General features: G+C 34.1%; 2 protein-coding genes across 3 annotated transcripts; one reads left to right on the top strand and one right to left on the bottom strand.

Moving 5' to 3' along the window:
• The first annotated feature begins 11,994 nt into the window (after positions 1-11,994).
• Positions 11,995-47,675, top strand: LOC149564646 (cytochrome b-c1 complex subunit 7-1, mitochondrial-like). 2 transcript variants are annotated; one of them, XM_089818207.1, is made up of 4 exons: positions 11,995-12,167; positions 12,269-12,426; positions 43,696-43,743; positions 47,371-47,675. In XM_089818207.1, the coding sequence occupies exons 1-4, from the start codon at positions 12,062-12,064 to the stop codon at positions 47,437-47,439; spliced, it is 381 nt and encodes a 126-aa protein (XP_089674333.1). In that variant the 5' UTR covers positions 11,995-12,061; the 3' UTR covers positions 47,440-47,675. The 2 variants fall into 2 exon arrangements, with proteins under 2 accessions (XP_089674333.1, XP_089674332.1); XM_089818206.1 differs by lacking the exons at positions 43,696-43,743; positions 47,371-47,675 and adding an exon at positions 33,611-33,969.
• Positions 38,415-39,858, bottom strand: LOC149564647 (uncharacterized). The gene is made up of 2 exons (XM_089823324.1): positions 39,783-39,858; positions 38,415-39,182 (listed from the first exon to the last, which is right to left on the bottom strand). The coding sequence occupies exons 1-2, from the start codon at positions 39,856-39,858 to the stop codon at positions 38,509-38,511; spliced, it is 750 nt and encodes a 249-aa protein (XP_089679450.1). The 3' UTR covers positions 38,415-38,508.
• Positions 47,676-60,948: the final 13,273 nt, after the last annotated feature.

Here is a 60,948-nt window from a genome sequence, read left to right as displayed (position 1 = left end):
GCAAGTTGGTCAAACTTGAAAACCCGCGAGTATAGGTGGCGATCTTGCAGGCATGGGAACGTGGTTAAAAGTCACAACATTGAGGTACAATGACTGGTGAAAAAAATAAAAAAATAGGCCATGGGTTAAAAAGGTTGCAAAGCGATCCCGCAGGTTCTTGGGGGAGTGTTCCTGTAGATAGATGGGTTGGTGAGTTTGATTGGAGAGAGAAAAAGTGAGTTTTTAAGGTTTATTAACAACGTTAAGCTTTCCTGCTAGGACTTTCTAGTGATCCCGCTGGTAGAAAATGATGTTCCCGCGAGAATAGGGTCAGCAGAGATGCAGGGGATGCGATTAGTGATATGTGGCAATGGTGGTTGAAGGTAAAAAATGATCCTACCTTTGTTGGTTCATGTTCCCACTGGTCTATGACTGCAATCCTGCGGTCGCGAGTTTGCATCCCCAAGGTGGCAGGATTGCGAACAAAGTGCGTATGAAAGTGACTTAAAGCAAAAAATGATTTTATGGTTGGGAGCGCAATTTCTAATGAGAGATTTGTGTACTTGCAAAAATATTAGAAAACTATTTACGCATACACAGAAAGACAAAACATCAGTTTTGGTTAGTTTAACATATAGCAAATAAAAACATGATTATAATGACCCGAATGTGGGGTACCACTGGGCGTGCCAAAATGTATCCCCTATTATAGTAGTATAATAAAGGAATACTAACCAATAACGAAACCATTAACACAACTAAATAATTAACACTTAAGATAGGACCAAGGTTATCACCAAGAAAGAGGATAAACCAAGAATAGTAAGCTCCTTATGGTATAACCCATGATGAAATGGACATGTCCCTGATGGATGGAGATGTGTGCTCAAGATTCAAGTGGATGGGTGATTGTCAAGTGTGTGTATGGATGAGGGTTTCAACAATGGAGGTATGGAGGGATTTAAGTATTATGATGGTATTCTAGTAGTTTTTAGGCTCTCAAAATAACATTATAACTTTGCATGAAAAGCGGATGAGATTTGTGAAGGGAGAGGGTTTCATTTATAAGCCAAGGGGTAGTGAAATGGATGGTCAAGATGCAAGGATGGAAGGATGGTGAGGGAGGGCTGAGATGCACTCAAAGGGAAGCACAAGGATTGTGCTTGTTTGGAGCCAATAGGGAAGTGACACTCATCACAAGGAGGATGAGTGTGAGAAGATAGGATAAGGGTTGGTCAAAGGGAGTAATGAGGGTGGTTGAGTGTGTAAGGGGGATGTAAGAGTCATTAATGGCATGTAAGTGTCATAAAGCATGTAAGAGCCATTAATGCTCTTAGATGGGGATGGAAGAGGATAAAGGAGATATTTTGACTTTGGTTTGGGTTAGCAAGTCTTAACCCTTGCTTAAAGTTGTGCACATGTTTAGGAGGGGGATTAGGAGTAGCTTAGAAAGGGGGTTAAGGAGGCAAGTGGCTTAGCTTTGATGAGATGGGTTAGTTAGGTGGCTAAGTGAGGTTAGTATGGGTGAATGGGTTGGATTAGGGATAAAGGTAGGTCTTAGGGATGTTTTAAGGGGTTTAGATATTTTATTAAATGATTTATTTAATAAAATGGGGATATGGGATTAAATTAAATATATCTAAGAATTTATTTAATTTAATAAAGGAATAGGGATTTAATTGATAAGTTGATTTTGAGTTATCATTTGATTTTATCAATTGGACTATAGTTAATTAAATTAATTAATTAACTATGAGATGATGATTAATTAATCAGTAATGCCTTGGGAGATGACTAAATATGATTACCTATTTGTGTAATCTGATTTCGGTGTGTATAGAACTATATGCAGGAAACTACAACACAAAAGATGGTCTAGTAAATGGATCAAATGACATATTCAAAGCATACAAAAAAAATAATGATTTTGACATAGTTTGGATAAGATTTAACGATAGTACAATTAGATAGCAACAACACAAAAAACTCATACAATACTATACAAAAAAAATTGAAAATGACTAGGTATCGATACTACATATTATTCGACCTATCCAAAAGGCATCGATAAAAAATAAAATTATTGTATGAAAACAATACCCTATACAGATAGCATGTGCCAGAACAATACATAGGTCACAAGGGCTTATAATGGAGGCAATGGCTTTTGACCCCATAGGCATGAGACAACATGGATTAACATACACAACACTATTACGAACTGAAACAATTGACTCATTATTCCTGTTAAAACCTCTAATGTCAAAAAATTTTAAAATCAAAGAGAGAATACATCTTGAAATGTCCCACCTACAATCAAGTGTAAAATGGTAATTCGAGAATGATGATACATGTTCTCATAACACACCATCCATGCTATTATGCACACTAAACACACATAGTTTAAAGCCTCACATAAATGACATAACTAATGACTATAATATAATGTCATCTGACATCATCTGCATTGAAGAGGTGCACATGCAAATCCCTAAAATAAATGACCAATTTAAACATTACAACAACTTCAATGCCTACCACGTACATGGTATAATGACACTAGCCAACAAAAACCTAGACATTTCAAAGATAAAGCAATACAACATAACAAATATATAATCTATTACAATAACAACTTTTATCAAAAGCAATGAACTAAATATATGTAAACTTTATGCAAGACCTAACACACCCATTCAATAATATGCCACTATTGTTCAACAAATCACTGCATATGTCAAACCAATAAGTAATCTATACATTGTAGGCAATTTCAACATTGATATGTCAACAAGAAATGCAAGGAACAACATGGAAGCATATTGGACTGACCACCTTTCTACATTCATAAGCTTCCATACTCCACTCTAGATTGCTAATAGATAGATAACCAAACACAAAATTAAATAACAACAACACATACAATCATGCAAATACATCTTACACTTAAGAGTTCTTATGTATCAAAAGAAATAACTCTAATTTAATAGTATATATTTCAATGTTCTACATTTCTGTGCAGCACAATAATGGAAGCAAGCAAAAGAATAGGAAAAGGGAATATGTGTCAAGCAAGAGCAAACAACAAAAAGGTACCGAGCTTTTCTCATCTCTAATAATATGAATTATGACATGAAAAATGATCAACTAATACATGAACATTCCTATTATTTGAAGTAATGTTAAATATCAACCCACTACAATACTAAACTAACACCATAATACTTTGTGCAGGTCTAAACTAGGAAACTCCAATGCAATATCAATTGAGGACTCGAATGCAAGAAAAGCAAGAAACATATTTGAAGGAGACATACTTGTCGTATATATCGCACAATTGGATAGAGACAACAAAACACAAGAGGTGCTATGTGCAGACTTGACAAACTTTAAAGGAGAAATGACAATAACTCTAAATGTGACAGGGAATCTCTTACAAGAGTACAAAAATAATATAGTTCCAGGAACATTTATTATAGTATCAAGATTTCAAATAGGACACGAAACAACCTATGATCGCGAAGATTCTAATTGCATCTTGATGCTCCAAGATTCAAACACAATTGAAACTATACCACGACTTTGCCAAAAATACAAATTCATAGTAAGCACCACAATCAAATAGCTACTCACAAGCACAAGTACCTATGCCATTGGTACAATAGGTGCACTAGTAGTTGCAGGACAACAAACAAGCTCCCAATATGTTATTGACATAAAAGATAGAAACAATGATGATGACAAAGTACAGGTAAAAGCACACTAAATAGCCCTTCTTTCTATGCAACATGTACAGTAGTCATGTTTCTATTGAGTATAGAGTTCTAAAAGTAGAAAATAAAAATCCCTTCTCAATGACTAGATCCAAATCAACTCTGTATTCCAAGAAGAATCCATGCAAATAACAATCCAATTGCAAAAAAGTGAAAGTCCTACAATGTTGTTTAGAAATATTGTACAACAAAACGACATGGACAAAACATTTCGCATAGGGGTTACTACATACATCTGTACATTGAAAGACAAGAGAACATTGGATGTCTTGAATGCATTGCTAAAAACAACACTAATGGTAATCAAACTTAGATAATTCAACACTTAAACTAATAATTAATTCATACACAAGCTACATTAATATCAAAACATATCTTGTAGGTTGATGGGGTTCTCAAAGTAGCTAACTCATTTTCAAATCCATTTCATGCATTTTGTTCCCAATGCAACTGAAAATTTGAGGATTATGAAATCTTAGAAGACAAAACAACTCATTGTAATAGATGCAATCAAGAGGTTGCATATGTATATTCACTATACCTAAAGGCTATCATCACAACTAAAAACAAACAAATCATCCAGTGTTTAATAGACAAGTCCATTGTTGAACAACTACGACCAAATTTGAAAGACACAAAAGTTGAGGACTACACACAAGATAATCAAAGTTCATCTTTATCCTCCGAGATTTCACTGTGAAAGGTCAATTGACACTGAACCACAACAATGCCATCAATCATGTCGTGACAAATGAAGATTGAACAATTGCTCATAGCAAAAGGTAAACATGACTAGTCACAAATCAACAGTTATTCAAAATATGAAAAGCAAGTTATTATGAGAGATAATTACAACATACTAACATGCACAAAATAGAATTTGCAGGTATCATGGATGGCTGTAATAACATATCAAGCTATAATTAATGCTAGTTACAAAAGATAACAGTCAATATAAAGTAAGATGTGTAATCAAACAAGAGACACAATGCGTCATAGTTCCTGCCTAAAAGATAGTACAAATATATGTTGAACAAAAATATATGGATATGTTATAAAGATGGCACGTTGTTGAAAAAGAGGAAAATGTTCCATTAAATGATACTAATGCAATGTATTTAACAAGAAAGTATTACTACTGTAAATGTGAATAATTATTAGACAAATAACACGACTGTAAATGTGAATAATTATTAGACAAATAACACAAAAACTATAGTTCTTCAAGTTTTGTAAAAGTATAGTTCAAATCAAGCAATTTCATTGCAAAAAGAATCTAGCGACAAGGAAACAAAGGGGAATTCCTGCTACGCAGAAACTAATAATGCACAGTCTTGCCCTTTTTAGCAAATGTAAAACATTGATATATCAGGTCCATTTAATATAAAAAATGCATTTGCCCTAATAAAAAGATCGATGCATTAGATGAAATTACAGCTTACAGCTATATTTGCATGTCTGACATCCGTAACAATTACAATGAAAGCTTACAGCTATATCTGCTTTTCATCAGTCCTACTGGACTAAGTTTGGCTTTGGCATCTTGTATGGCAGTTCAGGTGCGAATATGCTTAGTTCATTTCTTAAATTATGATGATTCAGAATAAAATTCCTTCAAATTTTGATTTGAAATATTTCTACAGCAAGCAATATGCTACAAATTTACTTCCTGGCTGGCTAATTATATATTCTGCCCTTGTTTGCTAGGGAAGAACTCTATTCGAATTTCAAACAATGACAAGTTGTTCAGCCCTGGTGTCATAGCTTTGAAAGTTTGTGTACTTCAACAAAGAACAAAGCAAGTACCTTCACAATGAGCTCTAGCTATTCTTTACATTAAATGACACAGCTGCAAAATTTTTAATCCACTGTATTTTCCCTGGTTTTTTTGCACTTGTACAGCATTGTGGAGGCATCTTATGAAGATCAGATGAGTGAAAATCTACCACGGTATGCAAATTTTGGTCTTTGTATGGACATGTATATTTGCATGCTATTCTGTGGGGAGAATAGCTGCATCCTTCAAAATGTTGTCACAAGACATCTAGTCATTTTCCAACATCTAAAAGTTGACAATCACAATGATGAGATCTTCCCTACAAAATACATCTCTAATAGACTCAATTATATGAAGGAAAAAAAACTTTTGGACTTGATGGTGAAAGCGTGCGCGCTGCAGAGGAGCAAAAGTTCAAACCCAATAAAGGAAGAGTTGTAAATGTCTTGTTTAACAATTCGTATGGTAATGGAAAAACAGTCCCTCTTGCACGCATTGAAGAGTCTTTTGCACCAAAGTGGTAGTCTTGCTCTGCAGGGGACCTAAGAACTACCTTTATCTTTCTGTACATAGAAATTGGATGAAGATAAAACCCTTGTATGCATTTAGACACAACTAATGACCACATTCTTCCTTGAATATGATGATTGTATTGCTTATAAAAATCTAATGAATTTTTGGAAAAAAGCAGATTCAGGGATAAAGACTATAGCAAAAGATAACATGTAAACCAACAGATCAATAAAATTTCTAGCTATCCTCTCTAGCTTGTTTGGCCTAGAAAAAGTCCCAGACTATGAAACTAAAAATCTTATCAAAAGACCAGCAGTTAGCAAAGCAAAAAAGCCACATTTGTTAACCAATTTAAGCCCTCTTCAAGTGATCAACCAATTAATTAGAAATCAGTTAAGATTGGAATTGAATAAATAGACAAACCTGTGAATGGTACTCAATTATCAAGTACTTAAAAGTAGATTTCTAGCATTAAATCTCCCTTTGAACTAAGAAAATATCTGTCAGTCAAACTTCAATTTATGAATAAGGGATAGAAAATACAACATTGATAACTCCATGCTGAATAGCCAGAAGTATTTTCCTTGGAACCAATTACAATCATGAACAGAGCAATATGAGATGATGCGAAAAAGGAGACCAAACCCCCTGTGAGGCCTCGCCCCGACCCATCGTAGCATAGTGATACATTACTATTATTTTGATATTCACGACTCGAGATGTTGAGACATTATCTGATGCTTAGAACATACTTTATTATTTCATATTGTGTGATGATACTTTCAGATATATTTGATGATTGTCTTTTAATGTTTCATGTATATGTATGTTGATGAAATCAGTAAATGTAGGATGGAGACTTTGATTTAAGAGATTTTAAATGGTTAAGAATTTAGCAGGATGAAGAAACGCTTATTGATGTGTGTTTCAATTTATGTGAATTTCTGATATGTATACATATATGCACATGTGATTTTGTGGGACTATTGATGTGTGCAATGAGTGTGCAGATATTTTAGCCGAGAAACCCTACGGAGGAACATAACTGATCTCCTTGTGCTAATTTTGGAGACCTTATTGTTCGTAATTCATGTATTGTCTTGTGAGATATATGTATGTATCTTCTTTGTTCAGTGAATGTTAATGTTCATAATTATGTTCTTTCAATGTCGTTTGACACTCGTAAAATGTTTATTTGCTTCAGTGTGCTGTTTAGGGTTAATTGTTTAACCTTTGGATCAAGTTGGTTTAAGTTAGTGTCAGTTTTCTATTAGGTTCTTAATTGAGGTTAGTCATCCCTAATCCGGATTAATGCTTAATTTGCATGTTAGAGTAGTTAGAAGGTCCTATTTTATTCCTAGATTTTGTTTGGCTCTAAAACCTTTTTCCTAAGGCTTAAAACATGAAATTATTATACCCAAAGGGTATGGGTATGGGTTAGGGGTCTTTTCCAACCCGTAAGCCCCTTTTATTGACTTTTGAGGTCACTAAAAAAGTCTTTTTTTGCCTTTGTGCGAAAATTGACCATGGTTATCTTGAGTTACCTCACCTCATCTTCACTTAAGGTTTAACCATAGTGTAGGTTGAGTTAGGAGTTTCTAGAATTGCAAGTGGGTGGGGATAGTTATTGAGCCCTTGGGTGGTTGAGTTGGAGGCCTATTTAGAGGCCCTTCTTGGACTTGCGGAGGTTGTTACCCAATCTCTACATTTAGAGAGGAGTTCTTGAAGATTGAAGCAAGGAAGGGGAAACTCTACTCAAATTTGTACATGGCCATTACCTCTTTGTGAAGGTAGGAAATTCTCATCTCCCTTATTCAGTTTTCATGTTTTGGTTTCATGCTCATGCTACTTTGTTGTTGTTTCAATGTTGGTATGTTTGTGGGTATGTTGGGAAGATTTGAAAACCATGTTATTTTAGATGTTTTCCTTTCATGTTAAGTTTGCAATTTTGAGATTTTTCTTACATGGGTGTTTTGGTATTACTCACCCTTGGAGAGGGTAGAAGTGACCAATTTTGGGAAAGGTCTGTTTAGTTGGACTCTAACCAGTGTAGAGTCTCTTTTCAGGATGAGAAGAGGGAGAAAGGGTAGGGTGTTATGGGCCCCTACCCGTCAGCACAAACCTTGTATGAGTATGGCATTTTAAAATGGAGGAACATAAGTTCTTGGTTAATAGCCCTGATTGGGCATTTGATTGGTGTTGTGCTCGACTTCTCCTAGTTGGAAGAATCCACCTTTCCCTAGTGTTGATTCATTGTAGATCTTGTTGTGAAAACCTTGTATATATATGCATGTTTTGAATTGTGCTTGGTCATGCTTTTGGTCACCTAATCAGATTCTGTTCCCTCCATGGTTCTAGAAATGAGTTGCAGAAAACATTATAAATCCCTTGATTAGGGTCATGAAGAAAATTTGATTAAATTGTTGAAATTTGGGATTGAGATCCTATTGTAAATTGTATTTTAAACCTTGTTGTAATTGGCAACGAAGCCGGGTTTTCTTCCTGGTTCTTTCCTAGCTGAGCCTTTGAATTAGGTTTGCCAATAAAATTGGTGTTGAGTATAATTGCTTGTTATGTGATTTCATTGTAAATTTTAAATTTAGACAGATGAATCTCAAAATTTGGATGGAATTGATGATGTTCAATTTGGTAAAAAAATTTCAAGGGTTTCCTTTGTGTTGAAAACGAAAATTATACCATGGATGTAGATTCAGTTGATTTGAGCAAATTTTCAAGTTCTTTATATGTTCATTATATGATTAAAATGAAAATTTATGTTAAGGAAAGAAAAGAGGATTATAGTTAATAGTTCTATTCAGGATGTTAGGAGATCAAATTTAATCATGTATTTTTTTTAGACATAAACCATTGTATCAATGTTTAAAGCTTGTCAAAAAAAAATATATACACTTTGAAAAAAATACATGTCTTTAAATCTACACTTAGAAAATTTTCAAAAAAAAAAATGTGGCCCAAGAGAGTAAAAAAAACTCTCTGTCTTTTGTATGAGAGTAGCATTTAAATGTTTCTAGTGACAGAGAATCAAAAGATTCTCTAATTATTCTTTTTTTTCCTTTTTGAATATGGTATTTAAATTGAATAAAGAAGCTCAATAATAAAAATCATTTAAAGAAAGAGATATAAAACTTAATAAAATACCCTAAATATCTATTTTTGGCTACCCATAAAACTTTATGCAATCAATGTTACTTATCTTCCTTGGGCGTTAGATTTGAAATGCCTATTAAAAGAGTTTTATTAAAAAGTATGACAAGTCAAAAAGGTCTGGATGGGAGGGTGACGTCACCTGTCTCCACCTCCCATCCCCAAACCCATCTCCTTATTTTGCGCATCACTTTTTTGAAAAAAATTGGTAAGGCTTATGCAAATTGTTATGGTTACTTTTCTCCTGCCAACGCATGTCTCATCCTCTTTTCCTTTTTGAACTGAGCCCTCAATCAACTTGGGGGAAGTCATTAATTTTTGGTAGTTAAGCAAAGTAGCAAAATTTTTCTTTTGCTTGGGTCCTGGTCTCTTCCCTAGCATTGGACGCCACCTCATGCCTCCTCTTTGGACTGCACAACTGCCGCCCACGCGGGATAGGGGGGGGCCCGACCTGCCATGTGCAGACCTCGAGCAGTGTGTGCACATGGGGCTAGGGTGTAGGTGGGGTCTTAGGGTAGTGTGGGGCAGTGTAGGGTGGTTTGGGTTAGTGGTTTTATAGTTAGTTTATTAATTTTAAGTTGTGTTTTATGTAATGTTAAAAATAAGTTTAGTTTAGTTAATTATGTTAATTAGTTTATTATATTTGTTATTAAAAGTTATACTATTATTGTTATTAATAGTTCTAGTGTTAGGAATGTTAAATGTAATTAGCAATAAATATTGTAGTAGTGTTTAGAAATTTGCATATTTGTTTTAGTTTTAATTAGTTTAAATTGTAAATTTGCTAAAGTTATGATGTTTAGATTTTACATATATTTCTTTAGTAATATTAGATTAATTTCATGTTTTAATTAGATAGTTTTAATTTTATTTAAATTGTAAAGTTAAGTGCTATTTAAAGTTTAGACATTCAGTTTGTGCACGGTTAGATCAATTCTAGACTTAGTTAGTTAGTTTGAGTTAAATTAGTTAGTTGTTAGTAAATTTAAATCTAAGACTAGTGTAAATTTCACATTAATAACCTTTAATTTAAGTTATGGGATTAATGTTTTGTTTTAAGATCGTTCTAGGTAGATAAAGTATGAAAGGTTAATTGGCTGATTTATATAGGTTTAAACTCGAGTTTATTTGATTGGATTTTACGAAAAATCTAAACCCAATTTTCTTTAAGGTTGTTATTCAAATAATTTTCGCATGATTGTTTAAGCAATGTAATAACAAACCAAGTAAACATTGATATCAATCTAATAACGAAGTACTTCAAAATCCTGACAATGTATTCCTCCACAAAAGTTTTAAACCAAGGATGATGTTTTAAATCCTTGAATATTTCCAATTAATTTCAACCAATTAATTTAATTCATATTTAAACAACTATGCAACACATTCTTTGACATCTAATAGCTACTAATCCCAATCTACAAAACTCCAGACTCACTGAACAAGACCAAGCACTTAACCTAGACAACAAAATCTTTTGTTGATGGGGAGAATTTAAAAGCATGCATGATTTCATGCACACATCAAATTTGACATCTAAAGTTTTAATGCAAAATATAGAGTGACCCTTGCTTAATTCATCTTGATCGAACTTTACGTGTCTGTGCATATTTGACTCTGGTAAGCTCTATTTGCTGCCTCCTTGCTTCAGCAGTAGCAACAACTTTGTTCCTTGAAAGAAGCACTTCTTCATGAAAACCATTTGCAGCTATATCACCTATAGCTTCAGTAGGAGCATTTAAATTGGGTAGGCCTACTAAATAGGAAAGATCATAAAACATAAAAATGAAACATAAGGCAAAAAAAGATCAAAACCATGTTATCTTATCTACGTACCTCAAGAAGTATCACACGTTTCTTGCACCTATCTTGAACAACAATCTCCTATACTGGCATGAATCGCAGAGAGTAAAAGATACTGTAGACAAAATAAATGGAAAGTCGTTCAAGTGAGCACTATGTGCCTTACAACCTGCCCCGCAACCAATTTTTTACGCAAATGCACCGCCTAACCTGTGTTACAACCGACTTAAAGCATTTATTGAAAGTTTATCGTTACAACGACGCATTAATAAGATTCTTATCACTTGCACCGACTTAATACAGATGAAGAATTTTAAGTGGTCCATGTATCCATCAATATATGTAACAGATATGTATGTTATCAATTATTTTCCTCCTTTTTTCGTTTGGGAAAATTAATTTACACCTTGCCTAAATTCACCATACCCAATGAAATATGAAATAAATAAGATTTTGTAGATTTGAAAAATAGTTCTTAAAAAAGAAACATTAAAGTAGACTATAGAAGTGGTAAAATATTTTAATTTCATTGGTGAAATAGAAAAATTAAAAGGACTTGCATGAATGCATTAGTATTCTTGTCATAGACAGGAATTAATAATGTATATGCACGAGTCTCATATCCAAGTACACTCTATGTGTCATATATGTATAATGAAATAATATATATGCATTACTATGCTATGAGAAATACTTTTGCTCTATCAAATTGTATAACATGATTGAGTAAATGCTTTGCTAATATAAATTATTATTGAAACACAATGAAAAATTGCATCACATGCTTTATCTTATTGCATAATCAATGTATAAAAGACTATCTAAATTACTACTTGTCATATGCAAAATTACACTCAAAAAGGAACTTTGACGCTTTATGTCCTTTTTCATTAAAGACAAGTACTAGCCCCTACGTGGGACTTGTTAAATATAATATAATTGAACTCGCGAAGCATATAAGCAATATATGCGCGCCTATCATTTGTCGAAGCCATTGACGAAATAGAAGAAAAACTTACAACGCGATCTGAGAGAAACCCTAGAAAGAGCCATGACGTCTCTGATAAAGGACGCGTTGGCCAAAGCAACAAAATTTACAGTCGATTGGGCTACCATTCGATACTGCAATGTCGTTGGCAATCGGCTTAGGAAATATGGTAGATAATACAAAAATTACTTTTCATTTTTGTTTCTAGGATAGTTAAGCTTCGTGTAAATTTCCGAGTTTAGTTTGATGAACTTACATTCTATTCACCAGGCCTCCGCTACGACGATTTGTATGATCAGTCCTTTGATCTGGATTTACAAGAGGCCCTCAATCGACTACCTCGAGAGGTTGTGGATGCTCGCAACCAGCGCATTAAGCGTGCTATGGATCTTTCAATGAAGCACGAGTACCTGCCTAAAGAATTGCAGGTTCAATTCTCATCTTGTCATTTTTGTAATTTTTTATTTCTTATTTTTTGATTTAGGGTTTTGGGATGTCAACGCTTGTTTTCTTAAATCAGTTTTTATGCCGAACTGTTGGCTCCATCGCAATGAATTCCGGGATCTCAACGCCGGTCTTATTAAAACAAAGCTTTTATGCAAAATTGATGTCTCCGTTGGAATGAATGACAAAGTATAATTCTTACCTTTTCTAAGCTCAATTGCCCAAGCTTACGGTAGGATCATATTTAGCAGAAGGTTCACACCCTTATCCGTGGCACTCTTATCTCCCATATCAGAAACGCGTCTCCTTATACGAGGTTGTCGTTTGATGCCAAGTGGCTTCAAACGAAGTTTCTTTGCACCTTGATATGTCCCCTAGAACCGACTGCCAAAAACTTAGAAACTTCCTATTGATTTATTAAGGTAAAACATGTAAATTGCATTGTTTTTTATTCTCAAATAAATATAATAATGGACTTCAGTTTTCATTTTTTATCACAATAAATTGTGTTTCTGTACCAGAAAAGCTTCCATTCAAAGCCCAAATATACATCTAACTTTTAAGGTCAACAATACAAAATGCTTGGTTTTTTTATGTCATAGCTACTAAAATTGGTCCGATCTGACTCAAGTTTGTTTCATGCTAGGCTTTACCTTTTCAAATGCTTTAAAATTTTACCATTTTTCATTAAATAATTATTGCCTATATGTGTATTGAAGTTTATCAACTAATTGAAGATACAGCCCCTTTGAGTACTCTTTACCTGTACTTCGTTTTTAAAAATAATAGCATTGACATCCTTGTGCTTCATTAGAGATGCTAATTTAAATTTAAAATATTAATATTTTATTTGACAAATAAATGGCAATGCCTTGATTTTATTTATTCTGAATCTGATTTACATTTTTATCCCCATTCGGGCATCGGGGGGGAAAGAATGAGGAAGAAAACCCCTGTTGTAGTCTGAGACAAAATGTCCTATATTTTGAGATGTCTTACATTGCCTTTTATCAGTAGGGACTTTAGAATGTATTCCTTCTAATACAGTTGTCTCAAGAATAAAATGAGGACTTGGGGAAGGCATACCCTCCTTTACATTTCAAAACTATGCACATCAATATAATTTTCTTTACATTGTGAATATACTTTATTCCACTACAGCACATCTGTATGATAGATTTGCACAAAACTGAATAGTCCTTCCGTTTGGTACTTGATCAGGAGATTTAACCTGCATAATAAACTCAATTCTATTCCTAAAGTTGATTGTCAGTACGACAATAGGATATTCTTTCATAATACATAATAAATCAAAGCTTATTGATAAAAAACCTTCATTACTGTGATAAAACAAAACAACTTTTGTTACTCAAAATAAAGTTGGTCTTACTGTCCCCATAAAATAAGGTTATGACTATTCTAAATGAGACCGATGATAGGCATAAGATAAGATATAAGATTTTAGCAAATTGAAAGGGTATCATTTTCAATGTAAAGAAGAAATTCACATGAGCTTCTTCTGACAATTATCCCAGATAAGGGCAACAATAAAAAAAAAGGGTTTCCTACCATACCATCTCATAATAATCAATCTGTCACATAAGCAATATTGAGATCTAGGATCCTTTGTTGAAATGATGAAATAATCTCTAATCCAAATAAGATCGAGAGCTGGAAAAGGTGTTTAAGGTTAAATTTGGAGTAGGATCCTGCAAAATCTCAAAATACTAAACACCATAAACTCAGAAAGTCCAATAAAATTAAGCGGACCCAGCCTAAATGATCAAACTAGCTTATTCCAAAAAGGCAGATCAAAATTTATACAAATGAATGTAGAAGTCTGCTAACAAACCTTCCTTTTGGAAACCCACTTGAGCGAATTTTAGCTAATCATTAAACCAATCACCCCAATCCGAAATAATAGACTAATATAATCATGTAAACTTACTGGATACCATGAACATGAAGATCTAGAGACAAAATTATTCTAATGCAAAGACTGCCATATTTAAATATATAAACCATCTCTGAATAATCAGAAAACCATAAGTCTGTGTCTTCCATGAATCACCAAAATCATAATGAGAAAAAAATGAGGGAACAGGGGAGAGCCACAAAATATACAAGATAGCAGAGAACCCATTATTACTCTCCAAGTAAATACAGCAAAACCTCCAGCCACTCATAAGAGGACAAATGGGCCATCCACCAACAACAAATCCACAAAGAAAAGCACTTAGCTATTACCAAAGAAAACACAGACAGATAAGGTAAAAAGGAAGATTATACATATATATGTAATAACACACATGATATAATAGCAGAAACTCAGAAACACAGGAGGATCCAGCCATCTAAGAAAACAGAAACAGAAACACTACCAGCAACAGAACCACGAATACAGAGGGCATAGGAACCCCGCCATATTAAGTTAGAACAAGAGCATATATTTACTATAAAATATAAAGTAGAGTACCAGTGCAGCTATATATATGTTATTGCAGTTTAAAGTCCAAAACAAACATGTCTGTAACAGTCCTTAACACAGAGCTAGATAGTAATAAATGTAGCTAAAAAAGACTAAAGTTTTTAACTGCAAACCCAAGTAGACTAGGTTTACCTACACAATGAATGATTATGAGGTCATCATCCGAGTCATTCTACTCAGCAGAGTCATCTATCACAATGGGTTCTTTCCCCTTGCTCCTTCCCAGAACTGTTGGGAGGATCACCTTGTATTGTTCCAAGTCCAGGTTCTTGACATCCTCTGGCACCGCATTGGCTTTCGCCTTTATATAATGATAGAGCCACATTGTGTTCGAGAAAGAAACCACTTTCATCCATCATAGTAAAAAGTTAAAAACTGAAGGATCCTTTTCATTTATCCCCAATGGTTGTTGAATACTGGCTTATCTTTGAAAGTAATAATGGGTTTCCTTATTATATCTTCCAACATGCCTTCATCCGCTGCCATGTAGAGCTTTGGGTTAGGAATTTCCTTCTTACTATTAATGTTATTAATATTTATTTCATGGTGATGACTATCAAATAACAATAGTCATTGCTTTTATGTGTTCTTTTTTCGAATGTCTAATATGTAATTTTTTTCTAGCATTTTATATTTTTTAACATTCTTTAATCTGAGTTTAAACTTTCCTTTTTGGCATCCCCAATTATGCATACCCTGCTTTTAAAAAGCATAGTATACGAGTACTAGTCTCTTGTACTAGGACAAGGTCTTGTCAGCTATGAGTAAAATAATGTAATTTCATTTTTTTTGTGTCCGAGCACAAATGGCATGTAGATTGATAATGACATCAGAATATCTTTAATCTGATGGTACTGGTACCAATACCAACTTAAGTTCTTGTAAGCTATCAGTAATTCAGTGTAATTTCAAATTTTTGTGTCAGGGCTATATGGCATCTAGATTGATGGGGACATCTGAAATTCATCTTTCATCTGATAGTAACATAGGACACATCTTCTGCTATTAATTTTTAAAATGTAAATTTGCACAAGCACATTCTCAGAAAAGTAATTAAATTTTCTTCTTTAGGTGAACTTAATTAAGGGTTTACATTATTGGATTCCTTAATTCATTTTGATAAATCATGCACATAATTAGCATCTGGATTGGCTGTCATTTGAAAACCAAGCTTAGTGGTCTTTAATAAGCAAAGTTTCTAAGTTTTATGATTGGATGTGTAATAACCTAGTATATAATACAGAAAATAAATCTAGAAAGGATTCAAACTACAGTAATATATTGCGGTATAAAAATTGTAAATATATACATTGAGTAGAACTCACTATGAACCTATTGCTACTTATTGCTCGTTCCTAGCATTGTCATTTTATTTTTTGAAGCTTCTAAACTCAGCAAAATGCCAGGTGTATGCTTGTATATGTCAACACCTTGCCCTACTCTTTTGTTGCTCTATGCTGATAATTAACAGTCAAAACTTGCAAGCCAATGAATAACCATCTAGTTTTGCCATTTCAAGCCTTGCAAATTCATTAACTTTCAATTTGACATGTGCTAGTACACCTTGACCGATAAAGTTATGGGTGGCTTCCCCATCAATGAGCACTTTTTTCTCTCCAATCCTCCCCTTAACTTAAAAGGGGTTATACATGGCACTCTTCACAAAGAGGCAATTGTAATTGTCTACACTTCTTCTTCATCTGACTACAGGCTTTCAGTTATGAATTCTGAACATCACTTTTTTCCACACTTATATGCTTTGATACCTGATTTGGGCTCTTCCTTGTCATTCAAATGGATTTGCTGCTTTTCCAAGCAACTATTCGTTGGGTCCTACAATTTTTTATAGTTAAAGCGTAACTGTTTAATTACCAATGTATTGCAAACATTTTCTCTACTGGTTTGTAAAAATGGATTCAGTTTCTTAATGATCTGTGTATTGAGAATGGGTAGCCCTCAAATCCCAAGGAAATTGTTTACATGGAGGTCTGTGCTGCCTCTGGAGTGATGATTCAGGGGTCCCCCTTTGAGTTGAATTTTGGAAGGACATATAGTTGTTTCCAATTTCAAGACCATTTTGATGGTTGCTTGCAATGAATCTGGTTCAAGGGCCTGAATTAGGAATGTTATAGGTTCTTTCAACCTTTCCACAAAAAAAAAATTCATATGAATCTCTAGCGAATTGGGCACTATCATTGCACTCTCTGGAAATCAATTCGATATGCATCCATTGATCCTTGGTGCTCTAATTGGACCAACTCTTTGAAATGCTCTGTTGGTTTATGTTGTTCATATATTTTGTTCAACCTCTTGTGGCACTCCTTGTAGGTGGTGATGAGGCTATGCCCTTGAGCGACTTGATTTTGATAGTACAACTCATATGCAATCCCCTCTAGGTGAAGCATTATAAGTTGTATCTTGTCATTGTACATGGTGCTCAAAGAGGTCTTAAATTTTTGAATCCAAATTTAAGTCGAGGCTTTGTTTAATCCATCAAATTATGCGTTTGTCAACTTCCCAACCTACATTGCAAACCTTCATGGGGCCTATTTGGAGTGTATTTACTTTCTTTCTTGGTGTTAAAATTTTGACTTCAGTATAGAAACATTCATGAATGGTATATCTTATCAAAATTCAGTTTATATTCTGTGTGAAGAGCATCCAAATCATCCTCTTGATTGTCCATATTTTTATCCTGCAACAAGGCTTCCTTTTATGGGAATGTGACTCTTGGTAGTCTTGTGTTCATAGCCTATGTCCCAAGGTTCATTGAACTATGACAATGGTTGAGATTTGGTAGACTTGAAAGACAACCTAAAAAATTGTTGTAGTTCACCAAAAAATGCATATGGAATAGGGCTTTAGGTTTTTCTATTGAGTTATAGTCTTTGAATGTTTACAATTTGCACTGCCCACTTGAGTTGCAAATTTTAGATGATTAAGGAGAGCTTGGGGGTCTATGTACATGCAATTGAAATTTCAAAATCCAATGTTATAGAATATCCTACTTTTGGATCTCATTGTTGCCTAGACATGTCCAAGTCCCAAACATGTTTGCGAATCATACCCTTCTCTCTCTTATGACCACAATATCCAAAGTGTCCCATTGAATCAGTCAGCCATTAACCTTCTACCCCTTTGTTGGTCATCTAACAGTTACAAATCAATTAACATCTTGTTGCAAGGAAAGGTTTTAAATTTAAATTAAATTTTTTTTTTCTTTTTAAATAAAATTTAATATCTTCATATGTTTTTAAACAATGCTGATATGTTTTTGTTCAATATATTAAACTCTCATATGTTAGAATATAGTATTTGTTTATTAGTTATAAACCATGTTATTTGTTTGGGGCCTTGGACCTGTCGGTTTGGGCCTTTATCTGGCTCAACCTAGGGACTATCCAAGGCCCTGACCTAGACTTGCAGCTTTGTCTGGGATGGAACTAGGTAAACCTGTAGTGAATCTGTCTAATGTCCCCAAATTATGAGTATCCAGATTTTGCCCTAAATCACAATTTCTGTCAAGCAGTTAGGGCTTTTAAGCTCAGTTGTCGATTCATGAAATGATTATGATTCGGGCACGTGAATTGGATCCGTGGATTCATGTTTTTTTATTTTTCCCAGTTATGATCTGTGGAGGATTCTTGTGTGCATGTGTATATTTATACACACACTAAAAAAGAATAGTAATATACATAATTTCAAAACTAAATTATTTTCATAGTATGAATCTATGATTCTAGTATGGATCTATGAATCTAGTATACATGATAATTGATTTGTTTTCATGATTATAAAGAAAATCAACACATTCACATTCACAATTTTATGTTTTTTATGCCTTGTATTGCCACAAATCCATCTTGGATCATTGAATTGCAGCTTGGATCCTTGAGGACCTGGGCAGGATCCTTGATATTGCCTGTGGATCCGTGGCCCACAGATCGTGACATTTCCACAAGTAGAATCAAGGATCCTTTTCTAGGATCCTCACTAGTCCAAGCACGAATCCGGATCCGGCTTGTCTATGACGAATCCGACAACTAAGTTTTTCAGTGATACCTTTCACTCTGATTGAATCCTTGCAACATAATTAGGGTTTATTGTCTAAGTTGCTGGTTGAGATTTGGGTTTGGATGCGGGTTTGTGATTTGGGTTCGAAATTCTTTCAATTATTGTGGGAGATGGATTCAAATTTGTTTTGGGTTTGTCTATACGAAACATATTTTATTAAAATTATATACATGTGTGGCGTGTATATGTATAAGATGTATATGTATATATATGCAACAACAAATAAGGTCATGCACCACTATGCTAATAGTAAAGCAACCTAGCAAAGCACACCACCATACACATACTAATGTTTTATTCCAAATGACATGTGTTTTACCTTTTTGACCTTTTTAGTGATCTATTTTAGGGTTGGAGGAATGAATTAATTAAAACAGACAAAACAAAATCTAATTTTTGGCTGAATCTGGCCTTGGCTCTTCCCCAGATTTTCAAATTCGGGATAAAAATGATATAATTTGTGTAGGGTTCATCTGATAGAATTTGGGAGGCTTTGAAGGTCCGCAAAAGACTTTTGGAAGAATATGACAAGGACCAGACTTTTGCAAGAACCGGAGCAGACTTTGGGGTTGCCAGGGAAGAATTCAGTAACATAGTTTATTGTTTATTATCATATTTCATAACTAAACTTCTTCAACATCAAAGGCATTAGTTTTTTAAAAATTGACATTAACCTCATACCCTAGGCCCAAGAGCTGATTTACCATCTTTGATGAGATGCCCCAGTAACCTCATACCCTAGGCCTAAGAGCTGATTTAGCATCCCTCTTGGCCAAATGTGGCATTGCTGTACATATGAGGTGGGCTTTGGTCCTTCTTACATGTCACTGTCCTCTGACTTATGTAGCATTAAGTTTTGCAAATTCTCCATCTTCCTTGTTTGGTTGAGATATTTGCTGCTGCTTGCATAGTCGCTACCATCTGAAGTTATTGCAGAAATTTTGATATTGATATTGTATATCATCAAGGTGGCAATATATATATATATATAGTCTGACTATTGTTGTAGTAACCACGTGCCCATTTCCTTGACTGATTCATGACTATGACGATCTGCTGTTCTTTGACTGGCCATGTCTAATGTTGAAGATTAACTGTCAGTTGATATTTTGGCTGAAGGGGTGTCATATATTGTAAGGGTGACCTAAGTTTGCTGATCAATGGTTCACAACTTATGAGAGAGACACAAGATGATTGGGCTGGGTTCTATTTTATATCCATTGACACTCACTGTTTTGACTGTATCTCCCTTGCCATTCTGCACTTATCGTAATGCTAAAATATGGATGATATATATATATATATATATATATATATATATATATATATATATATATATATATATATATATATATATATATATATATATATATTGTCTGACTATTGTTGTAGTATCCACGTGCCCATTCCCTTCACTGATTCATGACTATGAGGATCTGCTGTCCTTTGACTGGCCATGTCTAATGTTGAAGATTAACTGTCCGTTGATATTTACGCTGAAGGGGTGTCATATATTGTAAGGGTGACCTAAGTTTGCTGATCAACGGTTCACAACTTACGAGAGAGACGCAAGACGATTGGGCTGGGTTCTATTTTATATCCATTGATACTCACTGTTTTGACCGTATCTCCCTTGCCATTCCACATCAATCGTAATGCTAAAAATATGGATGATATTTCCACCCATGATAGCAACTTGTACAGTGAGTTACTTGTGATTTGCATGCACAGCAGGTTGCTTGATGTCCCTGTTCTTCATTTTACTGTTTGGTACGTGTTCTATTTTTCATCACCATTATGACTCTGGGTTTGTCGGAAATTCTTTTCCTTCCCCTTATTTCTGTCAGCTTTTGCTCCTCGACATTGTTCAGGGGAGAAGGGATTCGAGTGAGAATGCTGCAGACAAAATACAAAAACATTTTGTAAAAGGTGAGAAAAGCGCAGATTTCTTGGCATTGTGGTTCTTCCTTCACACTTGCAATTTCTTTTTTAACCAAGCAGGATCATCAAAGTTGCCTGTTGGTTTTTTCAGTTACATCGTTACCCCTGACCACATGACAAATCTTGTTATAATTTTTATTGAATTATGTGAATTATATTATTCATTAGCTATACCCTATAAAAGAGAAGTTTTTGGAATCAATTAGTAATGATTTGAAATATTTTTTTATGGGATTGTAATCTTAATGTGTTAACAAGTACTAAAAAGTTTAATTTTTACTATGGATATAATTGTAAAATTATTATTTTTGTAGTTTACATTTTAATATTAAGATATTATTTTAAAAGATTTGAAGTTGAATAAATATGATAGTTTTTTTTTCAAGTTGTTCATCCTATAAGGTATTTTATAAGGTATTTAAGATATTATAATTTTTAATAAATATCTATAGTATTCTTTATGATGAAACTTTCGGAAGAGATCATGTTTTTCTAATCACATCTAATCTATATCATTTAGAAGAGGAGATGTTATGATTCATCACCAAACCGATGATATTCTTCTCCCAAAAATAGATCACACAATATGAATCGAGTATATTAATGTAAAAATTTTTAAAAAAAGAAAAGAAACCATCAGATCTGATCTACACATACTATAAAAACAATTCGGTTAATCTCATAATTATTAACTTATACAACATATGGTGTTACGCTATAATATGGAATATTCAATGTCAAATTTTGAAGTGAAAACTTTAGATTAATTTAATACTTACTTGGGTACAAGTGTAGTCCGAGAACTATGGTTACTAAAAAGCAAAATGTGTTGACTGAAATGTTTTGTGACCCATGGGTTTGTTTCCATTTTTGGGGAAAACAAATGAAATAAAGTGACAGTTCTATAACAGTCAACAAACCATAACAACTAGGACAGCCTTCAGTGAATCTTGTGAATGATCACCTTGATAAGTATGCTTCACTTTTGAGTTGGAGATTAAACGAGATCATCGTAAGAATTGCCAAAATTGTTCATTAAGATATTAGTTTATGTTCATAGATATATGAAAGCCTTTAGCTGAAAAATAGAGGAATACAAAATGTACTTTTAACATTATCAGATTTCCACAATCCATTAGTAAATAATTTGTCTTATGGATTTGATTGTGTGCGCTTTTTTACCATCAATGTTTCGGATCATACTACATGATCCATCATCAGGATGAGAAAGTGCAGGAGTAGAGATATTGCAGACTGTGCCTTCCTCCAAAGATATAAAAACAGCAAGGGAGAGCACGTAAATTCGTGCAAAGAACAAAAGATTACAAATTAATGAAATAAATGAGACAAGAAGGGCATAAAGAATTTAAAACTATAGAATTTAACACTAAAGAAAATAGGCAATAAAAATAAAAAAAACAAAAGAAAGTCTAAACCAAAGAAGACCTAAACCACAAGCACTAAGAGTAAGAAAAAACAAATAAACAAAAGGGAGCAAGCATATATATATATATATATATATATATAGTATGATATATTACTACATATTATACTATTAAATACTAATACAAGCCTATATCATATATTATATCTAATTACACATATTAATATGCGACCTAGAAGAGCAAATATATATAAGCATACAAGAATGGATCCAGATATGTTTATACATATGCTTATATATATATATATATAAAACACATGAAAATATATATGCATTAATATATATGCCTATATATAGTATAAGAATATATATAGATATATATTAATATAATATATATGTTAATATATATATCAATATATGTATATATATATATATATTAATAAATAATTGATATATATATATATATATATTTATATGCATACAAGAACGGATCCATATATATATATATCTATTTATATATATTAATAAATATATTTATATATATTAATATATATATATACTTACAAATATGTATTAATATATATTTATATATACTTATATAGAGTATATAAATATATAAAGATATATATTAATATATATAGAAATACAAAAACAACCAAGGAAGCCTATATACAAAAAAATAAACAAATAAAAAAATAAAAAAACACGAGAAAGAAAATTTAAAAAAAATTTAATATAAAAATAACAATACAAAAATAAAAAAATGAAAAATAAAAATAAAAAACCAAGAATGAAAATAAACAAAAAAATATAATACATAAGAGCATATATAAATACATGAATGCACATATATAGGCAAGTATACATGCGGATATATATATATATACACACACACACACACACATATATATATGTACACACACACACATATATGTATATATGTACACACACATATATGTGTGTGTGTGTGTGTGTGTGTGTGTGTGTGTGTATGTACACATACATAAATGTATATATATATATATAAATACATAAAATACAAGGAGCAAAATACAAAAGGAAACAACAAGAAGAAGATATATATATATATATATATATATATATATATATATATATATATATATATATATATATATATATATATACAAGGAGCAAAATACAAAAGGAAACAACAAGAAGAAGATATATATATATATATATATATATATATATATATATACAAGGAGCAAAATACAAAAGGAAACAACAAGAAGAAGATATATATATATATATATATATATATATATATATAATTAGCAAAATACAAAAGGAAACAACAACAAGAAGAAACCACCAAGTCAAAAGAGGAAAGAAAAAGAACTGAGAAGACCATCCTAACAAAGACCAGACCCACAAAACTCAAGCACTAAAGAGGCAAAAATAAACTAGAACACGCAAGGACAAACTATTCCGCTCAAGATTTGTGTGTGCCTGTGTGTGGGAGAGGGGGGGGGAGAGAGGGAGGAAGGACGCGAGAGAGAGAGAGAGAGAGAGAGAGAGATCAACACAAATCAAGAAAGAGGGAGCAAGCCAAGAAAACAAGCAAAACAAACGAACAAATAGGATGGAGAGAGAGAGAGAGGGTAAGACCAAAAGAGAAAGGGTGGGGGGGACACCACTATACCAAAAAGAACAAAAGAAAGAGAATGAAGGAGAACCAAGAGACTGTCAAGGATTATGGTGTCTGTCAAGCGTGCCAAAGTGGGGGTTGTCGAGAGCATCAAGCAGGGGGCGCCATGTATGGTTGATGGACCACCTATCATCACGGTTAAGGTTAATGGGATGGTGGATGATGGCAATGGCCTCCTTTAATTTTCTCTTGAAATAATTGTCCTCCCTAGACGCGATTTTTGCATTCTCTAGACAAATATGATGCTTGGTAGAATATGAGTGTTCTGCTAGAGTAGACTTTTACACCCTCTCATGTTTGATGTCGGCACTATGCTCCCGGATCTTAGTGATAATAGAGCAACCAATTTCCCCAATATAAGGCATGCCACCCACACAGACTTGTACCTTCATTCTTCGTCTCACCACCACCCTTCCCAAAAAGTTGGTATCCTCAAGGCTCTTTACCTTAGAGCCTATAGAATTTGCGATGCAGATAACTTACCCCATGAACTTGAACACTTGTTCCAAGTCTTCAAGCTCAATGGGTACTTGCATAAGCAAATCTCTAAAGCTCTCGCCCAAGCCAAGTCCTCTTATCTCTCTGGCAGTAGTCATCAAATCCCCTCGGACCCTCCTCCTCGTTATGTCTCTCTTCTAGTTTGCATATTAATATGTGTAATTAGATATAATATATAATATAGGCTTATATTAGTATTTAATAGTATTATATATATATATATATATATATATATATATATATATATATATATATATATATATATATATATATATATATATGCTTGCTCCCTTTTGTTTATTTGTTTTTTCTTACTCTTAGTGCTTGTGGTTTAGGTCTTCTTTGGTTTAGACTTTCTTTTGTTTTTTAAATTTTTATTGCCTTTTTTCTTTAGTGTTAAATTCTATAGTTTTAAATTCTTTATGCCCTTCCTGTCTCATTTATTTCATTAATTTGTACTCTTTTGTTCTTTGCACGAATTTACATGCTCTCCCTTGCTGTTTTTATATCTTTGGAGGAAGGCACAGTGTGCAATATCACTACTCCTGCACTTTCTCATCCTGATGATGGATCATGTAGTATGATCCGAAACGTTGATGGTAAAAAAACGCACACAATCAAATCCTGAAGACAAATTATTTACAAAATGTACTTGTTGAGCAATTTTTTTATGCAATGACAACCACAGGAATTTGATGCAAATTCTTCTCTTAAAAGGATAATGAAATTAACCCCAAGGTTCCCTTGGGCTGTGAACTGCCTAGATAATTCATTTGAAGATTAATGTGTTTGTTCAGAAGGAGGCCTTTGCTGGTTTGTATAAATCTGTAGGGTTGCAGGCAATTACAATGATACCAATTTTTTTTTGTATTTTATTATTATGATAAAATGCAAGTTTATTGATGCAGTTTAATCTATCTCCTAAAATGAGTTCCTAAATTTAACCAAATTTTAAAGAAATAACAAAGAGATTAAAGTAACAAGCGTGTAAGAAAATTGTTGAAAACCCAACCTAAACAGACATAGGCTTTTGATCAAAATTCATCCAATCTTGAAGCTACCGCAGATGTACGCACACACAAGACAAATTTATCTTAAAGCACCAACAAAAACTTCTTCCCAATCCTTTGTCACAACAAAAAAATACCACCAATGAAAAATTCCACAAATTCTAATGATAGTAGACATAAATCACAATAAAACAATGGACTCTTTAAATTCATAAATGCACAATGCATAATTCATAAATTCTCACAAGTAGCAGAATTATCACAAAATGAGTGAAGCACCAATTGCATATAGCTTTATTATGAAAATTGTTGTCCCTAATTACATTGTAGAAACTTATTTATATAGCGCTTCAATTCCTAAATGAAGAAACCATAACTAGGGATAGGAGACATAAATCACAATAAAACAACTGACTCTTAAAATTCAAAAATCAACAATGCATAATTCATAATTTGCACAAGTAGCAGAATTATCACAAAATGATTGAAGCACCAATTGCATATAGCTTTATTATAAAAATTGTCGTCCCTAATTACATTGTACAAACTTGTTTATTTAGCGCTTCAATTCCTAAGTGAAGAAACCTGTAGCTAGCGTTTCAACCCTGGATAAAACTGAATATACAATGCAAATACATGAAATTCTATGAATAAATACTCCATAAACTGGTTGCTAATTACTATGCACAGTTATCGATTAACAAAGTGCATGTAGGAATTACAACTTTCAAAATCCGTCCATAAATGGAGGAAAATGGATTGCAGCCAAAACTGGTCTTCGACTTGAGCCCTATCTATTATTCTATAAATATCAATCAATTCGTGCCCATAAAAGCTTGTGGTGATATTCAACTGATTGATGCTTCCAAGGCATGCAAAACCATCCAAAAATTTGCATGCAAGCTGCCTAAGATAGGAACTGGCATGAAAAAATGTGGAAAATTTGTTACTGGCCAAAATCATTGGAGCTTGACTACAACTTTGAAATTCTGAATACAAAATTCTCGAAATGCTGACCACTTTTTGGACTTGTTGGAGTTTCGGAGTTGTCAAGTGTTTGAAATTCTGAAATTCAGAATTTAAAATTCAAACTCCCAAATGCGCAATGCGGAATCTATCAATGACTTATATGGTTATACCACTTCTTTGTAGTCTGACAAAGGCATATACTTGAACCTTCTTTGTTGCTTCCTTTGGCATTTCCTCATCTCAACAACAAATTCCTCTAGCTCATCTATGCCTGCCATGAAATTTTGGATGTCTTCTTGTAAGATACCTTTGAACTGTTGGACCTCTGTATCTGTTGGATAAACAAAGTTTTATCATCATCTTGATATTTTTTAAGACCAATTCTATTGAAGAATTTGTCCCCTTCAGTCACATCTTCCTGCGCATCCTTTCTAATTTCTTCAGTATCATTAAACATGGACACGAGCTCCTCTGTTCTGCTCGCAATCATTTCCAGCCATTCATCAAAGTTGTCCATCTCTTTGCTCTCGTAGAGCCTGAATAACTTCTGGAAGCTTTGCTTTCTTATTTTCCTCAAATTGGATCTTGCTTCCTCCCGTGCATGGGTATTGTCTAGAATATTGTCTACCCCTTCCACCATTTGACAGAGAATTGCCTTATTTCGAATGATGAATGGTGAAACAACAAAATTGTGACTATACACTCCCACAAAATTAGCCTTCCATTGTACACAAGTGCTGATAAAAGAATCCGAATGAATATTCGGATTGGCTTGCTTTTTGAATATAACATGTAATGTGGTCTTCGTGTTATTAGGGTGAATGGGACCCACCATTTTGGAAACAAAATCTTTTGGATCCTCATTCTGCCTTTTCAGCTCCTGTATCTATGTCTCGTCTTAATTGATGTATGTGAATAGATGCTTTAAATCCATGCCTGCTAATGCCGCCTTCTCTGGTTGGCTCTCTTGGGTCCACCTCTTCCATAACATGATCTTCAGACGTTATATCTTCAATGTTAGTCTGTGGAGTAGGAGCCACAACCTGTGCCTTCAATCTTCTAGCTGCATCTTGTCTCACATAAGACATTATTTGTGCTGCTTTTCTAGGTTCAGGTTGATGGACAAACTTCCACAAGATGAGCATATCCACGTCCTGGTCTGTCTTATATGACCTCCTTAGCTGAATCGCCTTAGATAGAGCTAGATGGGCTTGGTAGACGCAGTTGGAGGCTTATATGGGATTATGGGGCCCTTGCTAGTAGAGGGAACCTCCTGTTGCTCAGGTTCTTTTGTGACCTTTAGTTGTTCCTTTTGAACCTCAAAAGATCTCTCTCTGTAGGTGGTGGTGGAGCTCTATCTGTTTGAGTTTCTGTATCCCTTTTTTGCTCTGCTTCTTTACCTTTCTTGACTTGAGGTGGAGACTACCATAATTTCTGTGAACAACCCAGTTCTTGGTAATGCTTTCTTGTTCTTTAATCTTGGGTTATTCTGGTGGTGGTTGCACCTGTTGTGTTGTCTAAGTTGCTGTGGCAGTGGGCTGTATCTGTACTTGAGACATCTCTGGAGGAGTGAAAACTGTAGATTGAGGTTGTTCCTCAGTAGCTGGATGGGAATCATCGCCCTTAGGCTCATCCATTACCTATTTCGCTCCTATTTCACCCTCTTCTATGACATCTCCTTATTTGTACTGTATATCCTCGATTGCCCCACCCTTAAGGTAGCAGCGAGCTTGAATGTAGGAATGTTTATGTTTATCCCCTTCTCTATCTTGGAAGGTGTTGAAAGCTGGGGCCTCTTAGGCACTGGGTCCAACTTGAAGGGCTTTGTTATTCATTTGACAGTCAAATCTGTGATATTCTTAGCCCGATGCTGAATATCATCAATTTCAAGCCTAGTAAATTCATCATTGAGTACTGCTTGTTTATATACTTAATCTTCATTGTACAAAGGATCCAGATTATCATTAGAGTCATAATTCCATGCCTTAGGAGGTATCTTAGTTCGAAGAGTGGCCCAAGTTTATTCAATAGCTACACTTATGGAGAGTTAATAATCATCAACACAATTTATCCAGTGATCCTCAAGGTGAGGCTAATGCACATGTGCATTTCAACCACCTTGCTGAAAAATCCTACCGGGTCATACATCAAACTGATGAGTTTGAAATCATTGAGTGGATTTTCATCTCACTCCAGCCTCTGATTTGGATTAACTTGATATCAGTGATTGTATTGGACCTAATTGAAATGGGAATGTCCCAACAAAGCTACTTCTTGCCTTTTATATTCTCATAGGCATTCTCCAATTGACACCCAATCTGCAGGAAAACCAACCTGTCTGAAGAATAGCGGGGCAACTTCCTAGGATAGATCATGCATCCTGAGACCCTCATATAAATGAATGCACGAAACAGAATGTAATACTCCTCTATTTGCCACACCCAGACAACAACTTCTATTGATAATATTTTTGCACAATCCCTTTCCATGTGCTGGATAATGGCAAAGATAAATGCATCATTCACAATTTTGAACTCTGGGTTCCTAGCACTGAGCTTCTCCTTCTTCACCAACTGTGGATACACAATATGACTAGGACCAGGGTAGTTTGCCCTTGCAGCTAACATGTAGATTTTGGGGAAGTCATATAAAACTCAGGTTCATCTTTGGCTGTCTATAGCTGATCATTTATGGTATCACTGATCAGGGTACCCCAGTCAATTTTGTTCTTTTTGCTTTTGATCTTCTCAATGCAGTGTACTCTCCAAGGCTCAAATGTTCTTGCAGATGTAAGATAACACCGCTGTATCATTGATGTTATCTATCATGTATCCCTGGATCATATCAATCTTGTCTAACTGGGCTCTTGGCACAGGCTTAATTAAATCTTTCTCATTCACCAGTCTGAAAGTTGTCTTTGTGTTTTCTCTGAACCATCGGGCAACACTCTCCAAAGTGATCTTGTAGAAGGTATCCTGCCTTTGGAATATGACATACATCTTCTATGATGTTTGGCCAAATATTGAGGAGCACCGCTCCAGTAGAGTTCTTTACCACCTTTTCATCAAGAACATAGTGGTCTACTAATGTTATTATTAGGTCTGATGACTATGTTGCCATTGAGTGCGCAACAATGTTGGCTAGGCCAATTAGGAGCATTGTTGTACACATTTTTGGTCTATTTTGGGGCTGAGAACAATCTTGTAGAAATGACAAATGTATTTTAATCCGTATTACGGAGCTCGGTATCTTCTATCTCTACATGACGGTTGCCCATCTCGGAGACAAGCTTGTTCCTTTGGTACTTATATTTCATTGACTTTGGAGATGCCATGTTTGTAAATTCTGCACAGTGGATGTTCTTTAGCAACGTTTATTCAAGGTTGCATGGGTACTCGTACCCACACCCCTGGTACTCATACCCACCGAGTACCCACGTACCCAAGTACCGGGTACATGTATCCCATGTACCGGGTACTCGGTGGAGAGCATCATAGCTAAGGACCTTGATTAAGATTCTGATTTTTTTTTTGGTTTTTTATTTTTGTATTAGCTTGTTGTTTATCAAACGTAATTCAATACCAAATCAGTTTGAAACTTTGATACTCATTAACAATAAACTTTATCACTGTTCAAGTCATAAGTTTATCATTTGCAATATGTCATTGTTATATGATTTAGGATCCTCTTGTTCATGTTTAAAGTCTGCCTTCTTTGTTATGCATCTAAGCATTTATCATGTATTATTATTTCAAACATATAGCAAATCTGAAACTGAAAACAATACATTACATTTGCAAACTTTATCACTTTTCTTGTTTTGAAAAACCATCGTCATGACTCATAATTTCAGATGTTTTATAAATATAAAGGTATAATTTTTAAATAAGTTTGACATACCCAAGTACCTCCGTCCCCTATTATGAAAAATACTTTAAACATTAAACATTCAGCAATAGCATATATATATATATATATATTTCAAATATCTTGTTTTGAATGCTCAATGTCATGACTCATGACATATATTTTGATTTATATATTTTCTATAAAATATTAATTATATAGAAAAAATAGGCATACACACATACCCCCGTCCCCTATTTTGAAAAATATGCGTACCCGTACCTGTTCCCGTACCCACGTACCCGTGCAACCTTGGTTTTATTGAAGGCATCAAATTATTTGACTAAACATTAAAAAATGATGGAGACTAACTTGAGGACATCAGAATGCTAAGATGCAATTGACAAAACTGTTTCAAAAGACCAGAAAGATAGACTTTCGAACATGCAGAGTTGCATAATGCAAATAAGATATCAGAGGCCGAATGTGTGAAGAAACAGTGCAAGTTATAATATGTAGTTGGAGTTTTGAACATGTAAATATCTGATAGTTCAAAATGTTTGACAGATTTGATTGCACTTTTAAAGTGGAGAGTGGAGTTTGGGTTACAAAGTTAGCAGACTTGTTGGAGTCCAAAGATCTAACAAGTCCAAACGCATGATGGACTTAGTCAGTTGCAGATGTCAATTTCTTAAATCTAGTACATAGGTAAATAGATCAGATCTAGATTTTACACTACAAGATTTACTTAATGAAATAAAGCAGTGGAAAACTTAGAAAAGCAAAATACATTCATACACAGTTCATATGCTCTTCGATCAGTTCATCATTCAAAAATAACTCTAGATCTTACAAGAGCTCCAAGTACATGGAGAAATGGCTCTGAAACAAGTCACTAACAAAACAGAAAACCTGGAATATACTTGGTATTGATACCTTCTCCTTTGCTGTTAACTGTTGTAAACTTTCTTCTTTCTGCCCTGCTAAAAATCAGAAATCTCTTTCCTGATTTTCTCTCTCTCTCAATGTCCTTCTTGAGAAAGACTATTGAATTCTATTTAACACTAGGCTTCCTTTTATAATAGCAGTTGGGAAAAGTAGAGTTTTACTTGAAGTCTACTCCCATAAAGTAGAGTCTTTCTTGAAGTATACTTATTTAAAGTAGAGTCCTACTTGAAGTATACTTTGACTCTACTTGAACTCTTCTTTAACTCTTCTTTGAGTCTATTTAACTCTTAGCTTCCTTTTATAATAGCAGTTGGGAAAAGTAGAGTCTTACTTGAAGTCTACTCCCATAAAGTAGAGTCTTACTTGAAGTATACTTATATAAAGTGGAGTCCTACTTGAAGTCTACTTTGATTCTACTTGAACTCTTCTTCTTAGGTGACTACTTTAATTAGTTAGGTGGATAAAGTAGAGTTCTACTTGAACTCTACTTCTAACTTACCTTTATGAGCTACAATTATCAACATTCCCTCTTAGCGAGGAAGGTATTCACCACCACTCCAAGTTTGTCTTGAAAGAAAACAAACTTCCCTTTTACCAAGGATTTTGTGATTATGTCTATAGCTTGTTCATCAGTTGAAATATATGGAAGCTTAATTGCTCCCTTCAAGACCTTGTCTTGGATGAAATATCTAATCTCAATGTGTTTTGACCTATCATGAAACACTGGATTCTCTTAGAGTTTTATGCAACTTTGATTGTCACAATTAATCATAGCAGGCTCCAATTCTTGATCAAATAAACTTGTAAGCAACTTATGAAGCCAAATTGCTTCACAACTTGCCAAACTGCCATGTACTTAGCTTCAGCTGAACTAAGTGCTGTTGAGGTTTGCTTCTAGCTGAACTAGGAAATCATGGCTGACCCTAAATTGAAACAACACCCTGAAGTCCTCTTCCAATCTGTATCACTCCCTGCCCAATCTGAATCAGAATACCCTTGCAACTTTAATCCATCTTCATAGAGGTATTGCAAACCTACTCCATTGTGCCCTGCAAATATCTGAGCACATGCTTTGCTGCGATCCAATGAACTTGCCTTGGCTCTACCATATATTGACTCAAGGTGTTTGCAGCAAAACAAATTTCTGGTCGAGTGTTGATGAGATACATCAATGAGCTAATTAATTGCTTGTATAGTTTGGAATCTACCAATTCTGACTTTGAAGAATCAACCTTCTTCAAGTTGGTTACCATTGAAGTAGCCATTGATCTACTATTCTCCATCTTGAATCTCTTAAGGATCTACAGTGTATACTTACCTTGTACAAGAAATGATCTCTCGATCTTTGCCACACCTCAAGTCCTAGAAAGTAATGCATCAACCCAATGTCCTTCATCGCAAATTCTGCTACCAAATCTAACTTGCACTCAATGATCAACTTCTTTGCCCTTGTAAGAATTAAGTCATCCACATTGGGCACCAAGATGAGGATCTCAGATCTAATTAGTATGAATTATAGGTTGGAATTTGTTTCACTCTTGGTAAAACCCATCCTTTGCAAATAGCTGTCGATCTTGGGAGTCCGTGCTTTGCAAATAGCTGTCGATCTCGGAGTACCATGCCCTCAGAGCTTGTTTGAGTCCATAGAAGGCTTTCTTAAGCCCACATACATGTGACTCTCTGTCATGTACCTCAAACCCCTTTGGTTGCTCTATATATACTTCTTGCTCAATGGAATCATTGAGGAATGGTGTCTTCACATCCATTTGGTGAATCCTCCACCCTAACTCTAAAGCAATGGATGTAATAGCTCGAATAGAAGAATAGCTAGCTACAAGACCAAAGGGCTCCTCATAGTCTACTCCCTCTTTCTGAGAGAATCCCTTGAGCACAAATCTTGCTTTATACTTCTCCACACTACTATCTACTGCATGTTTGATTTTGAACAACCATTTAGAAGTCATTATTGACTTCCCTAGTGGTCTTTGCACACATTCCCAAACATTATTCTTCATGATGGAGTTATGCTCCTCTACAATGGCATCTCTCCATACCTGTTGGCTAGCGGCTTCCTCAAAGCTGGAAGTCTCTATGTTACATCCCAATTTCTGACCTAATTTGAAATATAGCTGTTGAGGTTCACATGAAGTTAGTTGGCAGTTTAATTTGTTATAATCTGACGAAATGGTAAGATAATTAGTCGTTATGATTTCAAGTGAAGATGACATGTTAGTTGATCGTTAATCACGAATTCATGGAATTAAGAAGATGGTTAACCATTGTGATTATTTAAATAATTTATTATGATAATATAATTTAACGGTGGAGAATTTCCTTGTAGGGAGCATGTCAGCGGAGCGGAAGCATTGTCAGAAAAGAATTAGGTAGGAGCATCACCATCACTGGGCAGATGGGAAGAGGATTTGGCGACTTGAAACAGGATACATTTGTGGAACCGCATGAGTTATTTAAATAATTAATTAAATTAAAATAATTGAGTTAAAATATAAAACATATCTCAAAAGATTTTCATTCATCTTTCATCATATTATTTTAATTAATAAACGTTCATACATGTATAAATGATTTGGCACCATTATAATTTAATAATTAATAAAGTAATGTTGCTTGTACATATAAGATTTTTAATAATGTTCGAATTATAATAACATTTGAATTATTATAATTTTCGAGTTATAATCTTTCAAATCTCTTTACATTCTTTTATGCTTTCCTTTGTTTATAATCGATTAAATGCTTGGAAATTTGAATTGATTATAATCTTCCAACTCTATGTTCTTGCTTTTAATCGATTTACATGGAATTAATGATTGGAAATCATATAGTTTTCTTGATAACATATGGAAGCCAAGAAGTCTTGGTTTTAACTTTTAAGAGCCTTGGTCGGGATTGAATTTAAAATGTGTCTCTCGAACCCCATGAGGAGGGATACTCTGAGTACACCTTCCATACTGCCGAACATCATCTTGTTATGAAATCGGAATTCTTGCAAAAACAGCTTTAATCATCTGCTGTGAACCCGATATATATCTTTTGCCGTGAAAGTTTAACACTCTTTCCGCGAAGGCAGCAACAGGAGTCTTGCGTCCTATTACAAGATTTAGCAGATTTAGATTGCAGTTCAAAATGTCTCCTCCTTTGTGTAATTCTCTACCTCAAGGCACAGGACGTGTCCTAAGCATTCAGTCTCACACTGTGCAGGTACATCATTTATATTTTAAAAATATATCCAATGCTCACTAGGGTTCATTTGTTTTCTTTATTATTGATAGCTTGCACTTTTGGAGACATATTGTTTCATCAGTTGTATTACATTGGATCATGTATGTGATATTAGCGTTTACAGGTTTATTTGTGATTCTTTTTCAATCCAGGGTTTGGAAATATCAAGGACGTGTTTTCATGACACTGATCTAAACTACTTTAGTTAATAAAATATCTGCTGACTTTCTCTTTGAAGCATGGAGATTGTAGTGGTAAATATTTTCCAATTTGCTGCTTTTTTGTCTTGGCCGTTTTTGGTTTTGTTTAATATATTTGCCATTTTGATTATCAAGATTCGTTTTGACTTCTCTGAAACAGTTTTTTTTGACAGTATGTGCAACATAGATAATCTTCATCTAACTGAACACTATTTTTGATTTATGCTATCTGGATAAAATCTAATTGAAATTGATTAACCGAGATTTCTGATCTCGAGGAAACAGAGTAATAATTCTAGACTATTGATAATTTGAGAGCTCAAGACTGAAAACCATTTGCCAAGACTTTTGATAGTGACGAAATAGAACAACTTTTTCAGATCATCGCTATTGAGAATGTAGATTGAAAATGAATATCCAAGAGTGCTGATCTTGAAAAAAAACAGAGCAATTCTATTTGAGTTTTTCTGATTTCAGATTTAAATTGAAATTGATTACACAAGATTTTTCATCTTTTGGAAACAGAACAATTTTTTTTTTGACTTTATTGCTAACTTGAGAGTTTAGGGACTAGAGTTGAAAATGATAAGTAGGGGTTTCTGACTTTGAGGAAACAGAAGGATATGTTTTTAAAAAATTGTTAGTTGGGAGATCTAAACAGGAAATGCCCAGCCAAAATTTTTGATCTTGGGAAAATATAACAATATTCTTAGTTTAATCTTGTTTTGAAATTGAAAATAACAAGCCAGGTTGTCCGACCTCGAGGACACAGAGTAATAATTTTGAGACCTTTTGTTAATTTGAGAGTTCAAGATTGAAAATGATTGGCTATGATTTTTGATATTGATGAAAGAGAGCAACATTTTTAGGTTATTCCTAATTTTAGGATCTTTAAAGAACATGATCATGTAATCACAGATTGTGAAATCTTCTAGTATGATTGGTAGAACTGGTTGTTATGAGAATTCCTAACAGCTAGGACTCACCCGGCTATGTAGCCAAGAACAAAAAGGGTGATGAGGTGAAAGAGAGGAATCTGTAATAATATGAATCAATACTAGATATGACATAAAAACGTTTATCAATTTTTAATATGAATTAATTAATAGCTCATGCACGTTCCTGTTATTGTCTCCTGCTGCCAAGTTGAATGGTGTGTTACATACTAGAATGCCCAGTGGATGACAAGATGAACCTTGCCAATTTCGGATAGGGAGGGCCTTTCTCGTTAAAGATCGTGTGGGGATAAGTTTTGGTCCAAGGTTGGGTGGTTAAGCCCCTGACAATGTTTCACCTTTCCATAAGTTACCGAAAGTGCATTAAACAAAGATAAGCTATGCATTCAATTGTTTATTGAAAACACGTAATGCCACTTTTTTTTATGAGAAGGTAAGATTAAATTGAGTTATTTCATTGTTACCGTTATTTTACACCTAGATGCAAGAGATAGATTCATGGATTGCTTTTCATTTATATGAATATCGAATATAAGTATATTTCTAATCTTGAGTTACTATCACAATTAAGAAGGAAAGGACTTTGAAGCCCTAATTGATTGAGTGATAGCTGGAACCCTAATTGAATCCAGTGGTATCGGAAGCCCTAATTGAATCCATGGTATCGAAAACCTTATTTGAATTAGTGGTATCGGAAGCCCTAAGTGATACAACGGTATCAGAAGCCCTAAAAGATTCCAATGGTAATCGATGCCCTAATGATTTTAGTGGTAAGTGATGCCCTAATTTTATATAGTGGTATTTAATGGTAGTCGTCATTTGAATTTGATTTATCAATATTGGATAGAAGTCGTTTCGTGATATTGTAGTAGAGGTATTGTGGACTAACCCAGGTGGTTGCATAAGCATCCTTAGTTTTGATTTTTACCTTAGCTTCCATGTTATGTGGATTTCAATTTTTGTAGTAATTTCATTTGATGGTGCTTAAAGTTTTTAGTTAAGAAATTCTGTCTAACTGATTATAACGACAAATCTTATTCACATGAACACAAATGATATAATTGTCTTCCTATGAAACAAAGTAATAATTGATTTTCTATAAATGTGTTAGTTGTTAAGTAAGACTCGGGAAATTCAAGATGTTACACTTTGAGTCTATGATGTTGGTTATCAAGGCAACATATATGTCGGGAACTTTTGTGGAGGCCTACTCTCCCTAAGTGTGGTTTTGGGAGCCTCAACATGTTCCCGAGCATCTCTCGAGGTTTGCTCAAACCGTCTAGGCCTTATAACTAATTCATAAGGGTTATTTGTCCCTCTCTTGAAGTTTGGCCCTTTGCTCTAGAAGTTTGTGAACTCTTCTCACCTTTTAAATCCTCCTGCAAAATATAGTCTGCAACTGTCAATGGATCATGAGATTTGTTGGAGGCCAAGTTCTCTTCAAACTTGACATCCCCACTGACAATTGTCCTCCTTTGTGTTGGTATAAATTGTAGGCTTTTGACTCTTCACTGTTTCCCACAATAATGCCTTTCTCACTTGAGGGCTCCAACTTTTTCCTCTTCTCTACAGTCACATAAATATAGACTGGATGACCAAAAATTCTAAGATGTCCTATCTCCAATTTAATCCCTGTGAATGCCTCCGTTGGGGTCTTTTCCTCTAAAAAACTTTGTGAGGGCTTCTATTTTGTAAATATACAACAATGTTGCATGCTTCTATCCATAGAAACAATGCCAGACTTTGATCATGGATCATGACCTTTACAGAACTGATGATATCTGTTCTTCCTCTTTGCAATCCCATTTTGTTGTGGAATGTAGGCAACCGTCTTCTCCCTCTTGATTCCTACATCCTTGTAGAAATCTTTGAACTCATTTGAGGTATACTCACCCCCGTTTTTTGATCTCAACACCTTGAGCTTCTTGCCAATCAGATTCTCCACTTGAGCTTTGAACTCCTTGAATAGAGTGAAGGCCTCATCCTTGGTCTTCATGAAGTAGACCTAGGTCTTCCTAGAGAAATCATCAACGAAGGTCACATAATAGGATGCGCCATTCATTGATGACAAAGACAACATCAGAATGTATTAGATCCAAAATCTCTTTGGATTGAGTTCGCTGTTGGGAAATGAAGCTTTTACATTTTTGCCAAGAGCACAACCTATACATTCCCCTTCTTGCTCTAGACTAAACTCTGGAAGTCCAGTGACTGCCACTTTTAATAAGCTAGTGCTTTATGGTGCAAGTGCCCCATCCTCTTGTGCTACAAGTCACACAAGCTCTCACTGTTATGCACCAGTGCCTGAATGGAGTTACCTTGTAGCCTATATAAGTTGCCCTACCTAACTCCAATCCTTATAGTTGGGTCTGGATTGGCACCCTTTAGGCATTTAAACACTTGCCCTTTCTAGAAGGTAATTGTGTAACCCTTGTCCTCTATAATTGAGATGGACAACAAGTTCTTCTTCAAACCAGGTAATATAACACTTTCTGAGCATCAATTGATACTCTTGACTTAAGTTGAAACCACACGATTCCTTGTCCCTTAACTGCATACAAGGCATCATGTCCAAGCTCCATAGTGATCCCTGATTCATACTCAGAAAGTTGATTGAACAACTCTCGTGCTTCAGTCATGTGATGGGAGGCACCAATGTCCAAGCACCAAGCACTTCTAACTATAGTGCTGGTAGAAAGACAGGCTACAAGGGAAAAATAATTCTCAAACTTTGTTGCAAATTCACTCAATTGAGTCTCTGCTGTTGTTGTTGCTGCTGCTGATACTTGTGTCTTTCCTGTGCCTTCTTCTCTGGACATTAAGAAGCACAGTGACCTTGCTTATGGCAAACAAAGCACTTGACCTTTTTTTGTGAGAGCTTCCCCTTTGCTTTTCTTAGTCTTGGTGATTAGGGCCAAGTTTTCATCACCACTTGCTTGCTTGTTCAATCTAATCTCTTCACGAGTCTCCTCTTGAATACAATCATCCAATAGCCTCTGCCAGTCTGGAATGTTTTCTCGAGCACAAATTCCCTTCACAAATGGTTCCCATGATTTGGTGAAACCATTTAGAGCTACAATCACCAACTCTTCATCCAAGATCTTTTCTCCAACTATTGCAAGCTGATCATGGATATGTGTGATCTTCATAAGGTAATTGGTAACATCATCCGATTTGGTCATCCGATACTCTTGGAGCTTGTTCCTCAGAACCATCTTCCGGTTCATATTGTCACTTTGAAAGAGACCAACTAAGGCATCTAACACATCCTTCGCTTTTGTCTTTTCTGCTATATGCGGAATCCAGTGATCCTTTACCACATCTAGAATGATCCTTTGTTCTTTAGTGTCCTTATCATTTGCTCCCCGAAGTGCAAGATCTGTTTCTAGAGGAAGAACCTTTTCTACATTCTCCCACAAGTCTTGCCCTTTGAGAAGCAGAATGACTCTTGCCTTCCATGGCAAGAAGTTTGAAACTGCTGGTTGCCATGTCTGTCTTGTGCTTTTCTCTAGAGCTTACAGTGCAGATACCATGCTAATTTCTTAAATAGATCAGATCTAGATTTACACTATTATATTTACTTAAAGAAATAAATCAGCGGAAAACTTAAAAAAGCAAAACACATTTATAGATAGTTCATATGGTCATCAATCAGTTCATCATTCAAAAAATAACTTTAGAACTTACAAGAGCTCCCGGTACATGGGAAAATGGCTCTGAAACAAGTTAACAAAATAACAAACCTAGAATATTCTTGGTATTGTAAACTTTCTTCTTTCTGCCTTTCTAAAAATCAGACCTCTTGTTTTTGATTCTCTCTCTCTCTCTCTCTCAATGTCCTTGAGAAAGATTATTGAATTCTTTTTAACCCTTAGCTTCCTTTATAATAGCAGTTGGGAATATTAGAGTCCTACTTGGAGTCTACTTCCATAAAGTAGAGTCCTACTTGAAGTGTATTTCTATAAAGCAGATTCCTACTTGGAAGTCTACTTCCTTAAAGTAGAGTCCTACTTGAACTCTTCTTCTTATGTGACTACTTTAATTAGTTAGATGGATAAAGTAGAGTTCTAGTTGAACTCTACTTTCTCAAAGTAGAGTTCAACTTCTAACTTACCTTTATGAGATGCAATTATCAAGACTAGGGTGGGTGAGTAGAGCAATGGCGGTGGTCGGAGTTGTCGACGATACATTGTTGTGGTGCTCTACAAAGTTTGAATCTTCGAATGTTTGAAGGACATAGGCTAAAATTGAGAAAGATGCTTTGTAGAGTCCTCGAACATCTAGAGGCCAAAGCTTTTGAGAAGTCCAAGGACTAGGACTTGGTGTTAAACCTAGATACGTAAAATTGACTTGAAAATAATGAAAAACCTAAAAATTCACTAGAATCAAACCTTGTAACTCTATCTAGACCTAGATTTAAACAAGAAAACCAAACTTAGGACTCACAAAAAACCCTACAAAACAAAAAACAAAACAAAACTTGGGCTAACACCAAAAAAGATGAAACCACCCACCAAACCAGACAGCGAGCATGAAGAAAAAGGTGTTGAGATCTGCAAAAAAGCAGTAAGGAAGGCACAGGCAAAAAATGGGAGCTTCAAAACATTCATGAAGCTCTACAAAGTCAAAGATAGCCAAATAAAATAGAGGGCCAAATTTTTAGATTCAAAGACGCGAATGAGGAAAATTACCAAAAAATGAACTTAAATAGACACTCCAACGCAAGAACGTTAGCAACCTAACTACCAAAACCCTAAAATCAGAGTTTTGAAGTCCAAAATTGTGATGACTAATATAGGCGACCACAAAGATGGAGTTATCAGACTTGTTGATGTCTCATAGGTCCGTAACTCCAAAGATTGACATGACAACAAAAAGGGGGGGGGGGGGAGACTTTTGGGCCATCAGACATGTAGGATATCAGATCTCTGACAACTTCGAGTGTTGGAAGATCTGACAAAACCAAACACACGGGGAAAAACACAAAAATGGGACAATTGGAGCTGTGAGTGTTGTGGACATCCACAACACTAACAACTTTGAAGGTCCGGAAAAAAACTGGGTCTTGGAGAAAGAAAGGAAAAATGGATAAAACAGAAAATGGGGCATGTGTTGTGAAAAAACAACACCACCCTTGAAGTTTTAGTTTCTGTTGCGCTGTTAACAAAATGCACAATGTGGATGCTAGACATTTAATCATTGTCATGCAATCCTATGTGGGGTAAGCTGAAGAAGCATAAGCTGGGCAGTGATAGCTTGAAAACCCTTTTGCTGATTATCTACTTGCCAAAGGAGAGGTTCACAATGCAATTGAAAAAGGTTAGCTTGAATAGAAGAATATTAAAAATTTGTCTCTCTTCTGCTGCTTCAATCTATTCACAAAGTTGAGAATTTTTTTCATTTTTCCCCCCTTGCTTGACATGCATATAAAATGTCTCTACAATACTAGGACACATAGGTTGCTTATTGCAAAAGTATCAAAGCATAGACTAGGCATTAAGACTATAGGGCAGAACATGGACAATTGTCAATAGGTCGAAAAATAGCTCATATTGTCTTGGACAACTAATACTTGGTTCTATGAATCGACGGACTGTTTGGAAACTAACTATTAATAATTTTTTTAGACAAAATTCCACCAAAAAGAAACAGCTAGGGACAAGTAGTAAAATAAAAGAAATTTACATTTTATGCTCCCATATATCTTCAGCATACCCACTGCACAACCAAGGTGCAATTGCTAGTATAGTCTCTTAATGGTTATACATGTCTGTGCATCTCAATATTGCTGACATACTTTTGCAATATAGTTACTGTTTGCCTTCACCCAACAATGCAAATAAAGGTGTTGACTAATTACAATGCAATTAGTGTCTTTACTGTGTTTTTGTTGCCCTGATAGCTTTTTTGTGTTATTAGTGGTGTGTATCTCTTAGTATACTGGATCATATGGCCTTAGTAACATTATGTTTGAGTCTTTGACTCTCAGCCTCATTGTATGTGAATATTTCGTTTGAAGATATCGACCTTTATCTTCATAAGGAGCCAATATTAAGAACACTGTTATCCGTTTCTTCCTTGTCTAGGATCATTGAATAATTGCTAATCTTCCTATTTATTGGCATTCCTTTATCAAGTCCACTATTATATCTCCTTAGCTGTTTGACTGTGAGGATTGTTAGTGCCTGTAATTTATTGTTCTCTTTAGTAATAAATTTAAATTTTTAGTTCCTGTAATTTATTGTTCTCTTTAATTTAAACTTATTTATTTGTAATATCTTTAGGTCTTGAATGAGGAAGTTACATCATCTAGGTGTTTCATGTCAGGGACATGAAAATCTTGTAGTTGGAAAATGTTTCATGCTAGGGCGCAGATGCCCATCCTGTCCCTTATAGGGGCACAAGCCGATAGAAAATAGATAGAGTTTTAAATGGGATTCGTTCCACTCCCTTTTTTATGATTGCCGCAACCCACCCTTATTTTAATCTTTAATAGGGGTAGGCTCTATAACTATATCGTGATAGTAGGTCGAGGAAGGTTCAGGTTTGAATAACAAGCGTGCCCAAGCAAAGCGTAGGGATTCCTGCCGAACCCCATTTTTCTTTATTCTGCCCAACTGTGACTAAATGCAGAATTTTCATATTTATTTTTTTATTTTTTAATTATTATTTGACTTGCAACTTGACAAAACCCCCCCAAAACACCCACATGGAACTCAAAAATGTAGATTACATTGCATTTAAAAGACAAATTTTAATTCATTCCTTTTTATTTGAATGCAATACAAAGTCTGTGTGATTGTGGAGGTCTTATATTAGTTTGGTGGTGGGGGGCTCTGCCCCCTGAGGGAGTGCTGCCTCTAGAACCCATGAGGGTTGTTGCTTCTCCATATTGGGTGGATTGTTCTCAGAGATCCTTGAAGGGTGCTGCACGCAACATTTTCACAACAAAATGTCCAAGGTTACTAGTTTCACTTTCAACTACAATATGAAAAAATAAAAAAGCAAAGAAAGTATATGGCTATCCATTTTTTGCATTTGCTATCAAACAATAAGGGGTGCTGCACGCAACATTTTGACAACAAAATGTCCAAGGTTGCTAGTTTCACTTTCAACTACAATATGAAAAAATACAAAAGCAAAGAAAGTATATGGCTATCCATTGTTTGCATTTGCTAGCAAACAATAAAAAACCATTTTCAGTGCTATTGTTTTAAATGACAGTTATAAATTTGTATTGTCTAGCTGTCCCATTTAATTTTCCGGGGTGTCCCCTGCATTTTTCCACAACCCATAATCTGCATTTGCTAACAAATAATAAAAAAAACATTTTTTAGTGCTAGTTCTATAAATAACAGTTTTTAATGTATGTTTGTCTAGCTGCCCCATTTAATTTGCTGGGATGTCCCCTGCATTTTCCCACAATTTGAGATGTCTCTGGAAAGTTTTGGAAACATGGACACCCCCAAAAATGCTGTGAACATGTCGGATTCCCTGGAATATGAGTCTTTCCTGTAGGAACATCCATTTCAAAATTTATTCTATTTCGATGAAGTGTCAGGCAAATTATGGGAGCAGTTACTGGTTGTCTTTAACATGTTGTGTGGTAAACTTTTAGCACAGATTTAAGATAAGTAAACTTTTGTAATGCTTGTATGAATTTGCATTGTATTTACCACAACCTTTCCACCGGTACACACAGGTTATATTTTTTCCTTTATTGCAATGAGCTGATTTGAATTTGGGCTGCAGTCTCATGGCTGCTGCCCATTACCAGCAGAGGGCAACTCTTTGAATGTTATTGAAAAAAACATATTTACTTTTATGTTGTTGTTATTGTCTTTTTTGAATCATGCAATGGTTTTGAAAGGCAACTATTGGGCGCTGAAAAATTGTTTTGATATTAGCAATCTGGTAGTAGATGTATTGCCTTTCTTTTTTGTAATTTCTTGTAATAGATGTATTGTTTTTCTTTTCTGTAATTTTTTTCTTACTCATTAGATTATTTTATTCTCATGCAACCACAGGCGGTTCAAACTCCCTTCAGAGGTTACCTTCACGACATGCTGGAGCTGGTAAGTTTTGTGTAATTTGTTAGATCAATTTTTGAAGTTTTGTGTCAATTGTTTCTCTTTATTGTACTTTGGGAAGGAGTTGGACCCATTTCAGTTAGTATTTCCAAGTCTCTGTAAATGTGATATGGTTGCATCTGTTGTTTCTCACTATTCTGGTTATGATTAGCTGCAGATGGTTTATATATTTTTAAGGTATATGTCCTTTGCATTTCAAAACAAAAAATTTCAGGCAAATTATAGTAATCATTCTATATAATTGGTCTTAAGGCTTTTTTCTACAGTAATTTTTCCTAAACAATAGAAATTTATGAAGCTACTGTTCAAGAGATAAAATATGCTTTACTGTTGCTTGTCCCCTGTTTCTGTGGGAACCTGCCTAATCATCCTTAGACATAGTTTACAAACAATGCAAAGTTTCTAGTGCTATGGCAGAAGAAAGGATCATCACACTAATTTCTTCTGCCATAGCACTAGGCTGTAGTTCACTGGATTTTTATTTTATGAATGAAAACTTACACTTATAACAATTGTAAGTAATGATCAGGACTTGATTAATTTGATTGCCTTATTGCTCATCAATTTGTCTGTTTTAGCTTGGTCAAACCAACCAAATTACATTTGCCTGATAGATCCTGTAGGAAGGTTTTAATCTTAACAATGATCAAAGTATGCGTGGTCTTGCCACAGGAAATACATGGATATATATCAACTGTGTCAGCCATAGTATGAACCTTTGGGAGCAATAAAAGCTTTGAAAGGGGCTTATAAGATGGCACAATTGACAGCAATGAAGGATTTGCTCAATAATATCTACTGAACAGTCTGAGCTAGCTTGCAAGGATGAAAAATGAGTGGCATAAATGTGAAATAAGTGTAGACAATAAAGGGCTGACTTTATTATGTTAAATCAGACAACCAGGACGGATAAAGCTTAATACTACAATTTGAAATGATTTGCACGTATGATAAAGAAGGGGCATAAATTTGAAATAGACGAGGATGAGGGTTAGCTTTATTACATTGAATCTGACAGTTTTTGATTGATAAAGCTTCAAAAGATTCCAGTTGGTTTAGTGCTGTGAGAGATATGAGATTTGACAAAATTAGTATACCCCCTAGGCTAACATGGTGGCCACATTCAGTGAAAAGTTTCCCATGATTTTAAAACAAGCTGTCCTTGAGTTCTGCTGTGGCGATGGATTGCGTATCTGCTGTTCCTCTAGAGAGGATTGTCAGTGTAGTCAGCTAACATATGCGTGTTCCCACAGTTTCTGGTGACTTGCACATATTATAAGGTGCACCATGAGTACCTTGCAGTAGATGGCTTGAACATATCACAAGTTGTCCATGAGTTCTGCTGTGGCATTAGATGACTTATCTACCGTTCCTCTAGAGGATTGAGTGCGAGTAGAGTAGTCAGATATGCACGTTCCCACAATTTCTGTTGAATATATTGTTACACTTGAAGCAAGCTGATTTTGTTTTTTATAAGGGAATATAGTTGCCTCAAATGTTCTAGAGATTTGTCAAGCCCATTACTGATTATCACCATGACGTAAACCATTAGAGTATGTTGTTGATCCTGTGATTTAAAGTAGAAGAACAAAAGAGAGAAAAAAGAAACCAACACAATCCACAATCTGCTACTCAGTCATAACTACCACCAATAATACTTGGATTTAGGGAAATTCAAGATTTCAAGTCTCCAAATTTTGATGACATAACCTTTCGAATTTAAAAAGTTTTACTAAATAATTACTTATCTGTCTTGAAATTTGAAGGAATTACAACATACACCAAAGTGAAATTTGTCCTTGAAAAGTTATTTTCCTGTTTGTTTTCCGTTGCTAACAAAGGTAAATAAACTTGGGTCTTTGTCAAGAAATGAAAGCTCTCCTGTATTACGTGTCACATCATCAAGTAGTCTGTAAAACCAATTTTTGCTTGTGGAAACAATAATAACTCAGAAAATTAAAAACTGCCTTTACTATTCATAAGAAACAGTGTTATTAAAATAGCTTATCTGATTTTGAAAATTTCTGTTTCTTGGGTTAAGCTCAATGATTTTAACTATTTAGGTTACTTGTGCCCGTGATGGTAGAGCCGAAATCTTCAAGTAATTTGTTTTAATTTTTAATTAATGTGTCTTAATGTGAGGCTTTAAGAAAGAGTTAAAGCTGAGACCTCCGAATTATTAAAAGTTGGTTTTACCAAACAAGGCACTCTTCTGTTTTTAAAACGAATTTTGGTTATGTATAGTTGTTAACCAAAAAAATAAAAATTGAACATGACACCAATGCACACAGCCAGAGGCTCTAGTGCTTAATGCTAGTGCTTTGCCCTATTGGACCTGAGAGAAATATACGCTCCCACCAACTCCGTAGTTGAAAAAAGAGCAGATAGGCAGTCACAGCAATTTCACTTCAACTCTTTTAACATCTGCATCTTTTGAGAGAGTTTTCTAAGTGTGGTTTTCTGATTACCATTGTGTTGTGTTGAGGAATTTATGTATCCGTAGGCGAATTAGGCCAGTTGTCTCGAATACCACTTAAGTGGCAAAAAAACGGTGAAGTTGAGCAATTAAGTGGCCCCTCTGTTGATGTTAAAACATGCATAATACAGTAATGCTACACTTCTCTCAAACCCGTGGGAGAAATGAACTGGTTGTTTCCTTCCAAAAGATGAGTTTGGGATAATAATATCTCTAGCATAAAGTCGGGGCAGTCTTTGGAGTTTTGGGTATTCTTATAGTTAAGTAGCGTATAACAAAATATTTACTTGGCAGGTAGGTGGCAAGGCTCATATAGCAGTTTTTTGTTATGCAATTTTTTTTTCTGTTTTATGAAAATATTAAATGCATTATATCTGTTGTGTTTGTTGTCTTATACGGTTTAGCTGCTGTTTTTAATTTTCTGCTTTGGCCATTATCGAAGAGAGTTGTCTATGTGTCAGAAAACAAATGATGGTAAATTGCAGAAATCTCAAATTTTTATAGTAAATATGGGTGTGTTTTGCAATAATCTTACTTGGCAGTTGTCAAACGGATCCCAAAAGATACTTTTGAGAACTAAAATATGCCTCTCATTGGCTGGTAAAAGCATTATCTATTTTTATTCTGGAGGCAACTACTTGCTTATATTGGAACAGGAGCTCTCTTTTCGGGATAGACGCAACACATGCTCTTTTGAAAACCATAAATAAAATCATATAATTGCAGAATTTTTTCTCTTCTTCGGTTGAGAATCTTATAGCTGCATGTTTATATGGTTAGAACTTTAGTTTTGCCAAGGTTGGCTATTTCAGAGATTGATGTCTGACAAATTGTTCTGTTGACTTGTCTTTGCCTTATAGTTTTTGATGATATTGGTAGGACATATATTTTTAAAATTTTAATGTGTTTCTGAGTCCTGCTTGTTCATTAAATGAATTTAGTTGCTGAGCTCTATAGCCATTATTTTCTTTCCTGCATCTCCTGTATAATTATATAATATATGGAAATTATAATTGATGTAGTTCTGCAAATTAATATATTCCTGTTACTAAATATCTAATCTCGAAATGTTGATATAGTAATCAATTACAAGGCATCTGTAATGTGCTTGTTTAATATTAGCCTTCTGTCTGCAGGTTAAGGCTGAGAGGAGAGAACGTGAAGCCTTGGGTGCTACTCCACTATATGAACGCACCATACCGTGATTTAGTTTTTAGCGAGTTGTAGTTCATTTGGTGTGCTCAATGTTGCCGCCTAATGTCAACTATATTTTTTTTCTGACAAAAATAAATTGCTGTGTAGTGATGTTATTCTGTAGAGAGAGATTTGAGTCTTTGTTGTCAACTCATAGTTCTTCCAGGTGCCCTTTGCTTAGCATTCAACTGTATACAAAGCTTCAAGTTATAGAAAGATGTTCGTAAATGCAAAGTTTATTACTAAATCTCGTTATTTTGAAACTATAGGCCTTGATGTCAGGAAACAAATTCTTAAAATAATTTTGCACACTCCTCTTAAACATATATTTCTCTGCATTAGTTGACTTATGATTGATTATTTTTGATTAGTCAGTGCTTTTGAGGGAAGCTTTGAACCCAATTTACTATAGCCGTTTTGAATTTCCTTTAGGGAATCCAACTCATGCAATTTCCTTGGGATTGAAAACTTCTCTCCTGTTATGTCTCATGTGGGTACTTTCCTCTACACAGAGTAGCTGGATACTCCTCTTTCCCTCCTCGGTTCCGCATATCCTTGTATCCCATACGGCCCTGATACATTGTGGATACTGTACCCGTGCTTGTCCAAATATTGATGTAAATCTTTCTAAATTTAATTTATGCAACTTAATTCTTGCTTTAAAAAATATTTATTTTTCTGGTATAAACCAAACCTACAAAGATGGTTTTCTATTTTAGGGACCTATTTTTAAGGGTTATCTTCCCATGCCAACTTTTACCATTGTTACATATGGGAAAGTGTTAACTTCTAATTAGTTATGTAGCAATTTTGGTTGGATTGCTTTTGAAGGAGTGAAAATCTCCTCTATCAACTTGGAAAATTGTGTTAAATATGTCTGTAATAATGAAACTCATGTTCATATTATGTTCTTGAGTATACGAAGAGATATCATCTTAGTATGATATTCCTAGAATGGCATATTCAAGGATATTAACATAAATCTATCAACACACATTATATATGGAATTTGCTACAATTCATAATGAGACTAAATTTCTCAACACTTTTCCTTTTAGTGAGGGAAATTAAGCAATTACTATAACTTCAATATAAGTTTGAATACCACCTTAAGTGTGGTCTATAATAGATTTAAGTTATGGTGTTTGGCAACATCTGGCTTGAAGAACCATAACAACTTTAATGGTGTTCGGCAAAATCCAGCTTAATAGCAATGACACCAATAATTTTCATGGTGTTCAACAAGATTCAGCCTTATAACTATGATGGATATCAACGTGTCTGGCAAAATCCGGCCTAAGAACAATGACACCAATAATTTTTCATGGTGTCTGGCAAGATCCGGCCTAATAACCATGATGGATATCAATGTGTTTGGCTAAATCTGGCCTAATAACAATGACACCAATAATTTTTATGGTGTTTGGCAAGATTCGACCTAATAACCATGATGGATATCAATGTGTGGCAAAATCTGGCCTAATAACAATGACACCAATAACTTTAAACACTTTTGGTGTTAGAAGGTCATCTATTGATAAGATTGTCACCTTACAATAGTTAACTTCTGTTCATTATCACAACTTTTGGCACATTGGGACAACAACTTAATGTAGTCTGTTATGCTAAAAGGTCTAGTTATTGATAAGATTGTCACCTTTCAATAATTCCTCTCTAAATATATACATCAATAAAAGATCGTCATCTTTCATGACATGATTTCAACAGCATCATGTAGTAACTTGCATGATATCCACCATGAACCAAGGTAGAGGGTGGACCCACCATAGCTGCTACTAGAGGGTGGAACAAAGGATTTTTACCTCATACTTCTCTCTCATAGAGAAGAGCACATTACGAAGAATTTCTCTTAGAACTTCACCTCATAGAAAAATATTAACTACGAAGGATTGCATCTCAAAATTTCTCCCTCTGAACATTGATCTTGGGAAATTAGGTTTTCTAGTTACTTCCCCAAAAACTCTCTTCACCCAAGGATGCTTGTCAAACTCAGTTTGAATTTGATATCAATCCTTAGATTTTCTAGTGATAAGTCAATACTTCCTCATAATATACATAGACGTAGGTTCATCAACATCATGTAGTCACCCATATGTATTTCTAGACTCCCTTGAGTATCAATCTTCTAAGCTTTTGTGTTGCCTTGGAAGAAGTGTCATGCTCCCTCTTAATGTAGAAAACTCTCATAATCTTAATCATCAAAGATGAGAGCCTCATTTCATCCATCTTGATCATCAGGGTCTTTGGAGCTACTACTATTAGGTTGAGTTTACACAATATCTGTCAACATGTTTAAAGTACCAACTTTCTTTTCTTGTAAGAACATCCTCAACTATAAAGGAAAAGATCAAAGCAAAAAACCTAAATAGTATGCATAAAAATTACAAATAAGAGAAAGATAAATGTCAAAAATAAGAATACTTAATCTGCACATGAGGTTTAAGAAATTGCCTTAGATTATTTGAGAATGGAACATCTCCTCTCTAGAGATGGTTCAACTGGGAATGAAACATTGACTATCGTTCCCCCCACGATGTAAAATTCGCTCTCATTCTTATATTGTTTGAACCATTTTTGCATCACATGAAATATGTTTAGCCGATAGGCTATTATATGTGAGCATTTCAAACAAACTTGTACGTTAAAACCACTTACCACCATTTACCATTAGTTGTATACCTTGAAAATTGCACACGAGCAATACTAACTGGTTTACTCAAATCTTTGATATTTGAGATCTCCATCGACCGTATTAATTGGTTCGCTTAGATATTGTTGATCTCAGTTGACCATATTAATTGATTTAGCGCAATATTGGAGATATTTCCAGATTTGAAATGATCTTATAAGATCCCTGTAATCTAATTGATTTAGTGCAATATTGGAGATATTTCCAGATTTGAAACGATCTTATAAGATCCCTGTAATCTAGCTCATTCGTTGTTAATGATATTTAATATAAGATCCAATGAGTGCTAAGTGTTCCATTTATTCTCATGAGAGATGGATTCATGTTGAATCACTACTCATGAAATATGGGTCATCGAGTTTGACTCAAAAATCACACAGTTAAATCCTGATATTCACATCACAATTTGACTAGCTGTGGAAATCATGTCCTACTTATCAATTGATGAGCTTAAGGGGCTTTCTAATGAATGGTTCATAAGGCACAACACTTGGTGAAGGTTTTGCAAATGGGGTTGCAAGCTTTGGGTTTAACTGTGGAGGAAACTCCGTAGTTAAGCGCGCTCAGGCTGGAGTAGTACTGGGATGGGTGACCTCCCGGGAAGTCCCGGTGCTTCACCCCTGTGAGCATCACCTAGATCCAATGAGTGCTAAGTGTTCCATTTATTCTCATGAGAGATGGATTCATGTTGAATCACTACTCATGAAATATGGGTCATCGAGTTTGACTCAAAAATCACACAGTTAAATCCTGATATTCACATCACGATATTTAATATGTTTCCAGCTACTTGCACCTTCTATAAATATCCTCAGACTGAGAAAGGAGTTGATAGCTCAGTGTTGCAGTTAGTGTGGGAAGTCTGCATGCACCATCGCTTGCCTTTGGTGGTCTCATTGTGCATAGTCATAACAGGGGAACAACCCGCAGATTGTTCTTGGGCGTGTTGACTCCTTCCCATGTCCTATTTGTTTCCCATGGTGTAGAACCATCGAGTTTGGAATTGCATCTTCCCTTGCCCTCCCGGCAGCCCTCATTGGCGAATTAATATTCGAGTATTCATTTTCTTCAAAACAACAATGACCTTTAGAACAACTAGAATTTCCTCATGCATGAACAACCCCCTTTTCTTTGACACCATTGTCATTTTGAATAGCAGGTGGAATCTTGAAAACCGGAGCTGTCTTATGAGCTGGCATTTTTACAGGATTACCATTTACCTCCATTTAGCTAAAGTTTGGTGATTGTCTCTTTTTCTTTCATTATTACAGAGTTGTAATTTTCCTTGCTTGAAAATCACAAAGTGCTTTTGGAAGGATTTTTATTGATTAATGTATTGTATATGTAATTGCCCTTTTATTTCTTGGCCACCTTAGATATTGGGGCCAAATGTGTACGTTTCATATGTTCAAGATTGACACTACACATTTTAGGCTGACATAGGAGACAAATCGCAATTCTTAAGTCTCACCCATATATTCGATATGAATGGACTAAGCTGAAGATTTAGTGACTACAATTTCTTGTACTTCTCATGTTGTACGTCTCCTTGTGGAATGGCCTTGCAATGTCATAGGGATCAAAGAAAAAGAGAACATACAAACACTGCATTTCAGTTTTGTTTCACTGGTCATCCATCACTTGTGAAAGGAGTATTCCTTCCAAGTAGCCCAAACATCTTCCCTTTGATTAATGCTTTGGTGAACTCTCCTTCACGAGATTGTAAAGCCTTTCTTGGGAGCCACCCATTTGGATATTCATTTCAAAAGTAAAAGTATATAGAGGAGAATGCCTTGTTTACTATGCGAACTTGTGTAAAATCAGATGCACTCTATAGGATTTTAATTTGAGCAATATTTACTTCTCCAGTAATAAAATTGATATAGATGTGAATTCTCCTATGCTATTTATGTTCAAATACTTTTTGCATTTAATAGGTGGGTTACTCCCATTTTCTCATATAAACTATGAGGCTCAACAATGTACAGTGATAATATATGTATTCAATTATAGCTATTTATGAAAGCCAATTTGAAATACAGCTAAAAGATATTAGAATTTTATTTCAGAAAGATTTGATCATATTTGAAAGAAACAAATAAATGAAAACTCTTTAACAGTATCGATCACAAAAAGATGTCAGATGCAGTGATTAATTTGCAAACTTATTTACAAATAATGGTGATATACTTGAAATTGGAGGATGGCTATGGTGCTTTCTGTACACAATGACTTTTGCATCATTCTTGTGAAGAGTATTTGGCCTGGAAATATTTGTAAATCAAACTCAAATCAAACTGCTTGTCTTCATAGACGGACAGATTTTCAAATTAAAATTTGAAAATGAAATTATGGCCACCATTTTCACCATTGGGACAATAGATTAAACTGCACCAATGTCGTGTTCTATGGCACTGCATACACACATTAACTATTAAAGATGGTCTTGTGATGGTTTGTTTCATATCTCAGTACAGAGAATTTGTGCTGGTGCATATTATAAATTCTTATTGGTTTTGCAAGTTGTGAAGGACATGGGAAAATTGCATTGAAGAGAACAAAGTGTCCACAAGAGGTAAAAACTAAAATGGATGGGAGGAGAGGAGTTTTGATAGATTAAATGCAAGTCTAGAGAATATGTGAAAACCTTGATGCCATAAAGAAATGTGCATAAGAGATGAAGGTTTGAGATTCTTGTGTATTGTGAGGGAAAAAATATGCAAAACACAGCATAAGTGAGTAAAGATGACAGATGAATTTTGATGAGAAGTAACAATGAATGATTTCACTTGAAGTGAAATAATTTAATGTAGATAGTGGAGAGCTAGATTTCACATGAGATAGTAAAAGGAGAAAAGGTTAAAAGTTTCAATTACAATGAAGAGCGCTTGGGAAATCATTTTCAATAGTAAGGGGCAAAATCTTGATCAGGTTTTTTGAATATTTACACCATATGAATTTGATTTTCATGTGAATGCAAGGAACAAGTGGATTGATTGTAGAATCATTGCATTTTTTAATTTTTATCAAAAGTTGTAATTTTAAAATAGCATCAGAAATTAATTTGAATTTACAAGTGAAAGAGAGAAGCTATTTTAACAATTTTTAAGTGAGTTTGGGCCCACTTAATTTCATTTTTGGGTCATGGGTCCCTGGGGGTCCACAGATCCACGTGGAATTCCCCTAGGTCCTCACAAGGTCCCCCCAAGTGCATGTGAGTTCGAACCTACAGGTCCAAGCATGGACCTTAGGCGAATCCAGAATGTTCCTATCCATGAATTTAGACACATTTCGAGGGTCCAAGGTGTGAATCTAGTAAAGTAGGTGTTGGGGCATGGACAAGGTGAGGAGTTGAGTAGGGGTAGAGTTTCTAATTGTAGATTCTTTGTGTTTGCCCAGTATTGGACAATGTTTTCACACAAAAAGATATTTTTTCATATTGATAAAAAAATTAAATAAATGCACATTAATGATGATGTAAATAGTGTGCACTATTACTATTATTAGTTAATGGTTATCTATTTGTAATCTATTGTAAATATTAGAATGTTTCTAATATTAGTTAGTCTGTAAGAATATGCAGGATATGTAAAATGTTCTTATATCTTGATGACAGAGTGTGATCCGAATGTTGATGCTAAAAATACATACACAATCAAGGCCAGAAGAAGTTCATGCATTCAATTCAAATGGATCATAGAAATCTGATAAATTTGAGTGTGTCAGTGATCAAAGTTGTTTAATATCAGACTAGTCTTGAGCTATGAAGTCCTTCTGTGCCACCATATGACACAAAATTATAGGACCACGTGGGACAAAAAATAAGCATATGCCATAATGGAATTGCAACTTAGACCACACTTACCCCTAACATTTATATTGTAAGGACTAGATGCTACAATTTTGGAAGATCCGCAACCTAAACCAAAATAACGAGCATTTTTTACATTTAATGGATTGTTGTAGAGTATAAATTTTTGACTTATCGAAAGTACTTTTGCTCCATATGATTTGGAATTGACATTTACAACTTGCTTCAAATCAATTTGTGTTGACTAATTATCCTTATAAAAGTCACTTCTCCATTTAGAATATATAATTGTTGGCTGCAATATAAAGGGAGATTCAAAGAATGAGACATATTTTTGTTTAGAGCAAGATTGAGACATAAATAGGTAGTCGCTGAGCTGATATTTTCACTCTTATGTATATTTTATTTACAGTACGGAAAATAATTGGAGCTCTCCATTTTTAACCAGCTTGTTTGTGTTGGCAACGAATTGTACTTCCATATTTTCACACTTGTTTTGAATTGTGTTTTAGTTTATGTATTTAAAATAAGTTGGAAAATTTTAATGTTGTATACTAAATAATATGAAAATATATCAACTTTTATAATATGATGTTAAATTTTTATTTGCATAATCAAAATATCTTCTATTTATCAATTATTTTTTCATTATATTTCACAATAAATAGAAAATTGAAAGTTTGATTATTGATTATTTTAGTGAGCATCCAAAATTGATATGCCCATTATAATAACGCTTGCATAATGTCAATTTTGGGTTTTCTTTTTTAAAAATAGTTCTATAGGATAAATTAATAATACACGATATTATAATAAATTTATGCACACAATTTGTTTAGATAAAGTAATTATAAAATAAATGTTTAGATAAAATAATACAAGGAAAACTTTAGATAAATTATTGATATGATAGATGTGATCTTGAAATATAGACAATAAATCATAATGGAAAAGTATTCAAAAGAGACACAATGCGTTTATTATAAGGACAAGTAAAGGTAGAATGATAGAGAGAGAGTTGAAGGGAATTTAAAAAATATTAATAATTATATTATTTTAAGAAATAAATAAATAACAATAGAAATTATATTATATGAATGAACTACCGATGTCTACCAATTCAATTACTTAATTCAAACTACCAAAATATACAGTAGGTTTGAGAGGTAGTATTAGTTTAACAATTTATAAAATGGTATAAAAAAAATTAGAGCAAGATCGTAAAATAGTAGCTAGTAAAACATAGTGTAAACTCAAAGAAATAACATTTTATCATTGGCAAAAATAAACATCAATGTAAAACTAATAAATATATTTAAAATAAGAAACATAAAATATTTAACTACATATTTGAACTTGTAAGAAAAACAAATTGTGATAATTAATATTGATTAGACATTCATTTTTGTTCAAAGTGAAACATATAAGAGAAATAGTTGAACAAAGTGAAACATATAAGAGAAATGTAAATAATATTTAATATTTAATTATTTAAAGGCTCTATATTAGATTATGTATACTTAAACAAGAAACCACATGAGTATATCCTTTATTTGTAATTAAAAGACTTAAAAAATATATTAAAAAAATCATTTAATATTTATTCTTCCCAATTTTTAAATAAAATATTTTATGAAATTGAGGAAAAAAATCTAATTAGAAATAGGCTTCAATATGTATAAAAGATGGAGCCAATAAATCCTTCCATACTTAGAGAATTTAGTCATTTTATATAGATCAATTGGAGCATAAAATATAAAGAGAATAAAAATTTCAATTTTTATCTTGAAATAGTTATAATTGCAATTCATAAGTGATAGTCAAACATGACTTATACTTAGCTGGTTCTTTGCTATCTTTTTCAGTAGATCTTTTTGTGACCTTTTCTTTGTTCTACTTGGAGGTCTGTTTCGTGTTTGCTCTTGACTACTCTCTCTGTTTCTAGCTAGACTTTTTGTAAAATTTTTTTGGGTCCTTTAAAACTTGCTTTTACTTAATCAAAACATGACTTATACTTTGCAAATAAGTTATAATTAAAAAAAATGAAATTTCAATTTTAATTTTTAAAATATTTTTCTTTGAAATAATGAAAAAAATTTAATTTTAATTTCTAAAGATATTACAAATTTGGATGTCCTAATAGTTTGAAGACTCCATATGCATGAAAATTATTATGATTGCTATAAAGTAGAAGTTGTAGACCACATTACAATATAAAATTAAATATGACCAATTCTATAAGGATGTTTAAATATATGTTTAATATCTATAACTACTTAATGATACAATTATAGGCATTTCAAACATGCTTCACCTTCAAAAATTGTTATCAATTGATATTAATAATAACATGAGATGGATATTGTCAAAGAAACCTTACAAATTATAGATGAAAATGACCCCCTTATTCATTTGTTAGAGCTTGAATAAATGAATATGATATTATGATGAGCTTTCAGATATGGTTAGCTAGTTAGGATCCCCTACTCTATTCTTCATATTTAGTGTCGTAGAGACTAAATGGCAAATGTTTCAACAATTATTTTCAAGTGACATTCCTTCTATCCTTCAAAGAAACAAATAACACATGTAAACAAATATTATTTGTAACTTGCATCAGACTTTCTTGTTCTTGTACTACATGTTCATAATTTTTGCAAATAAGTGATAGAAAAAATCTTTTTTACCTAGACAAACTAATGGTATAGATAAGAATGACAAATGAATCAGAAGCTGTTATATGTGCAAAAATTGGAGAAGTAGGAGATTATGAAATAAGAGAAGCTTTTGAGAAGCTATCTTCAAGGAAAAAATTCACATTAGAATGGATAAAAGTTGTTTTGAGAAGAATTCATGACATGAAGTATTGGTTACAGAATGGACCACTAGAAATCAAGAAGAAAATGATACACATGATTATAGGTTATCCAAAAAGAACCATCTTATATCTAGACATGCACTTTTTGACACTATCGGCATACCCTTGCTCCTCTGGGTGCAAGTGCTAGTTGTATTTATGCTGCATCTCTTATACATGGAACCATTTATTTGTCCTAATAGTTAGATTATATCTTTGCCTGAGTTGTGTATAGTTCTAATGGTTGTCTCTACTCTCCTTAAACCATATGATCTACTTGCAGAATCATTCCTTGTATTAGTAATTTGAATGAATTCTTCCCTTTTTCTAAATTCTATTAGCTTGATAGAGATCTGTAGTTTAGTGATTCTCAAATTGCAATTCTTATTATCCCTTCATTCAAATGGTACAAATACTCCACTACTTTTCCGAAAAATCCAATCCCTCTCACTGGGGGAGTCCTCTAAGACATAATGAAGTGATGTATTTTCTTCATTATCCAGATCAACATGTTCCACTCCTCCATTCATTCATCAATTTGAACAAGATCCTTCAATCCCATTCGATGTGATGTTTGCATATACCATACCAATGGGTGCTTCAACCTCTCAAAATAAGATTGTAGTTGTTAGGACAGTGATAGTAGCAACACCACCATGATCACATTAGTCCCCCTATTAAACGCAATATCCAAGGTTGTATCTCCATCAGCATTTTTGGTGTCCACTAATTGATCATGAACAATAACCTCTATTATCGCTTGTGTTGAGCAAGGGATCTACACATTTCTGCACAAAAGTATATAATAGCTTCATGTAGAGGAGTCTTCTCTCCTTGCAATAGAAGGGTAGACCAAACACGATCTTTACTCTTGCAAAATTATCTTAAGCAACAACCTTTATTTGTGATGTCCTAATTATAACTACAAATAATGACTAATTTACTAGATTTTAATCAGGGCCAGTTGCACAAAATCCTCTGATTTAACAATAATCTGCAAATTGGATTAGCAAATTAAAGATTCCTCTTCCAAATTAGGAATTGGTCAGTAGGTAGTAGGTTGTTCCATTGTTTGCAGATTCTGTGAAACTTGGCAACTGATTATGAAGGGCACGACTCAAAATGCTCTCTATTACATACACTTTAGATGGTGTAGTCTTATTTGGTGACATAGTGCTCGGTAATAATCATTGCATGTTATTTAGTAAGAATTCAAAATTGTTATTCACTAGCTATGGTGAATGTCTCCCAACTATCCCCACTAAATACAAACCCTAGCTGCTTTATTAGAGTGGATTTATCTCTCTTATTAAATGCCGCTATCTTGTCCTCGTCAGTGCTGAGAATCTGCCACACAACCTTTCATCGATGTTTAGGGAAATGTTTCCAATACTGGCTGATTTTTTTTTTTTTTAATGTTGACCATATTGCTCCCACTTTATTTGTTGGTGATAATGGTCTGTATATATATATATATATATATATATATATATATATATATATATATATATATATATATATATATATATATATATATATGTCATGAACTGAATGTTACACATTGAGCAATCTGATGATGTACTTTTGATTGTACATATGTTGATGCTAGTTGTTTGACACATCTTATGTGTTGGATAGGTATCATTTTAATGCCTATGGATGTAGCTCGTTGCTACAGGTGAACATTTGATTAGTAACTGTTGAGTTCATCATGTTTTCTCATCACTGGTTAATGAGGAAAGGAATATATGTGTTGATTCTGTATATATTGATGTCAGTGTTGGCCTATAAGGAGTATCATTTGACATTCTATAAATATTTCTCTTAATCTATTTGTTATTTTACTATCTTTACATTGTCTATAATCTCACTCTGTTGCTTATTCTCCCTTATTGAATTGATATTGATTGGTCTTATATATATATAAAAGATGGGGCAATATCTTCCTACTATACATCATAGCAGAGCTATAACTCTGATGTAATACTGTTTACACCCGATGCATACAAAAATTGTTTGCGGACTGTTATCATCAATCTTTGGGATCGCTCTTTCCTTTCTTCACTCCATGTCTCCTTCCCAAATTCGCTAAGAGTATCTATATTGATGATCAAATTTCTAAGCTTCATGCTCTACTCCTACATATTCCCTTAATTTCTCCCTTTTGTCATATATCAATTTTTCTTTTGTGTTGCCATCTGCTTGAGACTCCTATTCACCGATGCTTGAATGTTACATATCATTTGTTGCGTATGACTGGATGAGTGTTAATGTTGAGTTTGATGAACTCCCTCGATGCTTGGGTGTAAGTCTTCTTTCTCTTGTAATTTTAATTGTCGTAAACTCCAATTGTTATTTTCTTCTTTTGAGTTAGAAATAATGTGCCACTTATTCGATCTATATTATAGTTCATCATATGTATCCTTCTTCCTTTCCTTTCTAATTCTCATACATAATGATAATGGAGATAAGGGTCATGACCTTTCAGCATGTTACGAGATTTTATTTTATTTTTGCGTTTGCAATTAGGCTCTGATACCATGTTAAGTAACATGGACTGTGTCTGCAAATGTAATAATATTGCCATTGTTATATATATGTTTCAAATGAGATCTAAAAGACATGTCTCCAAGGTTTAAACATATTAATATATATATAAAATAATATAATTAACCATATGTATAATATACACATTATTTTATATATATATATAATATAATATAATATATGTAATATGTATGTATGTATGTATGTATGTATATATATAAAGAAATATTTATATTATCATCAACAATGAAACTTATGATCATATCAATTTGATTGTAACTAAAAACTTAACAATTGCTTGTCATCTTTTGGGGATATAAGCACAACGTGAGTTACAGGGGGTGATAACATAGTTCCAGAAATGAATATTACAGGATGATCGTACCAGTGTAGGGTGTTCTTGCTAAGAAAGTTCTTGTTTTACTATCACAACAGTTGTTAAGAACATTAGTGTTTTTTCTTTTTGAGCCATGATATAATATGATATGATAGATTTTAATGATGTCCACAATGCTAAAATAGCCTATGGGACCCACACGATCACCTCCCCAAGGTAGGAGCGAAACTAATGTAGTTGCAGAGTTTTGGTTAACTTGTCTCTCCTTCGCTGAAGTTTGATAATAAGAGCCACTGTTCTGTTCACTTGATCCTTTTTGAATAAGTAGTTCAAGTCCCTGTTTTGTAAGGACGTGACTATCCTCCCACTAAAATGTACAGTTAACCAATTTTCAGAAGATCGAAAACATCATGATTTTTTTTTGAAAATTTCAGTGTTTGATCTTCATGATGTGCATAGTTTGTAGTTGAAAACAACAAATTTTTTTTAAAAAAAAATACTATGTTTTGTGAATCTGGAAAAAAAAAGTTTGACTTTGTTTTGTCTTTGGTACTTTTTTGTGGGAGATTAGCCTGTACCATTATGTAATATCTTTGTATAACCAGATCTGATGTCACTATATGACAGACAATCTTTGATAAAGTGCTGCTCCGTCTCTACCGCTCCCATAATATAGAGTAGACACGTTGTGTCTATCCACTCTTCCTTTGGAACAAGATAACAAGAATCAGAAACAAATCAGAATTGGCAAGGCCGAATCAAATCGTGAATTGGCCATGAATCGACGATGAATCAACAAATTTGAAAGAACCCTTTAAATTTAGAGATTTTAACAATTTAAAACTTATTTCATGCACCCTTTATTGAATATAACTTAAACACACTATAACATTATCAAATAGAAGTTAAAACTTAACATACATAAACATGGAACATAAAATCCATCACATACGTAAGTTGTAACTATGTTATGTAAAATAAAAATTATAGGCTAATTGAAGTAAATAGAAATCAAATGATCATAATGATTCAAATCATAGAATGTATGTAAGATGAAGATCCATAAGAAATCAAATCATAAATGTATGTAATAATCTAAGATGAAGATCCATGAAAGTTTGAAACGTATGTCTATCTGCGATTCAGTATCAATATCTGTAAACAAAAGAAAAAGAAAAGGCTCTAGCTCAAGCCTCATCATCATCCTCAAGTTTGGCCGCAGCCTCAACCTCAGCCTCTAAGTATCCAGTTTGCCTAC

This window comes from Cupressus sempervirens, chromosome 3 (assembly GCF_028749045.1).
Source record: "Cupressus sempervirens isolate cs-2001-9-10 chromosome 3, ASM2874904v1, whole genome shotgun sequence".
NCBI classification, from domain to species: domain Eukaryota; kingdom Viridiplantae; phylum Streptophyta; class Pinopsida; order Cupressales; family Cupressaceae; genus Cupressus; species Cupressus sempervirens.
Note: the sequence above shows the minus strand (reverse complement) of the source record. Positions and strands in the feature narration are given on the sequence as shown.

What these genes read in the sequence shown, in the direction of transcription:
- LOC149564646 (XM_089818206.1), top strand. Translation starts at nt 12,062, where the DNA reads ATGACGTCTCTGATAAAGGACGCGTTGGCCAAAGCAACAAAATTTACA. An exon ending in CAATCGGCTTAGGAAATATG is followed by an intron (nt 12,168 to 12,268) that starts GTAGATAATACA and finishes TCTATTCACCAG; the next exon opens with GCCTCCGCTACGACGATTTG. An exon ending in ACCTGCCTAAAGAATTGCAG is followed by an intron (nt 12,427 to 33,610) that starts GTTCAATTCTCA and finishes ATTTCCTTGTAG; the next exon opens with GGAGCATGTCAGCGGAGCGG.
- LOC149564647 (XM_089823324.1), bottom strand. Translation starts at nt 39,858, where the DNA reads ATGTATCGTCGACAACTCCGACCACCGCCATTGCTCTACTCACCCACC. An exon ending in GATAATTGCATCTCATAAAG is followed by an intron (nt 39,183 to 39,782) that starts GTAAGTTAGAAG and finishes CTGCACTGTAAG; the next exon opens with CTCTAGAGAAAAGCACAAGA.